At 38.0% G+C, this 72,089-nt stretch overlaps 3 protein-coding genes and 1 non-coding gene across 4 annotated transcripts; 1 reads left to right on the plus strand and 3 right to left on the minus strand.

The window, feature by feature from the left end:
• The first annotated feature begins 887 nt into the window (after positions 1–887).
• On the plus strand, positions 888–971 carry TRNAL-CAA (transfer RNA leucine (anticodon CAA)). Its single transcript has one exon. It is a non-coding gene; the product is annotated as a tRNA-Leu (tRNA).
• Positions 972–38,669: 37,698 nt separating this feature from the next.
• LOC104609011 (protein trichome birefringence-like 41) lies at positions 38,670–45,269 on the minus strand. The gene is made up of 5 exons (XM_010275179.3): positions 44,548–45,269; positions 40,503–40,674; positions 40,181–40,356; positions 39,889–40,047; positions 38,670–39,183 (listed from the first exon to the last, which is right to left on the minus strand). Exons 1-5 carry the CDS (start codon positions 44,838–44,840, stop codon positions 38,883–38,885), a joined length of 1,101 nt encoding a protein of 366 aa, XP_010273481.1. The 5' UTR covers positions 44,841–45,269; the 3' UTR covers positions 38,670–38,882.
• Positions 45,270–45,627: 358 nt separating this feature from the next.
• Positions 45,628–49,228, minus strand: LOC104609012 (protein trichome birefringence-like 41). The gene is made up of 5 exons (XM_010275180.3): positions 48,865–49,228; positions 47,073–47,244; positions 46,526–46,701; positions 46,273–46,431; positions 45,628–46,133 (listed from the first exon to the last, which is right to left on the minus strand). Exons 1-5 carry the CDS (start codon positions 49,152–49,154, stop codon positions 45,836–45,838), a joined length of 1,095 nt encoding a protein of 364 aa, XP_010273482.1. The 5' UTR covers positions 49,155–49,228; the 3' UTR covers positions 45,628–45,835.
• A 1,476-nt stretch (positions 49,229–50,704) lies between these two features.
• On the minus strand, positions 50,705–56,062 carry LOC104609013 (protein trichome birefringence-like 38). Its single transcript, XM_010275181.2, has 5 exons — positions 55,490–56,062; positions 53,203–53,365; positions 51,655–51,830; positions 51,366–51,524; positions 50,705–51,235 (listed from the first exon to the last, which is right to left on the minus strand). The coding sequence occupies exons 1-5, from the start codon at positions 55,792–55,794 to the stop codon at positions 50,941–50,943; spliced, it is 1,098 nt and encodes a 365-aa protein (XP_010273483.1). The 5' UTR covers positions 55,795–56,062; the 3' UTR covers positions 50,705–50,940.
• Between the last annotated feature and the right edge of the window lie 16,027 nt (positions 56,063–72,089).

Consider the following 72,089-nt stretch of genomic DNA (forward strand, 5'->3'; position numbering starts at 1 on the left):
TTAGTGCTTTATCAATATCTTCTTGGCTTTCAAATTGTAAATAAGAAATATAACTTTTTTATTGAATTGGAATATTTTTAATTAACTTTCACTAAATTAAATTATCAAAAACATGAAAATTAGTTTACGGAAATCATTAAATTAAAGTTTCCTAATAAATGCTAAAAACCAATGTAAATTACCAATAATTATGGAAAATATTAATAATTATCAATGTAAATTATCAATATTAAAATTTTGTAATAATTATCCAATTTAATAATTACCAAATTACCGATAATTAATTAGGGCAATTATTAGCATTTCCAATTTAATAATTTTCAAAAAATATTAAATTTTCTGAATATTTATGGAAATTATAAATATAGTTAAAAACAATGTAAATGAAAATATAAATAAATAATTTTTATTACTAAAATTCATTCAAATTCAATATTTTTTTTGAAATTACCTAAGAATTACTAGAAACTATTAAAAATTGGTTAGAATTAATTTTTTGGAAATTTCAGATAACAATTATCAATTTCAGATAAGAATAATAATAATATATTATTAATTTCATATGATAATAATAAATAGAATGAAACTGAGCTCCCATATGGGATCTTCTGTGATGTTAAAATCAGCTTAAAAGACTATCCTATTGTTATATAGAGGGAGTCTCAAAGTGGTGGGAGATGGAGTCATTTGAGAATGAACTGGTTTACAGTCGCGAGGGAAATCGAGTTGTTGACTCGTGATTTATGGGGAAGTAATGGGACTTTCTTAAATCTGTTGAACCCCGAAAAAAAATAAAAAAACAAACAAGAAAGAAAAAATAAGAAAGAAGTAATGGGACTTTCTTAAATCTGTTGTCTATGAAACTATGAAAAATAGTGCTTGTCACTGTCAGGATGGCCGAGTGGTCTAAGGCGCCAGACTCAAGTTCTGGTCTTCGAAAGGAGGCGTGGGTTCAAATCCCACTTCTGACATTTTAGTTTCTTTTTCTTAAATTAAATGCACGGAGAAAATTGTGATAGTTGTCATAAAATGAGATTTTTTTTTTGTTTTTTTTTTTTATTACAACAAATGAATGAGACTTGGGCCAACGTTCCGTATGCCATTTTATATCTTTTGGGTTCTATAATTGTATTTCTTAATACAGCTGAACCCGTGCTTAACTTAAAAACGACCCCTCTCTTTCTCTCTCTCTCTCTCAAGGAGGAGCTTAATACTAGTACTAAGGTGGTGTTCGATAAATTAGAAATCCGAAGTCCGAAGAATTAATAAGTTTGTTTGTGTTCGATCAACCCTTTACCATCTGAAATTCATTGATTTTACTATTTTACCCCTAGAACATACTATTTGGAAATGTTGAATTCAATTTGCATTATCTCATAAAAAATCATTTTCAACCTGAAAATAATATTGAAACAATACAAATAAAAAATAAAAAATAAAAAATAAAAAATTACTAATTATTAAATGAAATGATTAAAATTAAAAAAAAATAAATAATGACTATAAAAATATTAAAATAATTCATAATTAATAATTTACACAAATAAAAATTAAAATAATTTTAAAAAATTAATGAAATAATTAAAGGTTACAAATTAATAAAAATAATTATTAAATATTACTAATTAATAATTAATAAAAATATTAAAATAATTAAGTATTAATTATTAATAAAAATAATTTATACTTAATAATATTATTATTATTACTACTCACTGAACCACCGCTGCATAGTTGTAGCGGCAGTGGCAGTGGCGAGAAGATAGGAGAGTGAGAGTGAGAGAGAAGGAACTACCGCTTTGCAGTGGTGGAGCTTCATTAGGTTGTAGACTCGCAATGAGGTTCGATTCGGCGGTGGAACTTCATTAGGTTGCAGACTCGAAGTGAGGTTCAATTCGACTTACACGAAGGACAAAAACATGTAATATTAAATTTTTTTAAGGGCATTTATGTCTTTTACATACCTCTGAATTACGTCTGATCCATTAAGCAACCACTCTATCTCTTAGAAATTAAGATCTACTAATCCAATATCAGATCTCTAATAAGAGGACATACCAAACACTTGGTGGTGTCTGAAAAGCAACTTTTTCAGATTCAGACATCTGAAAAGTGCAATCAAACACCACCTAAGTGTTAATGCCCATATGGATAGGCTCAAGTTATTGGAAAAAGAAAAATGGATTATACTAGCTTGTTAAAATCATAACATTTAGACAAACCTTAGCCTCTCATTTTATGTGAACTGGGTCAATACATTAGAGGGATTCTGTGGTTACTAGCTAGAGTCCTTCAAGGACTCTAGGACTGATTCTCACACTGAAATTTATGCCATTATCTATAGTTATGTTGGTCATACAACAATTTCCTCTCCTTACAACTACCATTCTCTGAACCAACAATTTTAATTTAAAACAGGAAGCTGTGTGGGTTCTGGAAGGGAGAAGTTGTTTTCATTATAGAAATAACAAATTGGTCTTAGTGTTTACCAGAAAATAAATTAAAAAATATGGTTGAAACTACTAAATGAAAATTTGTTATTTGGCTTATTAGAAATCTTGGCATAAATAGAGAGTTTTACATGGTCAAATCATGTTTTTGAAAGAATAAGTTCCTTCAAGCTTCAACCTTTATAGTATATATTCTCTTCTTTTCTGGAAATATTGTACAAATCCTAGGGGAAAACCAGTAAATACAGTAAAATGGTTAATTAGTGATTCAACAAAACAGACCAGAATATAGATTAATATCCTCATTAAAACAGAATAGAATTTTTTTATTTTCTATCTTGAGAAAAAACTATTACCATTTTTAATAAAATAAAATAAATTAATCAGTGGGAGAATAATTAATGGTTAAATTAAGGTAAATTTTAATAACGTCCTTAAATGAAGAACTGTAAGTGCTCAAATGATACTTGAAAGTTGAAACAATTTCCTTAGGCTGGGTTGCTTTACTTGGGGTGGGCACTCCGATGCTTAAGTCAGCGAATAAGAGATTTTTAAGATAGCTAAATATGAGAAGCTTGAGAGCTGTAGGAACTAAATTGCACATGTACCTTTTGAGGTTGGAGGTAAGGCCTTTATATAGCCATTGTTTGGCGTGGACATCACACACCACGTTCGAGATCTCTGGAAAAATGTGCCTAACTGGTTCAAAGTCCTCAGAGGTAACCGTGCACGTAGGCCAATCTTTGCGCCTTATTTGGTTTCCTCCAGAGCATTCGGTGTGAGAACTGACTCCCGAGAGACCCAAGAGTGACAAGATGCATGTAGAGTTGGTCAGCGAACACGTCTCGCAGGTCACCACCTGGACCTCAATTAGGTCAGCAAGCCCTTCAAGGGAAGTCATTCCTCATGTCGAAGTCACTTCCATTAATACTGAAGAGGTACCACAGGTTGGCCCTAGACGAGGTGCTGCTAGCTGTGCACGTTAGGGTGCCTGAGTTGTAAACGAGGTCGTTAGGTCAAAGGTAGAAGCAGGTCGCCAGGTCAGGTCGCTAGGTTGGCGGCAAAGGTAGGTTGCCGGGTCAACGATAGAGGCAGGTCACCAGGTCGGTGGCAAAGGCGCTAGGTTGGCGACAGAGGCAAGTAGGTTGCCAACTGAAACTCCATCATTTTGGCTAAGCCAAGTCACCGCTTAGATGATGCTGAGATGTCATCTAGCAGTTCTAAGATGTCATGTGTCATAATGTCAATGGAGGGCCAAATCTGCCCTCATCAGGTTTAGAGGAAAAAGGTAGGAAAATGAATGGAAAGATAGAAAAGCCTATACAAGGTTTATAATGGTTTCTCTGCCTTTCTCTTCCTTTCCCTACTTTTTCCTTCAAACCAAACACAGTCTAACCGGATCTTCTTCACTTGAAAACTCAAATCCATGAGTCACCATTACACAAAGTAAGTCACCATTAATAATTAGATAATATTACTTTGGGAAGGTGTAATAACTAGGATGTGTGATGATTCTGACAAAAGGCAACAAAATGTAGTCTATACATTTTGTGACGAGTGAAGTCCTCAACTTTAGAAAAATTAAAAAGAAAATCTGTTGAGCAAATGCTATGGCATTGTAAAGCCTTTCTCATATGGCCACACACCTACCAGCAAAGAATGAAAAGAAAGCCACGCACCCCTGAACTTACCAATCCCTGATCAATGAATTTGATGAATTACGTATATGTGATGTTAACCCCTTAGCATATGATGTTGCTTTAGGTTCAATACTTTATCATAATAGGACTTAGAGAGCGTTCTACAACATAAATTGTTTTTCTTATTATTGCTTTCAAAAACAAATAAAGTCCATCTTGTTTGAAAACATATTATTCCTCGAAACAAGAATACGAGAGATGTTTTCGATCATTGTGGATGTGTTTTTGTTTTCAAAATTAAAAACAAAAACATGCTCTTAAATTTGGTTTAAAAAACATGTTTTCATCTAATTATTTGATGTTCCATAAATCATATACTTCATACATTAGAAAAGTTGTTTTTTCTTTTAAAAACCAATATTTTGTTAGTTATGTATTGTTTTTTGAAACAAAATCAACTTGTTTTTCCCTTTGGAAACAAAAACAGAGTTCAATATTTTTTTGCTGATGCAGTGTTTCAAAAAATAAATGAAAACAAAAACATTGATGTTGTTGAATACCCAAGGTTCAAAATTTCGATATAATATGCTCCATATTGAATGTATTGTATTGTATTAGGAGCTGTTTGAAACATCATATAAGAGGTGTTTTGGACTTTGAACATTTTTAGAGAGTGGCCATGCTTAAAACCGACCCCCTAATGTATTTAGAAACGACACAAATGGAGTGTAAATTCCGATTCAGGGTAAATTTGCATTGACAAATGACAGACCAATGCATATTTACATTGATAATAAGATGTAAAAGTACATCAATAAAAAAGAAGTAAATTTGTATTCAAGTGGGCTTTTGATAAAAAAAAATCATATGATTTATTGAAATTCATGTTTGTATTCATTACAACTAAAAGTCTGTTTGGTAAGAAAGTAAATTTGTCAGTGCAAAACTAAACCAATTTTGTAATTTATATGAACCCTTTTACACTCTACATATTTGTATTCACACTTATTTGCATCATTTCCAAATGCAGCCTTAGTAGCAAAACAGCCGATACTCATTTTCGTGCATATAGTGTCTGCATAAATACTTTATAAACCATGAGAACGCCCCCTTGATCTGTTGTTGTAGGTTGTAATTGCAACTTGTTTAATCATAAGTTGCACTTAATGCAGTTCTAAGCTATACCTTTGCTCCCCATGCTACTGGTTTCATGTGTATAACCTAGAAGAGCACGAAGTACAACCCAAAATGTCTAGACATTTCTTGGGCAGCGTTCCATAGCAGATGAGCAGCAACCAAAATGTGCTTGACGTCTATCTTGATGTGATTGGCCAAAGTTTGCCCAACTGACAATCAGAAATCGGATCTACTCCTCACACCTGGCGCCTCACAGGCACCCCATACGCACATCCTATTATGCATCGAGAACATTTCCCGTACTTATTAGTTATTATTCACAGGAGATATTTCCAATGCACAGTGGATGTGCCTGTAAGGCGCCCATTTGTGAGGAGCAGATCCCATCACCAACAATCAACACAATCTTTCTCTTTCCAAAAACTGCCTAGAGAAAAATAGAAAGCAAACTTCTTTGATTGCTCCACTCAAGTCTAGATTTGGAATAACAGAGAGACACGAGTTTGTGGTGGGACCTCCAACCATTTCAAGGAAAAACTAGCCCAAGAAGCAAGAAGGTACATTCCACTCAATTGACTACTGAATGGGCCTCTCTTTGCCATTTAGGCTGTGCTTGGTTGCAATTTACAAATCAAGGTTCAAAATATGGATATGGTGTTGTAGAGGTATATTGGGCAGTTCACCCTCTGAACTGGTCGAGACCCTGAAACACCCCCTGTAGGGGTGTATTGGAAAGCCACGACCTGATACACATTGTTACTTTGAACCTTGAATGTAATTTTATTTGCACTAGTACAAATACATGGGAGTGCAAATGAAAAAAATGCACATTCTTGTTTAATTTTGTTTTGAATTTTATTTTATTCTCCTTCATGTTTTAATTTAATTCATTTGTATTGCAATCAAACAAAATAAGCTAAAATTCGAAACAAAAATAGGTCAGATTTTACACTCAAAGAATTTGCACTACCATAATTTTGCATCAGTGCAATTTTATTTGCATTGTAACCAAATACAGCCTTACGGGTTTTATGACTATATAGGCCTCGTCTTGGGTGTGATTAATTCTTGGTCATTAGATTGACAAAAATAGGGTTTGCGCCAAAAAAAAAAAAAAACACCTGTTCATCAAGATCATCGGATAGGGAAGATTGGGTTGCCAGTTTTTCATTATTCAAATAAGAAAAGAGAAAAAGAAAAAAATAGAAATAAAAAACTCTGGACAATCCGGTTGGACCAGGTGGTTTTGTAGGATTTTGGCTGGTCCAAAAATCCACCCATTGTTATGACATTTTTGGATGTACTAGGGGTGTCAATTGGACTGGATTTGGTCCAATCCAATTTGGTCCAATATGAGTCCATTACAGAAGGACCAGGCCCAATCCAATCCGTTGAATGCTCTAGATTATTCTAGACCAGTCCAATGTCTGGATCGTCCAATCTGTTTAAATTAATTTTAAATTAGATTGGTTTCAACTCAAACCTAGTTCATTGGTACCTGTATTCTTGTATTATATCAATTGACTAGATGTTGGTTCAATCAAATCAATACAAATCCATTACAGATGGACCAGGTCCAATCCAATCCAATAAATATTGTGGACCATTAAATCTGAACTGGTCCAATTCAATATGTCTTATTGCTCTATTCAATCCATCCAAATTGATTTTGAATCTAACCCAAAACTGATCCATTAACACTTTATCAGATTGGAATCTAACATGAAAATTTTGGTTGATCAAACTAGTTGGTTCACTTTCAGTTGAACCGACTAGTTATTTGATTGGTTCAACCAAAAAACTAAATCGACCAAACCAGTTAATTGATTGATCCAATTTGGTATTAATTTGATATTTTGAAAAAATCATAAAACCAATTCGATTTCAAATATATGCCACGGATCAGTTAACCGAACCGGTCATGCTTTAAAAAAGAACAAGAAAGTCTACACATAAGATAGACCAAAAACACATTTGCAAAAGGAATTCTCTTCTTGAGTTGACCGGGTCAGATTCTGGATACCACACCGCAAATCTTGGGCCGACCCACAGTCACCTATTTTGGGTTTTAAAAGTTTAAAAAGAAAATGACTAATCAGATAAATTTGACCACATGACTCATACTGGACTCGTTCTAGTGGGCCCAAAGGGATCACGATGATGATGATGGTGGTGGTGGTAGTGGTGATGATGAGGATGATGATGACGATGATGTAGTTTCTCAATAGTTTTCTGACGTTCAAATTTTAAAGCTCTAAGGGTCCATTTAGTTTGTAATTGGAATCAAAATTGAATTCAGAATCAAAATCATTTGAAATCAGAATCAGAATGGTCTATTCCCATTATTTGGTTCAAACAAGAATTGGAATAGAAAATGAAAACAACTGGAATGAGATTTAGGCCCCGTTTGGTTTGCGGGAATCTGGGTTTGGAATCGGAATCGGAATGGGCTATTATGATTCCAACTGTTTGGTTAGGCAGAATCAAAATTCTATTCCCATTCCTGCTGGAATGGCATTCCCCCATTTGAGGGAATGGCCATTCCTTGCCCCTCCCCTCCCTTGGAATGAAATCCAATTTCTGCAGATTTTAATTCCCATTCCATTCTTGTTTGAACCAAACAGACTATGGAAATGGACCATTCCGATTCCGATTCCAGAGGATTTCGATTCTGATTCCGATTCCAACTACGAACCAAACGAATCCTTAATTCCCAAGAGAGGGGAGGGAATGGCTATTTCTTCAAATGGGGTAATGTCATTCCACCAAGAATAGAAATGAGAATGAGATTCCAATTCCACCCAACCAAACAGTTGGAATCAGAATGACCCATTCCGATTTCGACTCTAGACCCCTATTCCCGCGAACCAAATGAGAAGTCTTCCAATGGTGTCTTTATCACCTTGTTTTTGCTCATGTTATCCATGCGGAATAAAATGACCATTGATTATTATGATAGAAATTCAATGGTACACAATCCCACGTTGTGCTGATTTGCATGCTTGGACCCAATAAATTAGCTAGAGTGTTAGATTAAAAGGGATTTTCTTGGTTCTAAGAGATTAACAAGAGGCAAATCAAGTTCTTCTAGCCGGTTCATAGTAGGGCTGTTTACGGGTCGGGTTGGGTCAGTTTACTGATGTTTTTCCAACCGACCTGACTTGGTTGGGTTATCTGAAATTGAAACCGAAACCGACCCTGTGTTAAGCAAAACCAACTTGATCGGTTTGAATCGGTTTGGGTCGGTTTGGGTGGGTTTCAGCTCTACTTAGTGGTGACTTAGTTGTTGTTCAAGTGTTCATTTCTGTCTCTACATTCCCAAAGGAAACCAGCATTTCCTTAATGTTTTGTGGCCCATCCATAGATCCAGTTGTGGAGGGAGCTGAGTTTGAGAGACAACTTAGTTAAGTAGGTTGTAACTAGGATAGACAACTTAGTTAAGTAGGAACTAAATAGGTTGTAACTATTAACTAGAAACTAATTACTAAGTCGGTTCGGTTTGGGTCGGTTTCGGTTTTCACACATGAAAACCGAAACCAAATCGAATCATTAATTTATGATTTTTTATAACTCAAAACCGACCGATGCTGAAGAAAACCCGATCAACTTGGATTGGTCGGTTTTATCACCACCAATAAGGACAAGTTACCCTTTTCTCAACTTTATTTTTTATTTCATAAAATTTTATATGCGTAAAATAGTCTATATGTCTTAATGACTGGTGGGAAAGAGAGGAGTGATGTAGAGCATATTTTTAGATCATCTCTTCTCTCTCCACACCAAATTTATGGACAGTTTGTCAAGATGCAATAAAAGAGTGAAGCCATACCGATGTAAAATATTCAAAGCTTTTATGTTGGGTTCTCAGAGCTAGGAAATTAAACTAGATTTAATCCAACGTAAAATTTATTTACCCTTTCTTCAGTAGGTTACTAGCCACATGTTTGAAGGAAAAAACCCTCTTTGTTTGAGGGCTTTTTTAATGCCATGCCGCAATTTACTTTTTCCATCCAAAATCAGCTATACCAACATAACTAGAATAAAATAAAACTGGATTTTTCCACTTTCAATCGAATAATAAAAATGAAATAATGTGTTTCTCAGCTTGTTTATCAAAAATAAAATAAAGGGTTAATTGTAGATTACTACCTTGTATTTTGGGCCTAGTCTCACTTTAGTACTTAAATTTCAAAATGTGTCAATTCAGTATTTGAACTTCCAAAATGTCCCAGTTTTGTCTATACCATTAGCAATCTGTCAGTTATTTGTATCATGTGATGACATGTGCAACTTAAAATTTTGAAAATTTCAAAATTATCTTTCAAAATAAGACTGTTCATCATCTTCTTCCTCAAGAATTAAGATTGAAGCAAAGCAATGGTGAACAACTTGAAGGACATTTGGATGGTTGATAAAGAAAATTAGATGACACCTAAAAAGCATTGGCATCCTTTCACATGACACTTGATGATGGTTAACAATTTTGGACTAAACTGGAACATTTGGGGAGTTTAGGTACTGGATTGACACATTTTCAAACTCGGGTGCCAAAGTGAGACTAGGCCCAAAATATAGGGTACTAATTTGCAATTTACCCTAAAATAAAATAAAAATGAAGCAATGTGTTTAATGACCCATAAAATCTATACATAAATGAATATAACAAGGACAACCGGGGAGTTTAGAGGGAAAATTCTGCCATATCAAACGTTCTTGAAATTGCCTTGCACCAAGACTCCAGACTCCTTCAATTCCTCATCTAATTTGAGACTAAAAACTGTGGCTCTCTCTACCCTTTTGCAAAAATCTCATCTTTAGTCATAGGACTTCCCAATATATCTGCCTACAAACCATTAATATGCCAATATTCATGGAAACTTTCTACAAGGGAAGTAAGAGATTTGTAACTAAATAAAAGGGGAAAAGGAAAAATAGAAAAGCAAGTTTCCAAGCAAAAGTTTGTGATTCAATCTAGTAAAGTATTTTAATTAAAGTAAACTTTGAATGAAAATGGTAAAGGAATTCCCACACCAAAGAGACCAATTTAGAGACAAACAATAAATGGCCATCCCTTCTAGTTATTGTTATCATAAAGCGAATATTGAAGGATCACTGAAACCCTACATTGCAGGAGGACCACTTCATCTTGTTTGTGAAGAGTTTTATGTTATTCAACAAATAGACCCTAAAACCAATTTGGTTGAGAAAATGAGAGAGGTAGATGGCCAAATCATCAAAGAGTTCCTTAGGGAAACCCCATTAAGTCTCAGTTTGGAAAGAGTACAAATACAAATATGTACAATATAAAATTATACAAAATCATACAAAATACATAGTTTTACACTCTACATATTTTCATTTATACTCCTTCCAAACTGAGCCTAAGTGGAAGGAAAAAATTATACAATCATAAATAGCTACCTTTTAGGATGAAACTAAATAAATTCAAGATACTAAACAAGTTGCCATAGTTGTATAAGAAGTAATGAATCCATAGATAGCATTCATGTTTGTATCTTAGATCTTGGTTGCACTATTTAAGGCCCTACGTGTTAAAATAAAAGATCACTATTTGGCTGCAATTTAAGATAAGAAGTGGGATAGTTTCTACCATAGAGGGGTTATACTTGTCTGGGTGTATAATCAACCTACATGTTAAAAAATATAAATAAATAAAAATAAGTTTACTATATATTAGGTTATAGTTTAAGAAAAAAGTGCAATAGTTATTACTATGTAGAGATTGTACCTGTCTTTGAGTGTTGCTATCTATGTAACCTCCAAAACATTGCACTTAGGTGCTGGCCTAACTCTAGTAAAGGGTGTATCCTGACCTCAGTACTCTCATCAACCTACATATATTGAGTTAGATCAAGCATCATTATAAATAATCAGTTACCTGTTAAAAAATTGTAAAATAAAACAAGATTTACTACCTAGCCTATTTCATCCTTATATCACATTACTAGTAAGCATACACGTGCATTTACATGTGGCAGTATCTCTAAGACAAAACTATTTATAATCTATGGATAGTTTTTGAATAGTTATAAGTGGACAATTTTTAAACGGTTATAAGTGGGTAGTTTCTGAAGTGAGAATAAATGACATATAGACCCTCTTTTATGCCCATTATATGCTTAAACAAGGGGTAGAAAATGTCCAATGAAAATTCCAGAAAGAAGAGGTATTCACTCTTTTATAAATAGCATAGATATGGATATAGATTCTTCATATATTTGGCATTAGCACACTAACAGATTAGGGTGTAGAAGTGAAGTTTTATTAGCTTACAGTGCAACTAATACCTTTTGTTGTTGACAATAGCTGATATTCAGATTTAGATGACTGAACCAATTCCTTCCTTTGGTCTTTGTTGCATAGTATATGAAAAGCATGGAGAAGATTTCTTAGACATGCTGTGGACATGCTGAATGGGGAACATTTCAAAAAGTTCATTGGTATTTAGGTTGATGGTTGAATCGGATTTCAGTAAGACCCATTTTCATGTTGCGGGTAAAGAAGATGAATATAATGGGTTTGTCACACCCCTCTTTTGTAAAACCTATGATCCATGTATAATGTGGATATATGCTTTTTGATGATCATGGAGGATAGCCAGAAAAATAATGTAGTAGATCCACTATAACAAGTAAAAAGAAGAAAATAATGTGGTAGATCCACTAAAACCTGTTGGACGCTTCTAGAGACGTCCCTCGGTGACTTCATACAGTTATTGCAAAATTTGCTTGTCTTGTGTATTGGATGATTACTTAGTCCTTACCTCATGACTTTCTTATTCCAATTTAGCCTAAGGATGTTTAAAAAACAAAAAAAAAGGAAACAGAAAATGTTCGTTTATTGGAAGATAATAAAGGAATAAAGGCACATCAAACACATCTCTATGTAGGAAAAAACTGTGGGACTTGATGACCTTTTTGTATAATGCCCTGAATTAGTGGTGTAGTGGGGGACTGACACCTCATACTCTAGCCAAGTTCTTTCTATCCCAATCTCATGTGCATGTGTGGCACTCAGATTCTAGATCTCCAAATCGTATTGAGTATACTTTGTTCGATAATTGATTGATGTATCAAGACTTTTGCTATGTTGAATGTATTTCGTCTTATGCCACCAAAAAATATTAAATTATTTTGTAATTTAATTTGTCTGAAATAAAATAATGAAATTAAGGTGATTATAAGTGTTATTAATTCATTATTATTAATATTTTTAAGCATTTAAATATTAGTATAATTTAATAAACTAATTAAATTAATATTTTAACATTTATCACTTAAGTGAAGTAATTAATCTATGTTTGTTACAAAATGCAGTGAAGAATACTGTTAGACTACTAAAAACTTTGCTAAACTGAAGGCAGTTAATTGAATAACAAAATTAATATGGATAAAGCGATAAGAAATGGTTAAAAAGAATACTGACATGATTAAATGATTATAAAACACAAAAATGATAAAAAGAATAAGAATTATAAACAATTAGGGTCCATTTGGTTCGCAGTGAGAACTGAAATTAGAATTGGAATTGAAATCCTTTGGAATCAGAATCGGAATGGTCTATTCCTATAGTCTGTTTGGTTCAAACAGGAATGGGAATGAGAATTGAAATCAGCAGGATGGGATTTCATTCCCAATGGGGGGGGGGGGGGGGGGGGGGGAGGGAATGACCATTCCCTCAAATGAGAGAGGCCATTCCCTCAAATGGTGGAATGCCATTCCAGTAAGAATGGGAATGGGATTCTGATTCCAATTCCACTCAACCAAATAGGGGTAACCAAACCGTGGGCATTTTTTTGAACTGAACTAGTAGTACCGGTTCTTGAAAAATCGGTAACCAGAACCAAACTGAAACCAATCGGTTAATTGGTTGACTGATTCAGTTCGTCGATTTTTTGGTTTTTTAGTTTTTACAATATATATTATAAAAATATATAATAAAAAATTATAAATATATATAAAATATTATATTTTAAATAATAAATAATATATAATATATTATAAATATATATTTATATATGTAATTTATATTTATTAATTTATAATATATAAAAATATAAAATATATAGAAATATATGTATCCCGGTTGATTCGGTTAATTGCTGGTTTTTTATATTGGTTAACCGAAACCGAACCGGTACCTTTGATTTTTTAAAAACATCAAACTTAAACCGAACCGACCAATTTGATTAACCGATTTTTTAGTTTGGTTTCGATCGATTTTTTTGGTTAATTCAAATTTTCATTTTTTTTTCTCACCCCTACAACCAAATAGTTGGAATCGGAATAAGCCATTCCGGTTCCAATTCCATACCCCTATTCCCATAAACCAAATAGGGCCTTAATATATTAGCCCCTCAAGCTAGAGGGCTTTTCCTTCGGACACTTGAAAACCTAATAATTCAAGACATTTTCAAATTAAATGCATTGAACAAATTGGATCATTCATGTCCAAAGGATGAAAGAAGTAAACTTGCAAAACATGCAAAAACCCAAAAATAAACTCAAAAGCAAAATCCCCAACAACCATAATAGATAAGGTGTAATGTGAACTATGTCAAGCTGGCATGGCCCACTTTTGCAAGCCGCATGTACTGTAGTTGCCCGTGGCAAGCTGACATTTTTTTTAGAATCTAACTTGTAGAACATGCAGAACCTAAAAGAAAACACCCCAAACAACCATAACATATAGAGGTGTAATGGGTTGTGACCATGGTTCGATAGACGCGTATTGGTACTTTTAGCCACGTGAAAATATTTATTTTTATTTTTTTTTAAATTTAGTTTTTGGATAATTTAATATCTATATTTATCATTAAAAAATATTGGGGTCTGAAACACCTATAAACAGGTATATCGAGACCCAAAAGATATGATATGATACACCCGATACGGGGCGTATCATATTGATTTTTTTGAACTACCAAACCAACATGACCCACTTTTGTAGGCCACCAACAATATAGTAGGTCATGCCTACTTGGCATGAATCCCCTAAGAAGGGATCCCAACACAACTTGGCACCCGGGCTCAATGGGTTATTGTTTAGAAATAAAATTGTTTCAATCTTTTAAAATTAATAAAAATCTATATGGTAGAAAATTAAAGATTAATAGAAATATTAAACTTACAACATAAAATTAGCTCATACTAATATATTTGCATTATTGCAAAGTCATATTAAGGTCGAGGGAAAACATATCTAAATTAATAATTAATTACTACAGATATGTTTATTAGTAAAAAACTTTATACATTAAATAGTTAATTAATATAAATTAATTGTGCAACTTTTCTCAATATGAATACATTAATGATCAAAGAGCATTACTTAGTGTGTTGATAAAAAAAAAATCCATGTAATTAGAAAGCTTAGCAAGTTTGTATGTGCTTATCAGGCCTTAATTTTGTCAAGGTTGGCCTCAATGCCACATTGGTTAACGATGTAACTGAAAAATTTATCCAAGGTGACACCACACTTGTTCGGGTTTAATTTCATATTAAACTAGCGTAAAATTTCAAAAACAGACTGCAATTCTTTTACTAAATCATTTGAAAATTGGGTTTTGACGACCATGTCGTCTACATAACACTCTACTTTTTTGTCGATCAACGGCTCAAACAGTCGGTTTACAAGTCTCTAGAATGTTGCCCTGGCATTGTTCAGTCCGAAGGGCATGACCTTATAGCAGTATAGGCTGAGCTCGGTTATGAATGCCATTTTTTCTTCATCAGCAGGGTCCATTCTGATATGGTTGCAGCCCGAATAGGCGTCCAAGAAGCTCAGCAACTCATGCCCTGAGGTCGCGTCCACCAAACGGTCGATCTTGGGGAGTGGGAAGCAGTCCTTCGGGCAAGCTTGGTTCAGGTCGGTATAATCGATGCACAAGCACCATTTACCGTTAGCCTTTTTTACCAGAACGGGGTTGACTACCCAACTCGGGTAATGGACTTCCCTGATAAAATCGACTGCGAGGAGCTTCCCAACATCCTCGTCAACTACTCTCCAATGCTCCGGGGCTAGGTTGCGTTTCTTCTGTCTAACGGGCTTGACTACAAGATCAGTGTTCAGTTTTGTGAGTGATGATTTTAGGGTCTATCCCGGGCATCTCGGCTGCGGACCATGCAAAAATATCTAAATTTTAAAGTAAGAAACTTACCAGCTGATATCGCAGAGGCTCCTCAACCAAAGCGCCAATCTGGAGAGTCCGAGCTGAATCCTCTGTCAAAGTGGGCACAGAGACCGTCTCTTCTATGGGTGTAGCTCGTTTTTCATGATACTCAGTAGGTCGCTTCAGCTCAAGGTTATCTGCCGCTTTGGCTTTCCCTTTGAGGGCGGCGACGTAGCATTTGTGCAACTCGAGCTGATCACCTCGCGCTACCCCAACTCCGAAGTCCGTGGGGAACTTCATGGCCAGATAATAGGTGGAAACCACTACGCGCAGAGCATGGGTGATGGGCTGACCTATTATGGCATTGTACGTGGAGGGAGTTGCGACCACCAAAAAGCTGTGCTCGAGCCTCACTATGCTAGGCCAGGTGCCAACCACCATAGATACAAGGACTCTCCCCAGGGGCCTGACTTCCTCTCTACTAAAGCCCACCAAGGAAGTGTTTGCGGGCTTGAGATCGCTCTCCTGAAGCTGAAGCTTGTCTAATGCGGGCTTGAAGAGTATGTCTGCCGAACTGTCGGAGTCAACAAGGACACGCTTCACCTTGAAATCATTGATTCTTATCTTTACAACGAGTGCGTCATCGTGGGGGTACTGGACTCCGCACGCGTCATCCTCGGTGAAGAAGATCGGTTCCTCTGTCTTTGGCCGCTTCGGGGGATTCCACTATTCTCTTTCGACCTCACGAGCCGAGGTCCCTGCCGCGGCCGAGGTGCAGCCCGCGACGATTGATCTGTCGCTGATCATTTGGATCGTCCCCCGAACTGGCCTTTCTTCGGGTGGCTGCCTCTGCAGCTACTCACCTTGCCTGTTGCTGGGCTTGGGAGCATCTCTACCTTGCTCCCCTTGCCGCCCTATTTTATTATCATTTTGTACAAAATTTCTTAAATACCCGCGACGGATGAGCTCTTCTATCTCGTCGTAAAGGTTTTTACAGTTTTCGGTACTATGACCGTGATCATTATGAAAATGACAATACAAGTTTTTATTTCTAACATTTGGGTCTCCTCTCAACCAAGGTGGCCACTTCACATACAGTGCGTCTTTGATCGCCATGAGGATCTCAGCTCGCTTTACGTTCAATGGCGTGTAGTTCGGCCTTTCGGCTGGAGGAGTTCGGAAAGACCGATTTGGCCTTCTTCCCCGAGCTAGTTCTTTCTTCTTTTTGCTGTCCCCGTGGGTCGAGGACTCACCTTCTCTTCTCCTCTTCTCGGGCGGGTTCTCGCTTTTCTGGTTCATCTCCTCCTCCGTTCCGATGAATTGGTCCGTGAGCTTGAGGAATTTAGTTACATCCTTAGGTCTGTTAACAACCACGTGCCACTTGTACTCTTTGTGCGTTATGCCTCTCTTGGCTGCGGTGAGCCTCACCGCAGGGTCCAAGTCAGGTATATGCAGACATGCATCATTGAATCTCTTGATGTAGCTGTGGATGAACTCTCCTTCCCTCTGTACTATGCCGAGGAGGCTTTCCTAGGTCCTTAGGCATTTCTTGCTAGAGACAAAGTGGGAGGTGAAAACCTGCACGAACTGTGCCCAACTCTTGATCGTTCCAGGCGCGAGGTTCCTATACCACGTGCGAGCTACTCCCTTGAATGTGGTGGAGAAGGCTACACACATGCAGGGCTCACTCGCCCCGGCTAAGTGCATCTGTGATTGAAAGACATCTATGTGATCATTCGGGTCAAATGATCCATCATACTTGTCTAGGGGAGGTACCTTGAAGTCTTTGGGCATTGGGACGACCAAGAGTTCGGGAGATAGAGGAGATGGTATAGAGAGGAGCGGAGTGGCTTTCACTACTCCCGAGCTCGCCTCTTCTTTGGGGAGTTCGGGCAGGCGCTGGGCTGTAGCTCGGCGAGCTCGGCGGCGTCTCCGCTGCTTCGTTGGCTCTGCATTAGTGCTGCTGGCCTCTGTGTTGTCGGGCACAGTAAGCCTAGGGTGGGGCTCGGACTACTGCCGATGGTTGTGGATCGAAGGGCCTTGTCTATAATCCGTAGCCAGGACCTCGAACTGGTTCTCGACGAGTGGGATCTCGAACTGTGAAGGTCGAGCTGATGCGGGCCTGGTTGGCTGAGAGTCCCCCGTCCTGATTACATGCTGTGAGGTGGGGGGAGTGGCTTGTCTTTCCTTCCTGCCACGGGATGAGGTCTGACTCCCAAGGGGGTTCTGAGTCTGGGAGGTCTCTCCCCTACGAGGGGGGTGCTCATTGCGACGGCAGGGCTTGGCTTGTTGCGAAGTGGGGTATCGAGGAGGAACTTGTTGCTGGTTTTGGGGCAGTGGTGGAAATTGCTGTTAGTATTGGTGCTGATAGACTTGGTGCAACACTTGCTGCTGATACAGCTGAAGCTGTTGAAACTGTTGCATTTGACCCTGCATAGCTCGCATGCAGTGCACCAGGTCTTCAAGCTGGTTTTGGCCGGTCACCGGAGGAACAATGGAGGGTTCGGCGAAAGTCGCTCCTACTGTGGAGGGTAGTGAAGCATTCACAGGTGCCATTATTTGAGGCACGCTCAGAATAGGAACTCCATCCGCAGAGAGGGGGATGGTGAACTGTCCAATACATACTGATAGGACCTGAAGTTGCTCCCCGACGGCATTCATTTCTACGCTGCATCCGGCGTTGCTGGAGGAAGCCATGGAAACTGAAGTTGCAAAGTTTGGTGGAAGAAGGCTTTTCGAAGCGGTTTCCACAGATGGCGCCAATTGATGATAAGCGACTTGGTCACTCCTAGATGGCAGCGGCTACGCTCCTAACTGGCGACGAACGAGATACCTGTGAGAAAGAAGAAGGATCTTCGGGGAGCTCTCCCGGCGGGAATACTCCGATGCTTAAGTTAGTAGCAGGAAGAGAGAGTTGCAGAGCAAAAATGATATGGCTAGAATGCAGATCACGCAAGTTACCTTTGCTCTTGGGGGTCGGAGCTCTTATATACTGATGTCCTGACAAATCAGGTATGACCGCCTCTGATTCTCTGTTGCAACCGTTACTTGCCAGGGCTGAGCTGGTGGGCGTAGGTAACCATTATAGAGTACGACCCTGCCAGACAAGGGACACCTCTCAGGGTTGGAAGGCACGACGCCGCCTGGCGAGAGACGTAGGTGCAATCTGGCAGGTACGGTCGTCAGGCGGCGGATCTCCTACGATACGTCGAGTTGCTCTATCGCGAGCTACCTTACACCGAGATACAGGTGATGTGCCGAGGTGTTTCTTCGAGGTGGATCACTCTAATAGCCTAAGTTTAGGCAGGAGCGAGCTGATCCTAGTTAGGGGGCTGACAAGCTTAACCCGAGGTGCCTTCAGCTTGGGATGCTCCCTTCTTGGGAGTTTTAGTTCGGGTCACCGGAGTATCATCTTATTGCGAGCTGCCACTTCGGATGAGCTGCCAAGCTAGATTGTACTGAGCTCGTTATGCTGAGCTGTACCGAACTCGTTATGATGAGTTCTCCCTTATGCCGAATCATGTCCACATGTCCCTTATGAGGTCGGACCAAATCACCCTCCATCACAACCCATTCAGGCAATCCTTTCTATTTTAGAGCCCTTGATCCGTAAAGTTGTAAGTGCACCAATCCTTTCTACTTTGTTAAATAATTTGTCTTTAGTAATATTAAAATAGTTGCTACATTTTTGCTTTAAGGTACTTAATGAAGATTCGAAGTTTGACATTCCATTTCTCTGTGATTTTGACGCTACCAGAACCTTACAAGTAATTCCACATTATCTTTTCCCAAGTTTTGGCCTCGGCTACTTTGTTACTACAGCTGTTGGTTCTAGAATATCATTCGGAGATCTAATTTGAGACTAATTTGTATCATTAAATCATTGTGCAACTATCATATAATTGGGACTCATTTATCTACTTTTCAATAATATTTGCCTTGGTTCAAGTTCAGTTGCTTTCTTTTCTTTTGGTTGCACTTGGTTCTCATCTTGTTCTCTTTTGGGTTATCATTAAATCATTGCTTTCTTCGTTGCATTTGGTTCTCATCTTGTTCTTTTCGTTTTTGTAGTATTCTGTTTTGAACTTTTTTTTGTTATCTAAATAAATATTGTTGAAATCTTAGTTACTGCTGTGGATAGCGGAAGGAGTGCTTCTGGGTTTGGATGGAGAAGAAAACTCTTTAGTCGGCATGGGTGCAAGAGAATTTAGTAAGCTATAGGCAATATAAATGGTTCATTGAAATTATTTTTTTAGTGATTTATTCCTTTTATCCGATATTAATTACAGGGTTTGAAGGTGAATATGATAATCACTGATTATTGTATTCCTGGGATGATTGGATATGAGTTGCTCAAGAAAATCAAGGTTAATTAGATTCAATTCATATATATTCTTATAGCATTTCAACGGATTAATTCGAAAAATTCTGAATTCGGTAATTACTTTTTTCCTTAAACTTTCTATGCAGGAATCTTCGACCTTTAAAGAGATACCTGTGGTGATTATGTCATCCGAAAATATCTTGTCTCAGATTGACAGGTATATTAATTAAATATATCATTACACTTTTTCCAGTAATCAAAATTGAAGTATATGAATAGAAACATGCTTGAAACAATGTCAAGTCCATTTATAAAACAAAAAGTGTTCAAGATGCATCTGAGTGGGTATGGTCACTGGATTATTTGCTGGGACAATCACTAATCTCTGTTTAAAACAGTCTGAGAGAAGAATTCATTTAGTTTACTAGCTTTGACAGTTAGAAGGGGACATTTGGAGATGTTAGCAGCTGGTTTATGTTCTGTTTTGTCTGGAATGAGTAGGTGCTTAGAGGAAGGGGAAGAGGAATTTATGTTCTGTAGCAGATTTGAATTGTTGATTAGTAGATCAGTCCCCATGTTAAATTAATTCTCTGGAAAAAAAAGAAAATGAACAATCTGCAAGTGTTATAGAATGGTAGTTGGAAGTGCAAATCATGGTGCATTTACAAAGTATCATGGTATAATGGATACAAGGTTATCTTAGTTAAACACATTTATTCACACGCTTCTTATATTCCAAATTGTAGTCTCGGCAGCAAATATGGATTCTTCAAATTTCTGTACCAATATCCGAATTATGAGCTGACCTAACTTATGGTGAATCTGTTTTATTAGGTTTTGGTAGCTGAGGAGTCTAAAATTGCAGAGATGGATGCAAGCTTCAACCGGAGAAGCTGAAATACTTAGAGCTTCTGTAGAGACAGTCAAAGGGAGAGATTGTTCAATTTAAAAATGAACATGCATTCGGGGATGCACTACATTATTTGAGAATTTGATTTTCTTTTATTTTTGTATTTGAACAATTGCATTTTGAATTTGAACAAATTTTAGATATTATAAATAATTAGTCTTCTAATTAATAGATATTGTTTCAAATTGTATTTTTATATAAATTTAAGTTTTGATGGATTAGATTTGCATTAAGCAGGACTCATAAAGCAATACAAAATACAAATACAGTACAAAAGGTATAAACAAAAATATGGTAAACGACCATTAAAAAGAAAAAAAAATCTAAATCCGAACCAAAGGCGGCGGTCAGAAACATCTAAGCCGGCGGTTTCAACTGCCACTTAAAAATGGGAGGTTTTTTAGGAAAAGGTAAAGTGGTGGTCTTTTAGGACCTAAGCCCGCGGTCACAACCGCCGCCTTATTAACGATAACCTGGTGGCTCTGATAGGCCGCCGCCTTAGAGCAATATCAAAGGCAGCGGTCATTTTAACCTAAGCTGGCAGTCTTGATCTAAGGCAGCAACTTCTTAGGGGGCGGATGCATGACCGCTGCGTTAGACATAAGCCGGCGGTCTTAAGGCCTACCGGCTTTGACCTTTTTTCTTGTAGTATTTACTTATTTGACGGGATAATGGCCAGAGAGCCTAGAGCATGGAAAAAGGAAAAAAAAAAAAAGGAAAATTCCCGATTAGTACCCTTTACTTTGGGCTTAGTGCCACTTTGGTCCCCAAACTTTAAAATGCGACAATTTAGTACCTAAACTTTTAAAACATGACAATCTAATACCTGTCGTTAACTAGTTGTTAACCAGCCATTAAGTGACATTTGAAAATGACACAAATGCCCTTCAAGTGTTGTTTAACTTTCTTTATCAACCATCTAAACGTTGACAAAAAATTAACAATCACAAATCTTTGCCTTTTCCATTCAAGAAAGTTGGGGTCACATTTGAGTGAGCATTCTGGTGACCCCAACTTTCTTGAATAGAAGAGGAAAGGATTTGAGACAGTTAATTTTTTGTCAATGTTTGAATGGTTGATAAAGAAAATTAGATGACACTCGAAGGGCATTTTGTGTCTTTTTCAAATTCCACTTAACAACTGGTTAACAACTAGTTAACAACAAGTACTAGTTTGTCATGTTTTGAAAGTTTGGGTATTGTATTGTCGCATTTTAAAGTTCGGGGACCAAAATGGCACTAGGCCCAAAGTACAGGGTACTAATCGGGAAATTTTCCCAAAAGAAAAGGTGGGTTACTTTGAAAACAATAAAAGGGGGAAATTGGGTCAAAGAAAATTAACTTTTTGTTCCACCCACTATTTTTGCAATATTTTTTGAAATGTAGCTGATTTTGTTAATTAGTGAAATCTTATTATTATATTTTTCTTTTTTTTTTGTAAAAAGCCCTTGAAATATTATCAAAAAATTTGAAGTGTGTACCCATTATATCCTTCTAGTATTCAATCTCTAACTATCTACTTTTAAAATGGTTTTTAGACATCCATAACTCATTTTATCCATTTTTTGTTATTATTTAACAATTTGATCAGTTTTGGGTTTGCTAGCTATTAGATCCCATAGCTATAGGGCATGCCTCGGGATTGGTTTTATATAGGGGTGAGCATGGGTTGATTTGGCTTGGTTCCAAGGCAAAACCTAGAACCTACCTTGTAGGGGTTGATTATAGGATTTTGGAACTAGAACCTACTTTGTCAAGATTGGTTTCAAGGTCAGTTCTAGCCTCAGCAGTTCAGGGTCAACCAAGTGGAGCCAATTCTTTCTTTACAAAAGAAAGAAGTGGGACTTGTTCCTTAAAAACTTGATTTACAATAATAATAATGATGATGATGATGATGATGATGATGTTAGATAGTGTATGCCCTTATCTCCAATTAGATTAATGCACACAAACATTTATGAATAATATAAGTACATTATTGTTTCATGATCACATTTTGTATGTTTTTGTTAATTACTCATTAAATTGGACATTTATTAAACTTGTGTTAGCTTAGAATGTTCTTATCCATAGGATAGATTTGGAGAGTTTTTCTTGACACGTCCGACACTGATGTATTGTCGAATTGATGGCGCGGTTTGTCTCAACTTATAGGGTTAGACCCCAAGCATAGCCAATGGGTGTTTGGAAGAAGCACTAAACCTAGACCAGTTTTCAGTTATGCCCTAGACCTTGGAGATAGATTGGTAAAATTGGAAAGTTGCACTTAACACTAAACTTGATTATGATACTATACAAGGTTTTGGATTGAAATGTCTTTGATATGCCAATTAGTGAGATCCATTAAGGGTCAAATATTTGGGCATGTTGGAGTAGTTTACGAAATTACTTGAGTGGTGATCATAGTGATAGGATCACCCCCTCTATCAGGCAAAGTGAATATTAGGGTTTACACTTTTCTAATGAAAGCCTAAAACTATGGCATTGGATTTCAATTGTATTTGAAATCTAATTTGAAAAATGTATTTATATAATATATTACTATTTTATGAAAAAATGTTTTCAAAAGATTTTAATCTTGGGATCCATTTAAGCAAAGAATGTGACATTGCATTTTGCAGCCAGGGAAGAGGTCATTCCTTGTGAGAAGTGTTTTGATGATTATGGGCCAAGAGGATAGGTGTAAGAGACTATTACAATTTAGATTACCTGATGAGCTTCATCTAAAATAAATCCATTGCCTTTGGGTTTTCATAGGGTGGTTGAATCCAAAGATCATTTATGTGTACATGTTGGGCCCAAATTGAGCCCAAGCTGATTGGGTTAGGGGTTCATTGCTCCTGAGTAGTGAATTAGGCCTAACCTCTTTCAGAGTCGGGGCCAAACCCTTATTGACATATGTGAGACCTTTGTGGGTCCCATGCCATACAATAGTTAAGCCTAAAGTGGTCATGCAATATCTTTGAACGTGAACCATTAAAGAAAATGGGCCTAAGGCCCATTACAAATATGATTAGTTAAATAGTCACATGACAATTTGTTTTGAATAAAAAATGGGTATGAAGCACCCATTCTCTTAAGAAGATAATTCTTGTCCAATTAGAGTTAAAGTCCTGATCCATATCAGATTTGGATTAGCTTTTAATAGGATTAGGAGTGTAATCTATATAAGGGATTAAGAGGAGAGGAACAATTCACTCAATTCTCTCTATCCTTTTGCTCTCTTCTTTTCTCCCTTGCTTCCCACAAACCCTAGTCTAAACTAGCTGTTTTAGGGCTGATTCTCATTAGTTCTCTACTATGTTTTTAGAAAAAAAAAACATTAGAGGATACTATGTTCACACAACCACATCGATCCAAGCAAGTTGGGAATCAGTTTTGCTAAAACAATGTTGCCGAATTGGCTTTGCACATATAACTGCACCATCTTCAATTGAAGGCCGATTTTGATATTGGGCATAAATTTCTACTTTGAGAGTTGCGCATTATAGTCTCCGTGTCATGTACAATTAGTTTAATTTAGGTTTCAAACCTGGTTTGTTTCAGTGCAAGATCAATTCCAAAATTTGAGATTTCAAGATCACTAAGAAAAGGTTTCGAGTTAGGCTAGAAAAATTTTAAAAACTTGGCCAGCCACTAGATCTAATTCGGCCATGTCTAATCTGATTTCTAACCCTTCTAACAAATAATAATAATAATAAGAAAATGTAGAAACCCCATAACCATTCAATCTAGCCTCTTGGCTATGATTGAACTCTAGACAAAGCTTTAGTGCTTGTTTGAGTGTTTGGGAGGGACTAGTAGGTCATAGCTGAACAACCTATAAGAAATATTTGGTGAAAATGTCAGAAAGAGTAAAAGTCTCTTATCACTAGAAATGTACCAACTGATGGTGGCTTAGTTGGTAGGATCTCTTACTCATCAGAGTAAAGACCTAAGATCAGATCAAGCCACCACCAGGGTTGGGGGTTAAGGGAGATGGACTACCCCCTGTTATGTAGCCCCATGTAGCAAAAAAAAAAAAAGAAGAAGAAAGAAACAAAACCTTATAACCAAAATGTAGCATTTCTCGATGCTTGCTACCCATTTGGGATGCTCAAAAATCAGCTACTCCTAGTAGAGTTGCGGTGGACTAAAATTGTGAATCACAACCCTTGATGTATTGTTGTGGTCCCCCCATGAATTGGATGAAGTGAAGTAAAGCAGGCCACAACAATGCATCGAAGGCCATGTGTAAGACCACCGGTATAAGGATGACCTAAGAGTCTTGAAAGTGGATCAAGTAATGCCTCTTGAACTTTGAGATAGAGTGTAGGTCAGTAAAAGGTTTGGAAAAATGGCTAAGTTCCGGTGAAGGGATTGAAACACTTGGGAGATGTAGGAAGCTTGCTAAGGGATGAATGTGACCGAATGCTCTATTGGTTTGACTATTTATAGAAGTGGGGTAGCAGGCTACATGCATGTAGGCATAAAAGTTGGGATATTCACAGCCTTAACCAATGCATTGGGGGCAAATCCCACTCTCCCAGTGACACATGTCCATGAGGACCACAAGGCCATTAGAGGAATATCTCAAAGCTTTCTTAAGGAGTGACATGTATTGATATGGCCCTTAGGTCAGGTTATTAACCTCGCTTTGGTTCAGCCTCACGAGGACAAATGTAATTGGGTCATAAAAAATATGTCAATGCTTTCGAATCTCACTTAAGTCGCATTCATAAGGTTCCACCCCGTGCTACTTTTCCATGCAACTCAACAAGGTTCTCTTATTGGGTTCTACTTAGCCTCACAAAGTCATGTTACCTTGCTCGACAATTAAGTTTTGTGAGGTAATCTCGCTCTATTGTGAGTGCTTTCTTGAAAGGCTATTATTTTACTCTACTAATATCATTGAGAGATCTCAGTTTCGTTGTTTTGCTGTCAGCCTCACCATACCTTATTGGCTAGGATTTTACCATATCCAATGTATAACACCATGATCTCATGGTTTTAGCCCAATGATACTCCAAGTGGAATACATGTTTTGAGGGGGCCTTTACATAGTGGCTTCTAGCTTTGCAAGTTGGACCCTACACGAAAAACCTAGAAAGATTAAATGTGCTGAAATTCAACTAATAAATCACCTTTGTAGATCACCCACCCACTAATCAGTGTAAAATTATCATAGCATTCACCCATGAACTAATTATATGTATTGGTTGAACTTTGTTCAGTTCTCCTCTGGTAGAAAATCATATTGCTCAAGAAGAAAGGAGACAAATAGGATTGGAGGAGGAAGAAGGCCTCTTATCATCCGCATTAGTTGACCATTCCACATTCGTAGGCTTTGAAGGTCTTACCTAGAAGCTATCCTACCATATGGCAACTTTTCAACCGCCCAATAGGTAAGGCTGCAACTTGGGTCGGGTTGGCCTCAACCCAACCCGAAAAAGTTGGGTTTGGGTTAGGGTTAGGGTTGAAATTCATGAACTCGATTTTACTTCGGGTTGGGTTAGGGTTGACCCCTTAGCCAGCCCGACCCAACCCGAATCGACTCTATAGTACATGTCATATATAAATATATGTTATATGTAATATATAACATACATTGATTTATTTAGATGCATGATATTTGTATAGCCCCCACCACATATATCATGTATTTCTTTTAAGATAATCACTTCACTTAATCTTAATTAAAAAGACTAAAACCTTAATAACATTATTTTATGTTTTTTGAAAATTTTATTCTTCATCTGCTCTATATTGTTTGCTGCCCAAGAAAGATCTATCATAAGCCATAACTCATAATAAACTATAGTCATTTCTAACACTTGTTTTTCTGAATTTTGTACCAAAAGAACAAAAAAAAAAAAAAAAAAACGTCAACAAACAAATACTAATGAAACATAGGATTAATATATGTAGTGAAAGTTGAGTTAAGATCTAAAATCAAGAAGTTTTATGAGGTTTTAAGGGACGGGAAGAAGGTTGGGTTGGGTTGGTCGGGTTGAAGGTCAGGTTGGGTTGGGGTTAAGGTTGGGGTTAGAACTTAGGGTTGTGCTAGGGTTGGCCTCAACTCGGCCTAACCCGGCCTGACTTGCAGCCCTACCAATAGGCTTTCTTTTATTAAAACCAAACAAGAGGAGGCAAAGGATGAAAGAATTTACCTTCTCAACCCTTCAAGAAGAGAAAGGGTGGTTTGACAAAGACATACGCTTCTACCAAGGCTTTTGGTGCAATTCTACAAGTGTACTAGCAGGAGTAGTGGTTGTTCAACAAGACTTCACGGTGAGACCCTTAGACATTCTCTTCATTAGTTGCCCTAAGTTTGGCACAACATGGGTGAGGGCTAGGGGTGATCATTTCAGCCCAGCCCGGCCCAGCTCGGAAATTTCGGGCCTGGGCCTGGGTTTTGTGTTCAGGCCTAGCCTAGGCCCGGGCCCACATCAGGCCCGCAAATTTTAGGGTCAGGCTTGGGCTTAATACTTCAAGCCCGCCCTGGGCCTAGCCCGACCCACATATATTTAAACTTACACATTTTGTGTATAATGTATACATATGTATACATGTTATTTTGTATTATATTATATATTTTATATATAAATATTATAACGTGACATGTATAATTTATATTATATGTAATATATTATATTATATTATATAATATATAAAATAATTTTATATGCATGTTATGTCATTTAATATATAGATACATAATGTTTTATATATGAATGACATTGGCCCAGAATCAGGCCTAGCCCTCGGCCCAAGCTCGCATAGACCTAGGCTAGAACTTATGTTTTAGGCCCGAAACATCAAGCCGGGCCAGGCCCGGGCCTAAGCTATAGCCATTATCATAAGTGCAAAGCCTGGCCCGTTCCAGCCCATGATCACCCCTAATAAGGGCCCTCATCTTCACTATTGTCAACCACTCTCTTAATGATTTTCTTACACACCCTTTACTCACTCATGGTCCTCATGATTGTATTCCCTTCCTAGAGCTAGACCTTTACCTTGCCTCTTTGCCACCTATATTCCTTTCCCTTCATAATAGAATGCACAATAAATTCTAGATGTTAAATTGTCTATGTTGTAGAAACCCCAAAGATGTATTTGATTTCTAATTAACACTTCTTCAAACAAACTTGTAACCCTTTTGTATAGGGACATGCTAGTTGTCACCAGATGAGGAGTATCCTCATTTGGGATCATGTGCTGGGATATTGGAAGGAAAACTTACATTGGCCTGAGAAGATGTAAAGCTACACCCTTCAAGCTAGGGCAAGATTAAGTTCCAGAATACAAATTGTCATTTATACAATTGATGGTACCAAAATTGTTGGTTCTCTTACCAATGAATTCAATGACTTACTTAACCGGTATGTTTTGTCCTTCAAAATAATTTTCTTCTTTAATGAATAATGTAAATATTTTCCAATGGAAAGTTTTAGCTTGACAGGAATTTTTCCTTTATTTTCCTGAACTTTCTTTGGGTTAAATTGGAGGAATGTGACAGCGGTGAAAATCAAATGCATAATTCACCAACCAATATGAAGTGTTACTCTTTTGATTGTTGGGTTTGTTCCAAGATTAACAGTAGTCAATGTCATCCCATCCTTGCAACCAAAGAGGTAAGGATGTTGTCCAAAATTCCCTTTATCTACTTCCTTTGAAATAAATTCTCATTTTGATTCCTTAGCCTCTTTAAGATAAGATCTTTTTTGTGACCTATGAACCTCCTCAAGAGTCCATGACCGAACAAGTTTGTAATGACTGATGAAGACAAGAACTATATAGGTTCATTTTTTGTTTGGCCCCTCCAATGAGGATTTTGATGTTTACAATAAGACTTTTTAATTCATATGACTGGTTAGAGGGTTCTAACTATTCCAAATTTTCCAATGCAACTTTTGGTTTCTTTTGTTTTTAACTCGATATTAAAGTTTGGAGTAACTTGGATATATAAACCTTGTGGATAAATGAAACTAGCATGATTTTGTTGGATGCTTTTCTTGCTTCTGCAACTTCATGTGGTAGTCATTTTTTTTTTTATCTAAGTGTCAGGATTACTAATAATTTAAAGGTTTTAGACTTTGTTCTTTGTCTTCCCATGGTTTGCTTCCTCAATATTAACTTCAATGGATGTTCAATTGAACCTGAATAACTTTTAATTTTCTTAATTATAAGGTTTCTCTTAAATTGCTTAACTTTCTTCACCTTTTAGTTTTAATTGTCTTGGAAAGGGATGCTGCATAATCCAGGCACTCCTAGCTGGCAACTGACTGGCTCCTCGCTGGCGACGGACGGTACTTGAGAAGAGAGCGGTGAAGGATTCCTGAGGGACTTGCCCAGTGGGAATACTCCGATGCTTAAGTTAGAATGCTGGAGAAAGTAGTAAAGAGTGTAAAGAAGGCTAAGAGTGTAGGTCGTGCTAGATCACTGAGTTAGCTCGAGAGAAAGTTCGAGGTATTCAAGATAAGATATCAGATATTCGAGAGAGCCCTTCCCTTCAACTAGGGGGCTCTTATATATGAGCATTCTTGTCAAATCGAGCGTAACCGCCACTGGACCTCTGTCGCAGCTGTTATCTGCCAGGGCTGCGTAGGTAACCATTGCAGTGTACTACCCAATCGGATGAGTGACACGTCCCGGAAGGACAGACACGCCACCACCTGTCAAGAGATGTGGGCACAGACTTGTCGGGCTAGCAGGAACTGCGCCGTCGGTCAGGAAACGTGGCGCAGTCTGACGGGTACGGTCTTGTCAGATAGAAGTTTCCTGAAAACATCGCGTCGCTTAGTAGCAAGCTGCCCTATAGCGAGCTGTCCTGTCGCAAGCTACCTTGTAGCGAGCTCCTCAGGGTATTGCGAGGTGATTCCTCTTGAAGTGGCCCTTGAGGCAGTTTTTCTGCCTAAGTATTGGAGCAAGCTGGTTATCCTAGCTCGCAAGTTGGGGTAGACTTGTCTTGGAGTATTCCCTTTTAGTACATCGGGAGTCCTCGAGCTCATCCTATAGCGAGCTCATCCTATGGCGAGCTGTCCTACGGGATTGTTACTTAGTCGCGATGAGGCTGTTGTGCTGAGTTGTTACTTATGCTGAGTCATGTCCACGTGTCACCATCTTAAGGGGTCGGGTCAAATCATCCTCCATCAATTGCCCCCCACTCCTCGGGCTAAGGGTGCCACCTTAGCGTGAGGAGTTCATGAAGTGTGACGGGTAGATTTGACCCGAAGTTCAAACTTGATTGATTGATTGCATTAAATGCGCGCGCAGAAGTTAGGGGGTCTCTGGACCTTTTGAATGCCAAAAAGAACGTGCAGAAGCGGCTCTCAGTTCCGGAAGGCGTGCAACCGTCATTACCTTAATTATGGGAGATGTGCAGCCAATCACATTTCGGTTTTAGAAGACGTGCGGTTAGCTTGACTTCGAACCGTCAGATCTGTCTCAATCCGAGCCGTCGATTTGTGGGCACAGTGGCTATAAATAGGAGGGTCCCAGGCCTCATTTCTTTTACGCTAACTTGCCTTGCCTTCAGAGTCTGAGGCCACGTCTTCATCTAGCTGCCCGAGCTCTCCTTCTGCTCACACCATCTTTTCGGTTCATTTCTTCCCTGGTGAGTCTCATCATTTTGTCAGTATGTCTGGGTATCAGTACCACATCTTTTCCCGGGGTGATGACCAAGATGACGCTCCCTCGAGCTCAGGGGGAGCTTGGGGGCAGGCTCTGGAAGCTCGGGAGGACTCGGGCAGAACTGCTTCTACCTCTCAGGGTAGGGAGCCAGATAGCTTTGGTCCCTCCTCCATGTCGATGGAGAGACTTAGGACCTTAGTTCTCCAATTTAACCTCCCTAGAGATCTTGTCTATAGCCTCCCTTCTGGTAACTATCCCTGGGAGCACGATCCCGATGAGATAGTGATTTTTCAGGAGCAGCTCATCGCTGGCCTCCGTCTTCCTCTGCACCCTCTGATAGTGGAGGTTTTGAATCACTTCAATGTCACTGTTGACCAGCTTCACCCCAACTCCATTCGCAATGTAGTTGGGACTATTTCTTTATTTTGTGAGTATTGTCTCCCCTTCAACCTTGACATCCTCTCCACCATCCTCTGCATCAAGAATGCTTATCCCGGAGCACCTCCAAAGAGGCGTTCCTACTATTTTTCTCCCCGCCGCGGCTTCAAGCTCTTATACGAGCTGCCGAACAGGATCCCGGCCTGGAAGCGGGACAATTTTGTTGTTCGCAACCCCAAAGGGTGGCCCTTCTCAACTCACTGGAGGGCCGCCATCTAGGATTCAAGGGTTTGGACCCCGAAGTTCAGAAAACGCTGCAGTCCTGGGAAGCAGTTGGCTTCCATTGGTCAGACTACTTGACCGAGGAGAAGCTTGCGCAGGCTAGTCTAAGCCCGGGTTGGTTGCCTTTTAGGTCGCGTGTGCCTTGTAAATTTTTTTTTTACTGGACTGATACCTTGTGATTTTTTGGCAGCCGTCATGCCTGGTGTTGACACCCGCCGCCTTTTGTCCAACAACCAGAAGCACAAGGCCAAGAGGTCGCATCTTGACCAAGCCTCCACTTCTGGGGGTGCTAGTTCGAGTCTGCTGACCCGGTCTTCGCTTCTCCACCACCTGAGGTTCCACCAGTCCCATTCGAATGAGTCGCCACAGAAGGTGGCGCAGAAGGGCCCGAGCTCCTGGCGCAAGGGAAGTTTCCTTCGTCTGGGCCATCCCGCCCCTTCCCCTTCTCGTAGTTCCCTACCGGGAATTGGGAGGGTATTAATGACTATATTGTGGCTGCACGAAAGAGCCGAAGGGCGATCAGCCACGAGGGGGTTGCTAGTTGGGGAGAGATGGACCCCAAGGAGCTCGCCAGGTTTGCCTCCGCCCACTGCATGGTGGTAAGTGTCCTTTCTCTTCCTTCTTTCTTTTTTTCTCCTTTTCTCTTTTCTGACCTTAGTCTCCTATTGGCAGGTGAACTCCACCATCCATGCCATGGTCCTCCAGACCAACATCCACTCCGGTGATGCTCGTGCTCAGAGGTCAACCATGCAGAAGCTCCAAGGCAAGCTCAATCGGGCCCGAGGTGAAGTCCTTCAGGCTCAAAAGGGGAGCGAGGCCCAAGAGCTGCTCGTTCAGGACCAAGAGGCACAGATCTCCCAGCTATCTGAGGAGAGTGCTCGCTACAGGGAGGAGTCGTCGAGGGTGGCGGCGGAGAGGGAGCTTCTTCGCCAGTAGGTTCAAGACTTGGAGTCCATGCTTCAGGACCGAACTCGGGACTTCGACACCATGGTGGAGGCCGAGCGGAATAAGGTGGTGTGGGACTTTAAGGACTCCCAGGAGTATCACGACCTCCAGATGACGTATGGCTCGAGCTCCTACCGCTCTGGATTTAAGCTTTGCCGCTGGTTGGTCCGCAAGAAGTTCTCTGGGCTCAACCTCGATGGCATAACAATGAAGGGTCTAGATCCTGAGACGGCGGACCTGGCAGTGGAGGAGGAGCCTGACTCTCCGGAGGATGAGGATGAGGTGGAGGCGGTGGATCCCTGAGGCCGGTTGCTCTTCTGTTTTTCTTCTCTGATGAATTCTGGTGGTTCCCAGGTGTCAGAACCCGGTTTTTAAATATCTTTCTCTTGGGTGGTTGGGCCCTTATTTTGCTTTTGTAGAACTCTTCCCGGGCTGTTAAGCACGGTTTTTTATTTAAATTAGAAATGGAATTTTTATCCTTTTTCACTAAGTATGGTATGCTCTTTATTTTCTGTTGAAGCAACTTTGTCACTTGAGTTGTTAGAGCTACATACCCGAAGTAGGATTTTTCGGTAGCTGTTACCCCGAGCTGTCCCTTGGTACTTGAGGTATTTTTATAGTATGCCCCGAAGTAATTATCACATATGCCCGAAATGTATGTTCGCAGGTCGTTCCTTGCTGGGTTCAACTAGTGTACCGAGATGAGCTACGCTTCACAGGGCTCACACCCGAGCTGCCTACGCCTCTGGTACTTAATACTTAGCCATTGCTAATGAAGCGGTTGGGTATTTCACAGTGTCGAGGTCTTAGTTAGTTCGGTGTTTTAGCCCTTAGGCTGAGGGAGTGACTTATAGTCCACTCTTGGAGTTCGCCCATGCCACGGAGGCGACTGGATCTTATTGCATCGAGGTCTATGTTAGCTTGGCATTTTGGCCCTTAGGCTTTGAGAGTGACTCATGGTCTACTCAATAGTTCGCCCATGCCATAGAGGCGACTGGGTCTTATCGCGCTGAGGTCAATGTTAGCTCGGCATTTTGACCCTTAGGCTTTGAGAGTGACTCGTGGTCTACTCAGTAGTTCGCCCATGCCATAGAGGCGATTGGGTCTTACCGCACTGAGGTCAATGTTAGCTCGACATTTTGGCCCTTAGGCTCTAAGAGTGACTCGTGGTCTACTCAGTTGTTCGCCCATGCCATAGAGGTAACTGGGTCTTATCGCGCCGGGGTCAATGTTAGCTCGGCATTTTGGCCCTTAGGCTTTAAGAGTGACTCGTGGTCTACTCAGTAGTTACATGTAATACTGCCTTAAGTTGACAATATGGACTTGTTTCCCTTCTAGGGTTTTGAGCTCGTATGTTCCTTCCCCGAGCAGTCGTTTCACTCGATAGGGTCCTTCCCAATTCAGTCCGAGCTTGCCAACACCGGGCTTAGATACCATAACTTTACGAAGGACCAGGTCGCCAACGGGGAGGTTCCGCTTCTTGACCCTGGCGTTATAGTACCGAGCTACTCTTTGCTGGTAGGCTGCGGTCCTGATATATGCAAGGTCCCTTACTTCGTCGAGTAGGTCGAGGTTGGTACGTAGCTCATCATTGTTTGCCTTGTCGTCATACGCTTCTAGTCGTAGCGAGGGAACCTCGATCTCGGCGGGGATGACTGCTTCTGTGTCGTAGGTGAGGTTGAAGGGGGTTTCTCCTGTGGCAGTCTTCACTATAGTTCGGTAAGCCCATAGATCGCTAGGCAGCTCATCTGCCCATAGTCCTTTAGCTCTGTCTAGCTGTGCCTTCAGTCCATGGAGGATGGCTCTGTTCGTGACTTCTGCTTCACCGTTTGCTTGAGGGTGTACGACTGAAGTGAAGTTCTGTCGGATCCTCATGTCTTGGCACCAGTTCTGGAATTTAATGTTCTCGAACTGCTTACCATTATCAGAAATCAGTACCCGAGGTAACCCGAAGCGGCACACTATATTTTTCCAAAAAAAGTTTTGTACGTTTCGAGCTGTGATTGTCACGAGAGGTTCAGCTTCTACCCACTTGGTGAAATAATCCACTGCTACCACTAAGAATTTCCTCTGGCCTGTCGTTGGTGGAAACGGTCTGAGTATATGGATGCCCCATTGTACGAAAGGCCACGGACTAGTGAGATACTTGAGGTCGGCAGCAGGCTGATGGTGGATATTGGCATGCTTCTGGCACTTATCACACTTTCTGACGAGCTCAATAGCATCTGCTTTCATTGTTGGCCAGTAGTACCCCTGTCGTAGCGCTTTTTGGGCGAGGGCCCTGCCCCCAAGTGTCCACCGCACAGGCCCTCATGAGTGTCACGGAGCACGAGCTCGGCTTCGGAATGTCGCAAGCAGCGCAGGTAGGGGAGCGTGTAGGATCTTCGGTATAGCCATTCGTCTATCATGACGTATTTGGCCGCTTGACGCTCTACCCATCTGACGGCATTGCGGTCTGCAAGGAGGGTTCTGTGTAGCAGGAAGCTCGCAAGCGGATCGATCCAACTTAGTTCTGCTTGAACGACAGGAGCGACCTCCTCTGCCCCCCCCCCCCCCCCCCCCCGAGAATGCTAGGCTGAGGCAGGTTCTCCTCGGGGGGCTGGTTCTGCGGTTGTTATGCTGCCTGCTGGACTCGGGAGCGTCTCTACTCTGCTCCCCCTACCGACCTACTTTATTATTACTATTATTATTTTGTACAAAATTTCACAGATACCCACGACGAATGAGCTCCTCTATCTCGTCATGGAGGGTTTTACAATTCTCGGTATTGTGATTGTGGTCTTTATGAAACCTACAATACAAATTTTTATTTCTAACATTAGGGTCCGCCTTCAGCCGAGGTGGCCACTTCACATATGGGGCATCCTTGATCGCCATGAGGATCTCGGCCCGCTTCGCATTGAGGGGCGTGTAGTCCCTTTCTGCTACTGGAGCTCGGAAAGGCTGATTTGGCTTTGCCCCCCGAGCTTGGTCCTTCTTCTTCTTGCTGTCGCCCTGAGTTGAGGGCTTTGGTTCCCTTTTACTTTTCTCGAGGGTCTGCTTGCCCTTCTGTTTGATCTCTTCCTCCATCCTGATAAACTAACCTGCGAGCTTGAGGAACTTGGTCACGGTCTTGGGCTGATTGACAACTACGTGCCACTTGAACTCTTTGTAGGTAATACCTCGCTTGGCTGCGGTGAGGCGAACTGCGGGGTCAAGATCGGGTAAAGAGTGTAAAGAAGGCTAAGAGTGTAGGTCGCGCTAGATCACTGAGAGCCCTTCCCTTGGGTATACCTCGCTTAGTTCGAGAGAAAGTTCGAGGTATTCCAGATAAGATATCAGATATTCGAGAGAGCCCTTCCCTTCAACTAGGGGGCTCTTATACATGAGCGTTCTTGTCAAATCGGGTGTAACCGCCACTGGACCTCTGTCGTAGCCGTTATCTTCCAAGACTGCAGTGTACTACCCATTCGGATGAGTGACACGTCCTGGAAGGACAGACACGCCACCACCTGTCAAGAGACGTGGGCGCAGACTTGTCAGGCTGGCAGGGTCTGCGCCGTCGATCAGGAGATGTGGCACAGTCTGACGGGTACGGTCTTGTCAGATAGAATCTTCCTGAAAATATCGCGTTGCTTAGTAGCGAGCTGCCCTGTAGCGAGCTATCCTATCGCAAGCTACCTTGTAGCGAGCTCCTGAGGGTATTGTGAGGTGATTCCTCTTGAAGTGGCCCTTGAGGCAGTTTTTTTGCCTAAGTATTGGAGCGAGCTGGTTATCCTAGCTCGCGAGTTAGACTTGTCTTGGAGTATTCCCTTTTAGTACATCGGGGGTCCTCGAGCTCATCCTATAGCGAGCTCATCCTATGGCGAGCTGTCCTGTAGGCTCGTTACTTAGTCGCGGTGAGACTGTTGTGCTGAGCTGTTACTTATGCTGAGTCATATCTACGTATCACCGTCTCAAGGGGTCGGGTCAAATCATCCTCCATCAGAAAGAAAATCATCTAGGAGGTGGGGGTTTTTCGGTTTCAAGAAGTTACTTTTAGTTGGTAATGCCTAAAACTTTGGTTTTGTTTCCTGCTTTCTCAATTTTAGGTTTTTAAGATGAACATGTAAGTTGTTCGTGAAGAGGGTGAACATACAAATTCATTAAAAATCAAATTGAAATCCCCAACTCCAAAATCTTACATATTTCAACCTAGATATGTTAATACATAGATTAATTGAAGAATATAATCCAATCAATTTCTTGACTACTTGGCTATTGCTAACCTTCAGCACATGGTAGGAACTTAATGCATTGTTCTGTTTTGTACAGTTTGCATATAAATGTTTCTCTCTTAATGTAGTTTCTGTTGGTATCAACTCTTACACAATGTTTCATGTATTTTTCAGGTCTAGCATACATGATTCATGTATGATTGTACATTGTCAGTTTGTATTTGGGGCTTATTGGCTTGCTCACGAAACAGTTCAAAACATTTCTTGGTTATATCTTATAATTGTTAGTGCTCTTTACCTTGACTTTATTGTGCAATTTAAGTTATTTGGAGATCGGGCAAACGCAAACCTAGATAATGAGTCCTTTTAATTGAAGCTGCATTTGAGCACAATGCCATATATTGTGCTCCTAGGATGTATACCCATGCATTTGTCTAAATTTATTTGGTTGAATCTTATAATCATATAAACGAATAAAATTAAATCTCCCTATCTTTTAAATTCAAGACATTAAATGTATGGAAATTCTAGGTTGACTTCCTCAGCAAGTCCCCGAACATGATTCATTTAAAACTTGAGGGATTCCTACTCCTACCACTCCAAGTTAAGTCCAATTCCAACATGGATTCTTCGCATTGTGATCCACCTACTTTCATGTTTAAATGTCGTTTTCCCCCGCTTCATTTGCATCAAATTCCTAATTTATGAATGGTTATGAATGCTTCCTAGCTGCATAAGGCTTAGCCATAGTCAAAATTAGTCACAAATGATATGATTATTATTCCATTTTCTTCGAAAAAGTAATGCATCTCATTAACTATCATTTTTTTTCTCTCTTTCCGTGCATCACACGGGTTTTTTCACTAGTACAAATATATATAGAGTGTAAAACCTTTTATTTTGTATTATTTTATATGTATTTATACATATTTATATTTGTATTCTTTCCAATTAAGCTGAGCTTAAAAAAAACTAAGCAAATGAGCTAAATTAAACATGGGACAAGATGGGTACCAACGATGTCAAGCTGTCTGCTGATAGTAGGGATGGCAATTTCTACCCTACCCAGTGGGTACCCGCCCCTACCCTCCCGATGGGTCGGGGTTTTTTGCTTAAATGATGGGTTTTGGGGCGGGTACGGGTTTCAGAATTCTACAACCTGTATAGGTACGGGTAGGGTACGGTATTAGGCTAAACCCAACCCTTTTCAACCCACATATTGTTGGAAAGCATATAAATTTTATGTAATAGGTGTTGGATTTAATGATATTTTGAATTTTATGTGAAGGACAATTGATTTTATGTGTTTTTTACATTTCTTAATCAAATAATTAGAAGTCTTGATGTTTATTTGTGTTATTTTATTTATTTATTGCTTATATATGACAAGAAGTAATAGGAAATTGGATGCAGGTTTTCAACCCAACCCGGTCCTACCTTTAAATACGAGGAGGGTAGGGTTTTGCACTTTCATGTGCGGAGAGGGTTAATTTGGATTCTCAAAATCCAACCCGCTATAGATTTTGGGGTGGGTACGGGTTGAGAGGTTTCAAGAGGTGGGTAGGGTCTATAATTTACAAAATCCTCCCCGAACCCACCCCATTGCCATCCCTAGCTGGTAGGGGTGCAAATCAAGTATTTGACCGTAAGAGTTTACATTGCATGGAACTTGGGTTTTTGGATCAAGCCCATTCAAATTTTGACAAAACCCTAATTTGAGCCCGCCTAAGTTGCACCCCTATCCACTGGAAGTTAGAAAGCAGTTTGGTCAACTTTCTAGTTTTAAAATAAATGCATTAATCAATTGAGGCCCTGTTTGATTCGTAGGAATAGGGATATGGAATCAGAATCAGAATGGGCTGTTCTGATTCCAACTGTTTGGTTGGGCGCAATCAAAATCTCATTCCCGTTTGGTTGCAGTGCAATTTTATTTCATTAGGTTGTGTTTGGTTGGGGTGCAATTTTATTTGCACTAGTACAAATACATGAGAGTGCAAATAAATAAAATGCAAATTCTTGTTTAATTTGTTTTAGGTTTTACTTTATTTGACTTCATGTCTTAATTTAATTCATTTATATTGCAATCAAACAAAATAAGCTAAAATTTGAAACAAAAATAAATTAAAATTTACACTCAAATCATTTGCACTGACATAGTTTTGCATCAATGCAATTTTATTTGCATTGCAACCAAATACAGCCTTACTGTTTATAAATGCCTCAATTTTCTAAATAAACACAACTTTCATTGGCACTATAGATACGGATATCATGTAGGAGAATGAGCAAGCATCCATCCTCTAATTTGATCTAGAAAACAAAATCCAATAACTTCTTGTTGCACCACAAATTGACACAAAGAAACCAAAGTTTCCTAATTGCTTTCCATGGAGGTCAGCCCATTGAGCTCTTAATTTATACATTAGAGCACATTTATAGATCCCCAAAATATCCTTTGAGTCCATGGTTCAAGCAAAGTATTTTTACAGTGCATTTTCACTTGAATTGGTGCAAATATATAAGAGTGCAAATGAGTTGAGTACAAATTCTATTTTTTAATCTCTTTTGGTCTTCTGTTTGGAGTTTTACCTTTGAAGTCAGAAAAGTAAAAGTACATAACTCTTATGAATTTGCACTAAATTGTACTGGAAACAAATAAATATATATGGAGGTAGAAATTTAGTGTTTATTTTTTTTTTTCTTTTGCTACATAAATATGTTACATCTGCAATCAAGCACATAAATCATCTGAAAATATAATTAAACCTCCCCTTTATTTAAAGTTGTATTATATATTTGAAATTTCCAATGGGATAAATATAAAAATGAATAATTTTTGTTTTCAAATGAAGGTTGCTCTTTTCATAAAACAGAGCATCACTTCTGAATGAGATCAGCATAGAAGAGCAGGTTCCAAGTATCAGGAACACCAGGCAGACACCAATGGCTGCAATCCATGTCCCGGTGGCCACCATGACCATAAACTGACGGGTGCCCATCCTTCCTCAGCTGCGAAAGTGTGGTCACATTTAGCAAATAGACTGGTTTTGACATCTTACTCAACACCCTCTCCACCACAATTGCTGCCGGATGCCGACCTCCTGGATAATTTGATCCTAAAACTGGTTGCGTTTGTCCATTGCAATTGGTTGTCTCTGGTTCATTCCAACCGCGCCCACTGATTTAATAAGAAGAGGGGAAACAATGGGTTGGTTAGGGCCATGAGCTTGTTAGAGAGAGAGAGAGAGAGAACCCAGGCCCAACCCTGAGCTCAGGCCGGGCCTGAGTTCAAGCCTGATACGCTGATCTCTCCATCCTAGGTCCAACCTTGAGTTCAAACTGAGCCCGAGGTCAAGCCCTATTTTTTCAGCACAGATCCACCCTAAAACTGAAATTGACATACTTGGGTTGGGCTCAGGCCTATGCCAGGTTCAAGTTGGCCGAGGGAGCTAAATCTATTAAGCCCAATGTACTATTTAGTATCACTAATTTAAACCTTTAAATAGGACTTTCGTATATTTTACATGTAAATATATATGTATGGATGTGTATATGTAATATCTATGTATATACTTGGTAAAAAAACCATATGTATGTGTATAGTTGTCTGGAATCAGGTGGGGCTAAGTTTAACCAATTTGGGCTACTTAAGGAGTAGATCTGGGCCCAGTGCAAAACAAAAAAAAGTCCTGGATTTAGGGACCAGGATCAGCCCAAGGACCAAAAATTCAAGCCCAGTCCATGAAACAATATTTATTGGGTCGGTCAGATCTCAGGTTGGGCCTGCCCAAATTGCACTCCTAGAGAGAGAGAGAGAAAGAGAGATTGAATCATTTGAATGCAAGGTCTGGTTCATTGTATAATGTTAGAACTTAGAACTTACTCCATATGATCTGGAGATATCCCCTGGAAAAAGACATCAGTCTTTGTTGGATCAACTTCGGAGTCTACCCATTCAGCCCATGTTGTGAGTGCTTTCTCGAAGGCAACCAAGCGATCCATGTCTTTGTACATTACACCTCCATCTTGAATCAAGTCCCATCTGCACCACAACAAGTAGATCATATCGTCGTGTCAATTAGTTGACAAAGGTTTATCCAATTAAGCATCGAACGTAGAATTTTGAGCTAAGCCCTTAATATATATGATGGTGTAACGTAATGAGCTGAGCTCACGGTTGTTTTCTTCCAGTGTGAAGCCACCAGTGCCATGTGTTGAAGATCAATGTATCAATTCCTTCCCAGGATTTGCTGCTCTCGATGGAGTCGAGTTTCAGAACTCTCCCAATCTTTTCTCCCACAATGTCCACCAGAAATGCATTCCGAAACAGCATCACCTTCACATTGTACTCCTGTAAATTTTGCTTGAGTTTTCAGAGTTCGAAGTAACAATCTCATATAACAGTTGGGGTGGATGATGCTTTGTTAAGTTGAACTTATCTCAAGACTCTATCCAGAAGAAGAAAAAAAAAGTGGAAGTGTGGAGAGAGAAACTAACCAGGAAAGTGAATGTGGAGAGGCCCTCTGTTCTTACTAGAGTATAGTTGGACTTGGGTACTGATTTGTGTAGCATGCATGTGAGTGACTGCCACTGATTCAGACTGAGGGAGTCCCCAACAAACATGATGCTTTTCCCTTGATATCTCCTTAGGAAATCCTGGCCATCAAACCTGGATAATTGTGTTATTGTTATTGCATTACTTGAAATAAATAAAAGGCTAAATGACGAATTACTACTCACAACACAAATACAAGAGAGAGAGAGAAAGAGGCAATTATGTGTTAGGCCCAACAAATCCTAGATATTTTAGTCTGGTTTGAAATTTAAATTGATTTAGACCTAACATGCACAAAGGAAAGAATTGGGCTATCCTTGGTCTAGCTAGTCTGGACTCTGGATGAAGTCTTGCTTCAAATATCAGAAAGGGGGTGAGAGTCAACTCGTCATCATTAAAAAAAAAATCAACACCGAAAAAGGGTTGGTGGGTCAACCCTGACTCACTCAAATGCCACGTTATATAGACACAGGATAAAACGTACTACTATTATTAGGTTTTAACCCATCGTGCCTTTGATGTTTGGAGACAAATGATAATACCAAAGGTCTAAAAGAAGAAATGTGCCTTTTCTTTATGCATAGTGAGAGAGAGAGAGGACACACAAGGGAAGTAAAGAACATTTTTATCATAAGCCATTAGTCAGTCCAAACTCATCTTTACTTTTTTTGGTAACATAAAATTTTATAAAAGAGGAGAAGAAAGGAAAAAAAAAAAAAAAAAAAAAGACAGAGATGGGCCCAAGCTATCAAACCACATACCACACTGAGCCAAAAAAAATCAGCCCATACTATTAATCCCTCTTTTTCTTTTCCTCAAACTTCCTTCATCTGGATGCCACTAAACTAATGAATTGGGATTTGTTGCTCACATAGCGCTCAGTACACCGAACTCACAGCAACATCTCACGTTGATATGGGAGATGCTCCCGATGTGTGGCTGGGACATGCTGTGGGGTCTTTATGAGGAGAGCTCTGTGAAGAGCAGATCCAGACTCCTAAATTGATAGGTATCATCTGCTGAATTCGCATTGGCTCCCCATAGAGAGCACTTCACACATGCCCCACAGTACATCCCAGTCTTGCATTGGAAATAGAGGTGTCAATTGGACGGATTTGGTCCAATCCGATCCAATCCAATGTGAGTCCACTTATAAATGGAATGAACCCAATCCAGTCCAAATCTAATACAAACCAAATCGAATCCAATTCATTAAAATGTAAATGGATTGGATTGGATCCAATCCAAACCGAATGAAATATCATAAAATTACTTTTATAAAATTATTTTTTATAAAAATATTTTCATAAAAATACTTTCATAAAAGTGATTTTATACTGTTTTCAGTTTTGATTGATTTCAAATTGGACAATGATTTCGCATCATGATCGGATTATTGGAAATTTGGTTTAGGTCTAATTCAAACCAATAAGAATATGAACCAATTTATTTTGGATTGGCCCAATCCAATAATTACAATAGACTGTCTAAATCCGATTTGATAAGGTTTGGATTGGATTGAATCCAAACCAAAACCGATCGATTGACACTCCTAATCGGAAATATATTCCCATGATAGGAATGGGAGATGTTCCAAATTTAATTGATTTTTAGTGATTAATGGTAGAAAAGGGCGAATTATTCAACAATATTCCAGGGCAACCCTTAACATCCTCTAAAATTTTTATCTTCGTATTGGTCTGGTCCGGACCACCCCCAGCCGGTCCACCCTAACCAAGAAAAAGTAACCCGAAGTAATGGAAGTGGAAGTGCTTTTTATTAGCAAAATTTGATCAGTTGTCCATTTGGTAAAAGCCTAAACAACAAAACTTCGGTTGTTTTTCTTACTCACTTCTTAGGGAACGAAAAGCAACCACAAGCAATGCATCTTCTACTAATTACTGAGAGGGGTATCTTCTTTTTATGTACGGGTGTGTGCCTAGAGAAATACTAGCTAGGGCGACCATGCATAAAATTGCTTAAAATTAGGTTTGATCCAGTCAGTTTTGTATCAATATTCATTTTTTTTTTCTGATTGGATCTTTGATCGGATTGGTTTGGACTGAAAAGTTTTAACGTGATTAACTTAGGTTGGGTTAGGGTTTGAGACCTTGGACTAGGGGTTAAAATTTTGCAATATATCAGCCCATAACCAATATGTTTCCTATCAATAGGAAATTGATATATGAAATATAACTTTTGGGGTTTTGACCCATTTCAGTGGATTGGCAGGCCTAAGACCTACCCCTTTGACCTATTTATAATATACTTTGAACCTTGCCTTGGCCAACTTGGCCCAATCCAAATTCAATTTAGTTTGATATTTGTATAAATATTATATGAGCAAAGAATTATATATATGATTAATACTTATATATCTATATATATCAATCATTCCAAGATCAAAGTCAAAATTTTTCAAAAGCATGATAAATATATCAATTTACATATAATTCTAAAACTGAAATAATCTCTTGAACTTGAAAAATAAGAACCTTTAGAAAAAGTAGAATAGTTGGACCAACCCAATAACTTTAGCTTTGGGTCAAGGTTTTTAAAATCAACCCGAACAATGAACCGATCAGGGCTCCAATTTCCGAGTCAAATGATCTGACCGTTCAAATTGAATGGTTAGTCCATTTTGACAAAAAATAAAAAAATGTAAATAAATAAAAAAATAGTCAAAACCATTGAACAGTTCGAATGATTCAACCACCCAGGTCAGCGGTTTACTGACCAAATCAATATTTTTTTGGCAAAAATTCGGTTTTGAAGAAAAACAGAACCGATCACCTGATCGATTCCCAATTTTTCTGGTCTAACTATCTGGCGTGATCCAATTTTGAAAACCATGGTTTGGAGTTCCACACCGAAGCTCAACCTAACCCGACTCATCTTGCACCCTAATCACAATGTCATTTATAAGGGTGGGAGGTCTGTAGGAAATAAAAGCTCTATGAATCCAAACATATAAAAACCTAGACAAAAAAAAGACAAATATCCACCTTATTATTTTAGTATAGATGCAGGTATGGAATGGTAAGGGGTCTGAGATGTGACATTTTACCCGTTCCATTCACATCATCACAATTTACATTCTCTAAACTCTAGAGCCCCAATAAGATCAATCAACTGACCCCACCTTGGTATATATTCCTCCCAGTTGCCCTAAATATCACTGTTCACTACACACTGTACCAGCCCAAAGCAAACTTTCTTCTGTTGAAAAGAGTACCTTTACAGCTTCCAGCTCCCACCATTTCTGGGGGAATGTGCCGCTTGGCGTGCCAAAGCAACCACCCAGAAGGAAAAGCATACAAACAAAAAGAAAAACAAGAGCAATTCCTGTGGTCTGTTGGGTCCATTCCATCACGGGAGGACTCAGCTCAATCATTCTGATGCCAGCTGAAAGAAGAAAGCAACCCCATTGTCCATATCCCCAGTTCCCCACATGTATGGCCATGCGCCGTTGATGGATTTGAGAGGTAATCGACATGGCCGGCTCCTGGCTCACACAAAACAATGCACATCTGCATTCCTCGTGGGCCATGTCTCCACCTCTTGCATGGGCATGGCGACGTTTCTCTTTCTCTGTTTTCCTTCTGTGACCATGTGAAGCCTAGCTCACCCCACCAAAACAATATCACCACCCGGCCGACTAGTGATTGAGATTTGAGAATTGAGATGAGACCCAGAAGACAACCATCCGGTTGGTTTCATTCTTTTAAGAGAATCCCAGAGAAATAAAATAAGAAATGGGGAATGACTAATGAGATGCAGTCATACTGTCACAGACAGAAATGGGTGGACCTAGTAGCTAGACCCACAAAGGATCTTGAGAAGAAGAGATTCATGATTCCTAGGCCAGTTTCTCGTTCAAGTACTGGACGGAACAGCTGCAACTTGTTCCGTAAGTGTTTGACTCAAATCCAATAAGTAAATTCAGAAACAAGCAATGCAGAGAGAGAGAAAGAGAAAGAATGGTACCTGGGCACGTCGCACGTAGTGGGCTTCCATCTGTATTTGAGGTAGAGTTTGTCCGGCCGGCCGTTACCTTGGCAGTCGAATTCTTTCTCGATGAAAGGACAGCCCGAGGAATTGTAGAGCGGATATGAATCATCATAAACCCAACTCCCCTGGAACAAATCACATCCAACCTTTTGTAATCTGTTCGTGTTATTGATATTCTCTCCATTCACTTGGTGGAGAAGAGAAACCAACACCAAGAGAAGAAGACTCAACCCAGTCAGAAGAGATGAGCTACCAGACCAAAGACCCATGTCGAAGAATGTCTGAGAAGGAGAAGAGCAAGCGGAGAAGCGAAGGAAACAAAGTTTGGAATTTTAAAAGCAAGGATGGAGTAGGGTTAGGGGAACGTAAATTTGGTTGGATTTGAAGTTTCTGTTTAAAGCAGCAGTAATGGTTAATGAAAATAGAACTTTTATAAAAAAAGGTAGTAAAATATATGGTGGGATTCTTGATTTTCTCCTCATTTACGTTTGAGTGTCGAATTGGTTCGTTTATGGAAAGGATGATTTGGAGCATTAATTGTATGAATATCACTATAGTTGGCATCTAACTTGAGCCAGAGAGAGAGAGAGAGAGAGAGAGAGAAGAAAAATGGAATCTTTCAAGTTCCTACTTCCTACAAGTTGAACCTTTTCTGGTCCCCTTCAGTTTTCAATTCTTACTCTGAATTTTTGTAATGCGAGAGGTATGACTGTTGGCTCACGGTAAGATATAACAGAAAAATTTTGTGTCAAGTGGCCCTCGGTGGGTTGGCCTTTGAACGGTCCGTTTTTTGTTAAACCGCTCACCATGGCGGGTTAATAAACCAAGTGTCGGCAGAAATATTATCTAATAAATCCGGTTGAACTGGTTGGTTAAACTAGAAAACCCAAAACCCTCTAAAAACCTCTGGCTGTTCAACAAATGAGGACAGTGAAAAACTGAAAATACATAATACCCACTTAGAAAAAGTCTCAATTCAATCAATCAGATGAGTTAAAAAAGAAAATTACCCAAAATTAATTAATTTATCAACTATGAAGACAATCTTGCGGTAGATTAATTAAACCCATCTGTAATGTATAGTTTTATTTCTGAATGAAAAGAACACATAGGAGCTGGTTACACCAGAAAGAGATCACTAATGGCTGCAGTCCATTCCACTGTAAATACATCTCAATTCTTACCCAAAATTAATTAATCAACTATGAAGACAATCTTGTGGTAGATTAACTGATTAATTAAATTAAACCCAGTAATTTATGTTTTATTTCTGAATGAGAAGAGCATATAGGAGCTGGTTCCAAGTATCAGGAACACCAGCAAGACACCAATGGCTGCAGTCCATTCCAGTGTGGCTATAGCTTGTGTAGATCGATGGGTGGCCATCTTTTCTCAACCTTGAGAGCATTGTCACATCAAGCAAAGAGACGGGCTTCGACATGCTACCCAACTTGTTCTTCACCACAGATTCTACCTTAGAAGAACCTTGTAGCTGATCTGATCCTTCCAGTGGTTGAATTTGCCTGTAACAATTTGTCCTTGCTGCATTCCATTCGCTCCCACTGAATAAAGGCAACCAGATAAAGGAACACGTAAGGAGATAGACTCACCAATTTTGTCTAAGTATGGTTGTCAAACCTTCTTTTTAATTTCTTTTTGCTTAATTTGACTGATTGATACATGTCGGCTTCAAGGTCTTACTTGTAATGAGCTGGAGAGACTCCTTGATAGAAGACTCTTGTCTTCAAAGGGTCGACATTGGCCTCCACCCATTTGGCCCAAGTCGCCAACGCTAGCTTGAAAGCAACCAAACGATCCATATCTCTTAACAACCTGTTCCCTACTTGAAAATAGTCCCATCTACACATTTCAACCACCATTTGTTAACCCTAATTAATTACCACGGCTGAGGTTAATCAAAATCTGCTAGCTAGATGAAGAAGAAGCCCCTCACTCTCGTGTGGGTCCCTTGTGGGTCCACCAATGCCACGTGTTAAAGATCAGCACATCAACTCCTTTCCATGCCTCCCCACCATTGATGGAATCGAGCTTAACAACTCTTCCAATTCTTTCGCTTACTAGATCCACCAAGAATGCATTACGAGAGAACATAATTGAAACCCTATAATCCTGCAGGATGAATGAAAAACAAAAGATAAGACAACTAGATATACGTTTCTATCACTTACTTCTTACGTAATGTGGCAGTCTCCATCAACCAAACCCACCACGTTTATCCCTTATCTGTGAGAGGGCTTCCTCCCTTTCTATCACTTACTTCTGTCATTTGTCACCATCCAAAATGCCCAATTGAATGGTGCAATGGTTGAAAACTTAGAACCAGACAAGTTCTACTGTGGGTCCAAAAGAGTCCCAAAAGAAATGTACTCTTTTTATGATCAGGACAATGAACATTATGAGTATAGTTGATTCGTGCCACATGTTTGTAAAGAGCTGACATCAAATGGGGAATTGGAGAAGTAGGGAGAGCTTGGACCCACCAGGAATTTGAAGGTTGAAAGCCCCCCATTTCTCACCAAGCTGTACTTAGAGTTTGGCAGTGCAGTGTGAAGCATACATGTCAGTGATTGCCATTGGTTGAGGCTTAGTGAGTCTCCAACGAACATGATGCTTTTACCCCTTAATCTCCACAAGAAGTCATGACCATTGAAACTGCATCACCATTTAGTGTGAACAAAAATAAAAGGTAAAGCAAAAGATGTGATTAGTTGAAGGTGATGGTAATAATTAAGGCTTGGATCGGAAACGATGCAAATGGAGTGTAAATCTCAGTTCGGGGTAAATTTTCACTCTAGTTCATTTTTATCTGTATTTGATAATATTATATTTATGCATTGACAAATGACAGATCAATGTATATTTACATTGATAATAAAATGTAAAAGTACATCAATAAAAAAAAGGTAAATTTGTATTCAAGTGAGCTTTTGATAATAAAAAAATATATGCTTTATTGAAATTTATTTTTACATCCATTACATCTTAAAGTCTGTTTTGTAAGAGGGTAAATTTGTCAGTGCAAAACTAACCTAATTTTGTAATTTATATGAACCGTTTTACACTCTATATGCATATTTGCGTTTACACTTATTTGCATTGCTTCTAAACGTAGCTTAAGTACGTCTTGTTTTTGTGAAATGTGAATGATTGAAAAGTAAATAAACTTTTACGTGATTGGTTGGAATTTGGATTTAACATGCAGCCAATATTAATAAATGCACCATAATTGAACTCTAAATAAAATAGTCAACAGTATGTATCTATTGATAGGAGGTGGGGGCCTGGGGCCGGGAGTATTGATGGATGTATAATGCATTACTAGCTGTCAGTTTAATTATTTTAATCCCATTTGAATTCACATATACAATATTCATTCATTATTGCTAGATTTAGAATTTAAATGCTAAAAAAATGATGACGACTCACTGATAGGAATTTAAATGCTAAAAAAAATGAAATGGAGATCACCTTGGCTTCCTCATGCATTTGAGGCAAGAGATCCATGCAAGAAGTTCTTCAGAAACACTAAACTATTAAGACTGAGAACAACAAAGTAATTAAAAGAAATAGTTTATTTGACAATGATTCGGTTCTAGGTAATACATTGATTCAACAAGCTAGAGGTTGGAACGCCAGCATCAAAATTTAGGATTTTAGGTATATCATGAAGCACTAGTACTCATTCAATCAAGGATCTTTTCACATGATCCAGGTGGAGGGGTTTATAATTGAATTGGTGAAAGATAAGATTCAAACAAAACTAATGAATTGGGACGTGGGCGTTTATTTATGCCAATCCCATGAGAGAACCAAACGCCCCTACCCCATTTGAGTATTCCCTCAATATGAATCAAATTTTCTCTTAAAAAATTTGTTCCAACATTGATGCGGAATCAAATCCCACAACTAGCATTTTGAGGAAAAAAGGGGTCAAGGGAAAATTATTAATGGTGCATGAAAACCGAATACCAAAAAAAATCTCTTAAGATATGGATTTTTCTAAGATTATGAATTTAATTTGGAAATTTATTTTCAGTTCTCACAATTTTGTTAAATATAAATCTCTCCCCTATTTGAGGGATTTATATTGTCAAATTTTCCCTAAATACAGTATATATGACCATTGCTTTATTGTTATTTGTTCTAAGTTTTTATACATATATATTTTGATGGTATCACATGGGATGCTATAATTTACATTAGACCATAGAGTAAGGCTTTTTCTGCTCTTTTCTTTTCTCTTTTTGGGTAAAGAAAAGGTGTAGGGCATACCTTGGCAAGTCACAACCATTGGGCTTCCATCTATATTTGAGGTATAATTTATCAGGCCTACCATTCCTTTGGCAGTCGAACAGCTGTTCGATGAAAGGGCAGACTGAAGGATCGTAGAGAGGATAGACTTCATCATAAACCCATTTCCCTTGGAAAAGATCACAGCCCTGTGATTGCTTTCTCTGTCCCCACCAGCTTACATTATTGAAATGCTCCCCACGCACTTGCTGGAGGGAAGAAATGATTAGTGGTGCAAAAAAGCACCAATAGGCATCAACCCCAGAGCCCATTTGTCTCCAAAACAAGACTGCAGAGCAGAGACAAAGAAAAAAGTGAAAAAGGGTGTGTGTATGAGAGAGAGAGATAGAGAAAGAGATCTTTATATAGAAGAATTGAAGAAGTTGGTTGGCTTAGTTTCTTGTGGATTGAATTCTATGGTTCACAACTCTTGTGAGTTACGTCAAGGGGTTACAAAAATTGCTTTAATTGCTTCTTTAAATGGATTCATAAGGGGCGTTTAAATATTATAATTCAGCCATGGATGCACCGTTTTCTTTCTTGCTATCAAGAGAGAGATAAATAGATACGTGTATTTAGTGTTTGATAGGGATGTGGATTGATTGGACTTTGAGATATATCGCCAATTAATCATTAACACTGAAATGATTTTCGTGGTAGGCCGACTAATCAATCAGTTGAATAAGATTGGTGGGTGGCATCTTTGGTAGAAATTGTAAGGGAAAGGGGATCATATTTCCAGTTATCGACCTGATCCCCTTGTAATAAAATTTGTCCTCTATTACCAATCTCTGAAGAAGACAGGTTTCTTGTCCCGAACCCAGGTTAAGATCCCTACTTATCTCCATCTCTGTCCCTGCTCCGTCAAAAAAATCTCCATCCCTAATCCTATGATTGGATATCTGATCGGGATGAGAAAAATTGTCATCCCCTTTTTTAAGCCATTTTTATAAGCAAAAATGGTTTTTATACATAATCTCTCTTCTTCAAGACAAAGCTGTCTTAGACAAACTGTTTCGGTGCATTTTGCTTTTTAATGGCTGCCCTGGGAAGAAGCAAAGGGAGGAATTTAGAAAACCACTATTTTTCACAAGTGGTCCAGTGATAAATTAACTAGAACATGGGTGGATCCCACCTAATTAATTGATAATGAAAACTTGACGGTCAGATGATGATAAAACACAGCCTAACCTAATTAATAAGACTTGGATCCAGAATTCGACGTTCAGTTGTTCAAAAGGATCAAGACCTACTCTCCAATCAATTCCTTTATTAATCATTATTCTTAAAATTTCCACGTGCAAATAGACTGTAAATTCTCTGGTTTATTTTTGCTTTTGATTTGACGGTATAAATTCTTGTTTACTTTTGATTTTGATTTGGCCATGTAAATTCTGGTTCACTTTTGAGCTTACCGATTAGATGTCCGATTAGGTGTTAAAAATTTTGGAGAAGTACAGATACACAAGATGCAGAATTCTGAATTCCAGCCCCTCTACTACTAGCCCTCTCCCCCCTATAAACCACATCCTGCCCGTGAATTTGGCATCAATTCACGATCAGGATGCATTCCCCATGTACTGGGGCTATAAAATTCTGATCTGGGCTGATTGATCATTCTCCCTAAAAATTTTGTAATTCATTGGCATTTAGGAGGGAGGTAGGAAGCAAGAGGATGTGATTTCCACTTTATATGAGTGAGAATTGAGGTATAAAGCAGTGCAAATTTTGCATTGATTTTTGAGATGCAAAAATTACACTACCGGTGAATGCAAATGAGAAAGTATAAAAAGTTGTATCATGTAGTAGAACCAAAACACAGTTGCAAACAGCAAACAAATGGAAATCCTTGGTTCAAGCTGCAACTGGTCTGCTTGGTCGAACCAGTAAACCACAGAATGCCAATAGGCCAAATTTGATGATTTGGATAAATGGACATGGACAGATTTGACTTTAGAGAAAATAAATTGCATTGATACAATTGCTTCTAATTTCAACTTGTATATTTTCTTTGGTAGATAATTTTGACTTTGGCTGTTATTGATGCCCTATCTTCAGTCACAGGACAAGAGATGCATACAGAAGTTCATTCCAAGTATCAGGAACGCCTGCAAGACACCAGTGACTGCAATCCATTCCTTTCGCCCCGCCCGGGCCATATGCAGAGGGATGACCATCTTTCCTCAGCTGTGATAGTGTCGTTATGTCGAGCAGATTTACCGGTTTCGACATCTTACCCAACACATTCTTCACCACCGCTGCCGGCGCAGGCGAACCTCCGGGATATGTCGACCCACTTACAGGTTGTGTTTGGGCATTGCAGCTCATCTTGGGCTGGTTCCATTCCCTGCCACTGATCATTTGGCATTCAAAAAGGAAACAAGAACTAATGATCAGGATACAAGCTTCCAATGTTGCCATCTCTAGCTCTAGAGCTATACAATTGTTCAGAAATGGTACAGTTTATACTTTATAGAGCTTACTCGTAATGGGTTGGAGAAATGCCCTGAAAGAAGACCTTTGTTGAGGCTGGATCAATGTTTGAGTCCACCCAATTGGCCCATGTTGTCAATCCTTTCTCAAAAGCCACCAAACGATCCATGTCTTTGTACACATTGCCTCCTAATTCAATGTAGTCCCATCTGCAATGCAACAAACATTGTGCTAGCTATTCTTAGTTACAATCCAATTTTGTAGAGAATAAGACCAAAAACAAGTACAATTTAGCCAAGGAACAAAAGCCAAGCTCAAGAGTTCCTCAGAAGTTCATACGGTTGCTTGCTTCCTGTGTGGATCCACCAATGCCAAGTGTTAAAGATCAACATGTCGGTGCCTTTCCACGCATTGCCGCCTTCGATGGAGTCGAGCTTTAGAACACGGCCGATTCGATCGGAAACTATGTCGACGAGGAATTCATTACGGGAAAGCATCACCGACAGTCCATATTCCTGCAAATTCCTTGATCAATTGGTTCGTTTCTTGGCCAAGATGGGAAGAAGAAGAAGAATACACTGGACCACAAGTTCGGTCCCCCTAAATGAGTCTCCATCATCTAATGGGATGGTTTTTGGATTCTTGATAAAGAGGACGCTTTGTCCCCGTTTATTAGTATGGAACTGATTAGCAGCTTTGGAGCTTATTGGATTGTTTAAAAGCTCTGTAGGCGCTGTAGCTTAATCTTATCTTTTGAATATAAATAAGGACCTGGAAATACTATTGGGCCATGGGCCATGGGCCCAATTAGGCATAAGACATCCAAGCCAATGTCTTAAATAAGATGAACTTACCTGCAAAATACCCATTGCCCAGCCTAGTCCTATACCAAAAAAAAAAAAAAGAAAAGAAAACATAGAAAAAAAAGACAGATTCCAATCTAATGGCTCAGATCTCATTAGGACCCCCTCGCTTGTTTTCTATTTGCCCACATGAAAAATATCAAATATGTACTTGATTCAGTTTTGCCACAGTAGGCCTCTAACAAATCATAGGGGCTGATTTTTCTTCTCTTTTTTGGTAAGCGGGGCTGAATTTGTTTCAATGTAAAATGAATGGAAATTCTTTTCCATGCTTAAATATTTGAGTTATATTTTCCCCCTTGTAAAATAAAAATTTCTTTTCTTCTTTGCGGAAAACAAAATTTTGCTGTAAAAAAGGACGGAAATAATATCTGAATATCTGAAATATTTTTGTCAGAAAAATTATTCCATATTTTTTAAAGGCCATCCCGAATTTTGATTCATATAGATTATTCTTGTTCAACAACTTTTTCTAGAACAAGGTTTCAGGCCTAGAAATCGGATTTGCTCCTCAGTCACAGAGATCGCCTCACACCAATATGTTTCCATCAATGACAATATACAAGAACGTATACATATTCCCAATACATAGATGGGCTTATATCAGCGCAAATCTGTGCCCACACCAATAGTCTTTTGCCACCTTGCATTATAAATATTTCCCCATGAAATAAAGCACACAAGTGCGAAATATTCTCAATGCAAGGCAGTAAAAACTGCCCGAATGGACATTGCTCTGACTGAAGCCGAATTCCCCAATGCAAGGCTTCAAGCACTGTGAAGTTGATGTGAGGAGCAAATCCGGATTCTCTGGGGTATTGCTGCAAATGAACAGGCTCCACGTCAGAAGAGTATGCTCCACATCTGACGTGGAATTTCTCAATTCACAGCAACAGCCTGAACTATAGCTGGTCGCAGCAATAACAACTGTATTAGTTTATTACTGTATGTAAATGTGATCAAAGGAATTGGAATGTGAGATGTGAGAAAGTAAAGTAGGCAGTGTAGGAAGTTTGTAACCCACCGGTAATGTGAAGGCTTGGCGGTTAACCAAGTTGTACTTTGCTTGCGGCACTGCGGCATGAAGCATACATATCAGCGATTGCCACTGGTTCAGGCTTAGTGAGTCCCCCACAAACATTATCTTCTTCCCCTTAAACCTCCTTATGAAATCCTCGCCGTTGAACCTAACAACCACAAAAGTTTATAAGATAATCCTGAACGGCTGAACCTCAAACCAGTGTTTTAAGGCTCAGACAGGACTAAAAACCGGAATGCTCTATGGGTCCCGGTTCTACTGGTTCATCGGATGGTTTGTCTGTCATTTAATTGGGACCCAGAACGGAAACCAGTGCCCGGTTCTCATGGTCCGACCATATGATCCGGGCTGAATATTGGAACAGCGCCTCAAACTTTGAGCTACCTATCGGCCTGACCCGCTCTGTCCAACCTTATCTGGGCGGTCAATGCAACGGCCCACCTTGGCTGGTCTGGTATAGGTACAACAATTTGGGCCCAATTGGCTTCATAAGAAATTTATTAGGCCCATGGGCCATGGCCTTGATAAAAAGCTGTGGACTACATGTAAAAGGTGATCATGTTGGTGATAAGCGATGGCATTTCTGTGGCCCTAGACCCTAGTACAAAAGGAGCTGTGAGGCCACCTTCAATACCAGGAATGCTAATCCTACTCTTGAGATTAGGGAATCTATTCAAAGGGTTGGCTTTACACGTCGAATTCATATCATTGATGGGCTTGATTGGGGGTATTTTAGTAATTACACTTTTACTTTTTCTTATTTCTACGAGAATATGTAAAGTGAAGGAAGACCTGTAATCCTAGAGTGGGGTAAGCATGTCTGTGCTCCTGTGTTGTACTCATATTTTCCTCTGATATTATTTGCAGTGCAATTTCATCTTTACTACTACAAATGCATGATATGTAACAAATTAGAAGAATACAATTTCTGGTTCACTTTTGCTTCAGTGTTTTGCACCAGATTTTATTTTATTTCATTTACAATATTGCAAACAAACAAAACAAGACAATAACTCAAATCATTTGCAGTATTGCATTCTATACTTTTGCATCAATGCAAATGAAATAGCACTGCAAACAAATCAGTTCTAAAAAAATGAAGAAAAGAAAAAAGAGAGTTAAAAATATTAAAAAAATAAATAAAAAAAAAGATTAATCTCCGGTTTGCATGTGCAATGCAGATGCTACTTGGTTATAGTTAGTACAGGTAAAAGGATTCTTGAACTGGTCACCTTGTCTACTTTAGATTCCCTATGACCCACTCTAACAGGAAAATTCCTATTTTTATATATTTTTTGGAGGGGGGAGGGAATAGTGAATGTTCAAACTTCAAAGATCAAATCAAAAGTGAGATACAATTCGATGGTGGTAATTTCCAAGTATTTTACTAAATTACTGACACCTAGGATGGAATTGAGGAAATTTCTAGTACTGACTTGCCACGTGGGCTTTCTGAATTGGATCTTTCCCCAAATAATTCTACAAAAGCTTCAATTCATTTAAAAAAAGGCTAATTATTTGATTTAGCCACGTGGCAAGGGATGTTGGGTGAAACTTATTCCATGTGTAAAACCGCCTTATCAAAGCATAAGCAGCCCAAGTTGAACCTAAGGGTGAGCAAAAAATCGAAAAATTGAATCGACTGAAAAAATTGACCGAAATCGAACCGAAAATTGATTATCCGAATTGGTCGGGTTGGTGTTTTTAAAAAACTGAAAGTATTAGTTTGGTTTTGATTAACTAATATAAAAAACCGGTGATTAACCGAACCAACCAGTATACATATATTTTTATATATTATATATATTATATATTTTTATATATTAATATAAATTAATAAATATGCATTATATATAAATATATATATTTATAATATATGATATATTATTTATTATTTAAAATATAATATTTTTATATTATAATTTTTATTATATTTACAATATATAATATAAAAATTAAAAAAACCAAAAAACCGATAAATCGAACCGATGATTAACCAAACTGGTCAATCAATTACTTGATTAATTTAAGTTCGCTTTTAATTACCATTTTTTGAGAAATCGATAATACCGGTTCGATTAAAAAAAATGCCAACGGTTCGGTTATCCCTACTTGAACCGGTACAATCCAAATTGGGAGGCCCAATGCGGCAATGCCGACACAGAAGATACAGATAGAGTCAAAACACTCGACACAGCCACAGCGCACGAGCCATCGCATCGTAAGATGACAAGGGAAAGAAAACAAATAGGCGGCGAGTTAGCGGGTTTACCTTGGCAGGTCGCAGGCGGTGGGCTTCCATCTGTATTTGAGGTACTGTTTATCAGGCCGGCCGTTCTTCTGGCAGTCGAACTCCTTATCAATGAAGGGACAGCTCGAGGTGTCGTAGAGTGGGAAAGAATCGTCCAACACCCACGACCCATGGTAGAAGTCACAGCCCGTCGACGTTAGTCCCTCCACGTTATGACCAATGTCCTCTTCCCCTTCCGCCATTGCTTGGCGGAGACCTGCTGAAATCAGAACGATAACAGCTGCAGAAGCTGCAAAGAAGCTATACTTGTGGAACCCAGATTCCATGTTAGCTTTTTGAGGATTGAAATGATGAAGATAGGAGCTCTCTCTCTCTCTCTCTCTCTCTCTCTCTCGATCTCTCTCGATCTCTATCAGTCTGAGAGAGAAGGAAAGAGAGAGAGTACAGCCTAACAGTGTAAGAAAACAAGTGTTTGATGAGATAATGGTACAGCGAAGCTGTACAGATACAAAATCATGGGGGAGAGAGAGGAAAAGGGGGGTTTGTATGTTATTATATTTGGGCAAAGAAGATTGATTGGAGAGCGAGGGCCAGTAGATTACATTGCTTGTTTATATAATGCTTACATAAGTGAGGATCTCTATCTCCAATTTCCATCTGTCTATCGTTTTCTGAGGAGAAAGAGCATAGAAAAGGAAGAAAAGACAAGTAATTGTTTGTTGCACGGGTCACGGGTTAAGATTTAAGAATGTGTGAAAGGCATCCATTGATCCAACACCACACTCTTACACTTGCAGCAGATAATCCAGCCAAAATGCCAAGAACTATACAAATTTCTTATTTATTTTTCTTGGGGTTATGTCAAACATAAGACCATCATACACCGCACATCTGCACTAATACTCATGGCTTGAATGTTGTTGATGTGTGCGGTCTAAGATGGAAAATTTGTTGGCTTTCATTCATCCATTGAATCTAGGCAACCGGTTAATCAAACTCTCAACTCATTCCACCAGCCCAGAGGTCCCAGAAAACAGTTTTTAACCATTTTTTATTTTTTAATTTAGAATAAATCATCTATTTGAACCAAAGCGGTTCCAGTTCAGTTTTTAATACATTGCTCTCATCAATGTTTGCTTTTCACATTTTTCTTGGAACCCAGATCCCAATTAATGGAGGGTAGAATTAAGAAGAAGAGCAAAAGTGAAATAGACAAGATTCAGTCAGAGTGAAAACAAGTGGTAGTTGAGCTAGCATTTCTGTTCTTTTCAACCATTTGTTGTCTCTCTTCGGATAATTAAAATCAAGATTAGTCAGAATAAGGAATCTGGTGATGGATCAAATGGGAGGGACCCTCGTGGCCTCCTCCATTAATTGTCAATTACATTACTTGCTTTCTACTAATTACATTTTTCAATTATTTGTTGCTGTTCTGTGACGTTTTTCCTTCAATAACTCCAAATTTGTATCAATAAAACCATTGAAAAAGACTATGCACATTTCAGACGTCAATTGCAGGGTCTAGCTTAATTCGCTATCTTATTATTGCTTTCAGGCATCAAATGCAAACATGGACAACCAAAGATTATTTCCGAATCACATGGGATGAGTAGCCATTGGCACATCATATGAGGGAATCCCCCTATTTCCATATAAAAAAGTGAGATAGTGGAAATTAAGGCCGTATTTGGTTTGATAAAAAATGAGAGAGAAACAAAAAGGTTGAGGAAACATTTTTTAAGCAATTTTACAAAATTAGTTGGAGTCAGGGAGAACTTTTACCTATAAAAGTGTGAATAACATATTGGCTTCTGGAATTTTTCTTTACTAAAATACCCTTTCTCTTAAATTTGGTTCACTTTCATTGTAAGGGCAAAAAATGTAATTAAAATAATACTATTAAATACATTCAATTACCTCTCATTAATTCTTACATTTAAGTCATTAAATAATTAAATCACATCCTCTCTCATTGATGCCAACATTAATACTTTTGTTTCTCACTATTAAATTATACTAATAAATCTATACACAATAATTATTAATACAATGAAATTTGATATTTTAAAGGTATTGGATTTTGGAATTTGTCTTTACTAAAATACCCCTTCTCTTAAATTTGGTTCACCTCCATTGTAAGGGCAGAAAATGTAATTAAAATAATACTATTAAATACATTCAATTACCTCTCACTAAATCTCACATTTAAGTCATTAAATAAATTGCATCCCCTCTTATTGAATCCAACATTAATACTTTTGTTTCTCACTATTTAATTCTAATAATAAATCTATACACAATAATTATTAATACAATGAAATTTCATATGTTTAAAATAAACCTTGAAATGAAATCATATTTTTCCATCAAGGTAGTGGGTAAATAGTTCAACCATTTGGGTCAAATGGATAATTCCATGATGTTATAAATAAATAATAAATATTTAGAAATATAAAATATACAAAAATATAGAAAACAAAGAAATTTTGAAAAAAAAATGAACACAATTATATTATTATATATTGGTTATATTAAAAAAATTGGCTTTTGGAATTTTTCTTTACTAAAATACCCCTTCTCTTAAATTTGGTTCACCTCCATTGTAAGGGCAGAAAATATAATTTAAATAATAGTATTAAATATATTCAATTACCTCGTATTAAGTCTAACATTTAAGTCATTAAATAAATCACATTCTCTCTCATTGAATCCAGCATTAATACTTTTGTTTCTCACTATTAAATTCTACTAATAAAACTATACACAATAATTATTAATACAATGAAATTTGATATTTTTAAAATAAACCTAGAAATGAAATCATAATTTTTCATCTAGGTGGTGGTAAGTAGTTCAACCATTTGGGTTAAATGGACAATTCCATGATGTCATAAATAAATAATAAAAACTTAGAAATACAAAAAACACAAAAATATAGAAAATAAAGAAATTCTGAGAAAATGGACACAATTATATTATTATATATTTGTTATATTTACTATTAAATACATTTAATTAACTCTCACATTTAAGTCATTAAATAAATCACATCCTCTCTCATTGAATCCAACATTAATGCTTTTCTTTCTCACTATTAAATTCTACTAATAAATCTATACACAATAATTATTAATACAATGAAATTTGATATGTTTAAAATAAACCTAGAAATGAAATCATATTTTTCCATCTAGGTAGTGGGTAAATAGTTCAACTATTTGGGTCAAATGGATAATTCAATGATGTTATAAATAAATAATAAAAGTTTAGAAATATAAAACATATAAAAGTATAGAAAATAAAGAAATTTTGAAAAAATAAACACAATTATATTATTATATATTTGTCATATTAAAAAAATTGGCTTCTAGAAATTTTCATTACTAAAATACCCCTTCTCTTAAATTTGGTTCATCTCCATTGTAAGGGTAGAAAATGTAATTAAAATAATACTATGAAATACATTCAATTACCTCTTATTAAGTCTCACATTTAAGACATTAAATAAATCACATCCTCTCTCATTGAATCCAATATTAATACTTTTGTTTCTCACTATTAAATTCTACTAATAAAACTATACACAATAATTATTAATACAATGAAATTTGATATTTTTAAAAGAAACCTAGAAATAAAATCATATTTTTTCTTCTAGATGGTGGGTAAGTAGTTCAACCATTTGGGTCAAATGGATAATTCCATGATGTCATAAATAAATAATAAAAATTTAGAAATACAAAAAAACAAAAATATAGAAAATAAAGAATTTTTGAAAAAATGGACACAATAATATTATTATATATTTGTCATGTTAAAAAATAAGTATGATAGGATAGACATAATTTTATTAATGATTGACATTGAATATACAACTTAACCTTTCAGGTCAAATGGGTTGACTCATGATGTATAAGTAAAAATAAAATTTTTAAAATAGAACAATGCAAAAAATACCAAACAATTTTGGACACATCTTTTATTAGGGTAAGCATAATTCAGTTACAACCAAACTAAAAATTTTGGTTTATTTTTTTAGGGTTTTGGTTAATTTGGTTATTAGAATTAGAAATTCGATTAACAAAATAAACTAAATTTTTGTATATCATATGCAATATATAATATTATTTATTTATTAATATATAACATAATGAAATTTGCTTTCATAATATATATTATATATTATATGTCATAATGTATATAATATAGTATATAAATTATTAAAATTTGGTTTTAATCAAAATAACTAAAAGCCAACTTGAAAATTTTGTTTTTTCTAATATTTAGTTTCAATTTGGTTTTAAAAAATTTTCAATTTAATCGGTTGGTTTTTAACCGAATAAACCAAATGCTCACCCCTACATCTATAACATTACATTTTAATCATATAAACAAAAAATAAGTATGATGAATAATAACTATTTTATTAGTTATATAAATTAAATGAAAATTTTAAAACCAGCCTGAAAATAAAAACATTTTCATATCTAGATGGTAAGTGAACAATCTAATCTTCTAGGTAAAATGGGTCAATCAATGTCATAACTAGGTAATAAATATTAAAAAATATATAGAATCTCAAAGAAAAATATAAGCAATTTATAAAGCATTTTGATACAATTCTAATGTTATATATTCATAATATTAAATATGAAAATAAGAATTACTTTTATTAATGATAAAAATTGAATACAAGATTTAAGTAGAAAATGCAATTAAAATAATACTATTAAGTGCATTCAATTATTACCTCTCATCAAGTCTCACAATTAAGTCATTAAGTAAATCACATTCTCTCTCTCTCACATTCAATCCAACATTTGTACTTTTGATTATCATCATTAAATTCCACTAATAAATCAATACACAATAGTTATTATTATAATGAAATTTTATATTTTTAAAATAAACCTAGAAATGAAATCATATTTTTCCATCTAGGTGGTAAGTAGTTCAACCATTTGGGTCAAATGGATAATTCCATGATGTCATAAATAAATAATAAAAATTTAGAAATATATAAATAAAAAATATAGAAAATAAAGAAAATTTGTAAAATTTGGACACATTTCTATTATTATATATTTGTCATATTAAAAAAATAAGTATAATAAAATAGACAATTTTAATAATGATGAACATGGAATATAGAACTTAAAACCAATAGGAGATGAAAGAATTTTCCTATCTAGGGGCGGATTAATGGTTCAACCTTTCAAACCAAATGGGTTAACTCATGATTTATAATTAAAAATAAAATTTTTAAAGTAGAATAATACAAAAAGTATAAAACAATCTTGGGCACATCTATAATATTATATATTAATCATTTAAATAAAATATAAGTATGATAAATAATGATTATTTTATTAGTGATATAAATTAAATGCAAAATTTAAAACCAATTTCATATCTAGATGGTAGTTTAGCGATCTAATCTTCTAGGTCAAATGAGTCAATCTATGATGTCATAAGTAAAAAATAAATATTAAAAAAATATATAGAAACTCAAAAAAAAATATAAGCTTTGTATAAAGTATTTTGATACAATTCTAATGTTATATATTCATAATATTAAACAAAAATAAATATGAATATAAGAATTACTTTTATTAATGATGAAAACGGAATACAAGATTTAAAATCAACCCAAAAAAGCAAAATGGTTTTTTCCATCCAAGTAGTGGATTAGTGGTTCAATTGTCCATATCAAATGGATCAACACATGACTCCAAGTGTACATTCTATGATATTATATATTCATCATATAAAAAAGTGTGATAAATGAGAATTATTTTCATTAATGATGGAAATGGGATAAAAATTAGGAAAAAAATAAAGCATTAATGTCTAACACATGGCTCTAGTAACCATGTCAAATGGTTCCATGATTTAATTATCTAGGCCACTGTAGGCAAGTGGTTAGGTAGTAAATGAACCTACAATCTTGAATTGGGTGATCAACTAATCAATCTAATAAATTGATTTGACCCCAATATTAAAAACCAATATCAAAAATTTTTTTGGAATTAAATTAAATAATAAAAATGTAGATTTTTTTATAAATTTTATGGAAAATTTTGAACATGTATTAAAATTAGATATTCTTCATATTAAACAAAAATATATTCGAAAAAATGAGAATTATTGTTAGTAGAAAAAGAAATAGCTAAAATAAAAAAAAAAAACAAATTAATGCGTTAACCATAACGCATTTTCCTGGTTAAATAGGTTAGTGGTTCTACCAGTAAGGACTTCATTTGGCTCTTGACCAAGTCAATGGTTTTGTTTTTTTTTTTTTTGTTTTTTTTTTGCAATAAATTGGCTTAGGTTAAAACATACTAAACAAATGTGTCCAATTGACAAACCAATAAATCCAAATCTAAGGTTCAACCGCATGTTAAAAACTATGATAGAAACTATAAGAACATTTGAAGTTAGCTCTTTGAGTTAAACGACAATATGTACACTACCATGTGCAACGTGCGTGCTCTTTTACTATATATTATAAATGTACATGTACAACACATTGGCCTGGGCTCAGGTTGGGTTGGGCCTGGGCTGGGTCAGGCCGAGCTCGAGTTACCCAAGACCTCAACTTGAGCCCAACTTGAAAAATATAGAAACCTGGCTTTTCAAGCCCAGGCCCAACCCAAGGCCCAAAAAATCCAACCCAATTCGTGAAAAGAAAATCAGGTTTGGTCGGGCCGAGTTCGGGTTAAGCCCCGCCTAAGTTGCATCCCTAGATGTAGGTTGGTCTACACCATAGTACTAAGGTAGTGATCAAAATACACCATACTATAGTTAACAATTATTATACATTGTGGACAGACCATGTGGAATGGATCAGTCCACATTCACAGTAATGTTTTATAGGTATTGATCAACATCATACCTTTTGATTCTATGTATCTCATATACAATTTATGAAGTGATCTAAATAGTCAGTCATAAATGTCTAACTTTTGCATTTTATATGATAAATAAATTGAAAAAGGCACTAATAAATATTAATTTTAACAAAAAAGAGAATAAAATAATGAAAGAATAAAAATTATTATTTTATTGATAAAACATTAAAAAATAATATTTAAACAAATGAAAAAAGAGTGGAGAAAGAGTACCATCGAGCTTGTGCTAGAATTAACATTTAAAAATTAATATTTTTAACTAAAATAATTATTATTTTATTGATAAAAATATTAAAAAATATTAGGGTAAATTACAAAGACCCCCCTTGTACTATGGGGTCAGTGACAAAGTCCCCCTTGTACTTTTTTTTGCGACAAAAACCCCCTTGAACTTTTGCCATTAGACAAAGACCCCTTGGCTATTAAGTCAGATGATGAAAAGTGTTAAATTACCAAAATACCCCACTAAACTTTTTCTATTTTCTTTTTCTTTCCATTTTACTCTTAAAACCTATTTAACCTATTGTTTTCCTTTTTTTTGAGTTTCACTTCACATGCAATGATTATGGCCTTGATGTTTTCCTCCTTATTGAAGATGCCTAGACTCTTTCCCTCTTTTTCAATTCTTTTTTTTTCCTATCAATGCTCTTCTTACAAAAATAACAAAGGAGGAGAGAGGAATCTGGCTTTAGTCATGAGGAAAACATCAAGGCCATAATCATGGTATGTGAAGTGAAACTCAAAAAGAAGTTCATTGTACATCAACCAATACCTATCACCTCATCCTCCATCAGGTCACAACCAGGAAGGCCAAGGAAATTAAGGAGGAGGGGGCCCGATGAATTGATAAGTGGGCACAATGTAACATAGAGGAGCAGACTTATGACATGCTCTAGATGTGAACAGACGAGACACAACATTAGAGGCTGCAAGGGCCAACATCAGGGAAATTCTAAGAATAGGACTGATGATGTAGGCCCATCACAAACATCATCATCATTGAGGGCACAAAGACAACCTCAGAGCAAAACCACCAGTACGAGGGGTAGATCATATCGACATGTAGAGGTGGATCATCAAACCAGAGGGGTGGACCATCATCTCATACTGGTACATCAAGTGTTGAAATTCCTCACCAGAATAATTATCTGCAACTACCACGACCCCAAGTGCCAAATATAGGTGTTGATTCTTCTCCCTAGGTTGTATGTTCTCTACTTAAATCTCATTACCATTGTATGCCAATTCTGAGCCAAGAGTTTGGACACAGATATTAACTAACCTCGGTGTATGAATATTGTTGCAGGAGAGCTTTAACATGGATGGTGGTCCTCCTACACAATAATAATATGCATGGCTCTAGATGGTGAGACGAAATTCTAACTTGGGTCTTAACTTCTAATTTTGATTACTTTTTCTTCACATCTGATTGTGTTTTGTTTATTTATAAGGATGCCATGGTTTCCAATCTATATGAAAGAGAGTAAATCCACAAATCAGATATAGGAAGGGGAGAGGGAGGGAATAGGAGAGAGAGAGAGAGGTAAAGGGAGGGCAAAGGAGAGAGGAAAGAGAGAGGAGAGAGAGAGCTAGAGGGAAGGGGAATGATCAGATTTCTGAATAACTGATCAAATTTCAGGGATAGGAAAAGGAGAGAGAGAGATGGGAGAGAAGGAGGGAGAGGAGAGAGGAGAGAGAGAGGAGAAAGAAAATTAGGAGTGGGGGAATCTGATCGGATTTCAAGGAGGGGAGGAGAGAGGAGAGAAAGAGAGATGAGAGAGAGAGAGAGAGCTAGAGGGAGGGGGAATCTGATTAGTTGATTAGATTTCTAATCAGAAATCTGATCAGTTGATCAGATTTCAGGGAGGGGAGGAGAGAGGAGAGAGAAAGCAGAGAGGAAAGAGAGAAAGATCTAGAGGGATGAGGGAATCTAATCAGCTGATCAAATTTCAGGGAGGGGAGGAGAGAGGAGAGAGAAAGGAGAAAGAGAGAGGAGAGAGAGAGCTAGAGGGAGGGGGAATCTGATTAGTTTATCAGATTTTGATCTGATTAGAAATCTAATCACCTTATCAGATTTCGAGGGGAGGAGAGAGGAGGGAGAGAGGGAGGGAGGGACAACTTGCAATGAATGAGGGAGTGCTGAATTGATTCCTCAGGTTATGGAGACCACAAACTGCATACATCATTGATATGTTTGCCCATGTTGATTAAGTGATCAATGGTTAGTAATCTGTCCAAAGCAGTGGGCATGATGAATGAAACTTTAGAGGGTACATGGACTCACAACCATCTTAAAGAGGCAAAATCGTCTGACTATTGTTCCATTGTTGAGTAAAAGGATTTGATTGAGAAGAACTTCTAGCCATCACCACTACACTCTCTGATATCAGGAGAATCATCTAGATTTTAGCCTGTTTAAGGAGCTCCCAGCCATTTATATTCCTTGTAGGTTGAGGTGCCTATACCACATTGCCACACACCAAGTCATAGTATTCCTTAATGGATTCATGTTTGCTTTGTAGTAAAAAGCAAACTGTATGAGTCAGAATATGCCAAACATAATCCTCTATTATCAATCCAGACATCCTGAATTGTATATGTTCACAATTTCCAGGTTTGAAGGTGATATGTTAGTTAAGTTCATCTCATATTTGCATTACACCTCTCTTATGTATTGAGTGAAGGGTCATTAACTAGTACATGTATTAATAAGTGTTGTAACATTTAATGTTTGTTGTTTTATGCTTATTTTGATGTAAAATAGTTTTAAAAGATAATCTGAAGTTCTGAACCCCTTTCTTTTCTTTATTTAAGCAAGTTGAATGGTCAAATCTAAAGTTCTGAACCCCTCTCTCTCTCTCCTCTCTCCTCTCTCCTCCCCTCCCTGAAATTTGATTAGCTAATCAGATTCCCCCTCCCTCTAGCTCCCTCTCTCCTCTCTCTGTTCTCTTACCTCTCTCTTTCTCCTCTCTCCTCCCCTCCTTGAAATTTGATTAGCTAATCAGAGATTAGAAATCTGATCGGCTGATCAGATTCCACCCTCCCTCTAGCTCTTTCTCTCTTTCCTCTCTCCTCTCTCCTCCCCTCCTTGGAATCTAATAAGTTGATCCCCCTCCCTCTAGCTCTCTTTCTCCTTTCTCTCTCCTCTCTCTTTTCTCTCTCCTCCCCTCCCTAAAATCTGATCAGCTAATCAGATTCCCCCTCCCTCTAGATCTCTCTCTCTCCTCTCTCTCTTTCTCTCTCTCCTCTCTCCTCCCCTCCTTGAAATCTAATTAGCTGATCAGATTTTTAATTAGAAATTTGATCAACTGATCAGATCTCCCCCCTCCCTCTAGCTCTCTCACTCTCCTCTCTCCTCCCCCTCATTCTCTCCCATCTCTCTCTCTTCTCTCAATTAAAAAAATAAAACAGGAAATAGAAAAACCAAACAAATGGAGAATGGTTCGATGGAATTGATGAACCATTCGAACCCTTGTGTATCTATAGATGAAGAAGTACAGCTTGGGTACAACAATAACTGGAGAGAGTTAGATAACATTGAACTCTATTAGATAGAGTTTATCATAGATTTAAACTTTATCTTATAGGGTCTATCTAGTTAGTTGAGTTCTATCTCAATCTGGATAGAGTTACATCTGTAGAAGGAGATCTATCTATAAATGGAGATATATCTAATGTCATGGCAGCTCTTGATGATGTGGCAGTAGGGTTATCCTCAATACGCTCCCTCAAGCAAATGGGCATTGGAAGCACATATAGCTTGTCCATAGTAGAGGAAAAACGAGGGGAAGCCAATGGTTTTGTGAAAATGTTAGCGAGCTGATGTAGGGATTGAACATGATGGAGTTGAAGAGTTTTCTTGAGTGTATGATCCCGTAGGAAGTGAAAGTCAACTTCAATATGACGAGTCTGAGCATGGAAAATCGGATGATCTGCAAGGTAACAAGCTTCGACATTATCACAATAAAGTGATGGAGCAGATGGAAGTCGAACTCCAACATCCTGTAAGAGAAATTGCAACCAAATTAATTCGGTGGCAGTATTGGCAAGGGACCGAAATTCTGCTTCTATACTGGATCTAGCAACAGTCTACTGCTTCTTAGCACTCCAACTCACTAAATGAGAAGCAAGATAAACACAATACCCGCCAGTAGATGAGCAGTCATCAGGGCATCCTGCCCAATCAGCATAAGAAAAAGCCAAGAGTCTGGTAGAAGACTGAGAGGAGAAGAACAAAGCGTGATCTAGGGTATATTTGAGGTACCAAAGAATACGCTTTACTACTATCCAATGTTCATCAGTGGGATTATGTAAAAACCGATAGGCCTTGTTAACTACAAAACAGATGTCAGGCCTAGTGAGAGTAAGATACTGCAGTCCACCCACAATACTCCTGCACTAAGATGGGTTAGAGAGAGGAGACCCATGAAGTCTAGAGAGTGTAGCACTTGCTGCCACAGGAGTAAAGAGAGGTTTAGCACCAACCAGTCCAACACGATGAAGAAGATCAATAATGTATTGGCTTTGGCAGAGATAAAGTCCGGTGTAATCCCTGCGAGTCTCAATACCCAAAAATAGTGGAGATCACCAAGATCCTTGAGCTGAAACATACAGCTTAGTTTGGCAATAACAGAACTAATAATAGTTGAGGAAGTGCCAGTAAGTATAACATCGTCCACATATAACAACAAGTAGATACGGTGAACACCATGAGAATAAATAAAAAGAGTGGGATCACAACTAGAGGTACGAAATCCCAGTTCAACAAGCTTAGAGCTAAGGTATGAGAACCAAGCTCTAGGAGCCTGTCGAAGTCCATTGAGGGCTTTAGATAACTTGCACACATGATTGGGACGATCTACATCCTCAAAACCCTTAGGCTGTCACATGTAATTATTTTTAGTTACCAGACCACTGAGAAGCATTATCAAAGTTTAGTTGCCAAATAATCCATTGATGAGAAATGGCAAGAGAGAGGATAGTAGGAATGATAGTGGGTTTACCAACAGGACTAAAAGTGTCAAAAAAATTCACACCCGGTATTTGTGTAAAACCCTACGCAACAAGCCGGGCTTTATAGCGATTCATAGATCCATCGAGTTTCTATTTGACCTTGTACACCCATTTAAACCTACCACATTCATCGAGGAATGATATGGAACATGATCCCAAGTCTTGTTCTAAACAAGAGCCTAAAACTCCTTGAACATCGCCTCACACCAATGAGGATGTTTAGAGGCTTAGGAAGAAGTGCTAGGTTCAGAAGCAGTATAACAGAGGGGCAAAGGGTATCGAGTAGCCAAAGAGGCTTGAGCATGCATGGACTTGGTGGCCATAGAATGAGTGTGCCAAATTGGAGCAAGGATAGGTTGTTTGGTGTTCATTAAATCCTAAACCAGTAAAGTCCAAGGTCGGGTGCGTGGAAGTTCATCTGAAGCAGGAGGACTAGCGCTTGCAACATCATTATCACTGGAATCGATACTGGGTACATCTGTCCCAGAAGATGTCTGGGGTGATGATGAATCTATAGGAACAGGTGTTGATAGTCAAGACATACATATTGGCAGTAAGTTAACACCCTTTGAGCTGGGTGTTGGAGCTGAAGACGGCGGTGGTAAGCCAGGGAACCGATCTTCACCAAAGATGACATGGCGGCAGATATAAATTTGTCCTGTCTGAACATCATAGCAGTGGTAACCCTTGTGAGAGGAGCTGTACCCCAAAAATATGCAAAGAGAAGAATGAAAATCCATTTTATGTCTGTTGTACGAACGAAGAAACGGATAACATGCACAGCCAAAGGTGTGAAGTTGAGAATAATCTGGTGTGTGCTGAAATAAAAATTCATATAGTGACTTGCCTTGAAAAGTCTGTGAAGGAATGCGGTTGATTAGAAAAAACATAGTTTCAGCTCCATCAAACAAAAAATTATGGGGGCAGGGGCCAGTAAGGTGAGGGTGGACTCTATCACATGGTGATGTTTCCTTTCAACCATGTTGTTTTGCTCATGAGTGTGCAGATAGGCGAGATGGTGTCTGATGCCTTGAGAGTCAAGGTACTGTGAAAGTCTTTGGTATTCCCCTCCCCAATCAAATTGAATACATTTAATTTTTCTATCAAATAATAGCTCAACATGCCGTTTAAATTTGAGAAAAATCTCAAACACATCAGATTTACAGTGCATAGGAAAAATCCAAGAAAATTTAGAAAAAGCATCAACAAATAACACATAATATTTAAAACCATTATTTGACTCTACTAGGGCTGCTCCCCATACATCTGAATAAATAAGTTCTAAAGGATTACTGTAAGACGACAACGAACTAGGGAAGGGAAGACGATGACTTTTCCCTAACTGACAAGCATGACAAACTGAAATATCAAACAAACCATGATAAGGAAGACTGAACTGAGATAGCACTTGTCGAACTGCTTTAACTGAAGCATGCCCAAGTCGATGATGCCAAACTTGAACTGATGCTTTCTTGCCAATAAATGTAGTACTACTGGAAGACGAAGGAATGGATGCTCAAGTGGGAAGTTGATAGAGTCCACCTTTACTAGGCCCACGGAGTAGAACTCTCCCCTTATGATCCTTCAAGAGAAAATACGAAGGATGAAACTCAAAGACAACATTGTTATCTTTGGTAAATTTGCTGACAAAAAGTAGGTTCTTTGTAATAGAGGGAACATGATAAATATCCTTAAGATAAAATTTATTTTTATCATGAGAAATAACAGAAGAACCAATAATTTTAATTTCCAAACCTGCACCATTACCAACTTTCACCTAGTCAAACCCACCATAATCTGATCAAATCTGCAAATTGTCCATATCAGACATGATGTGGTGTGTGGCTCTAGATTCTGGATACCAGGCTGGATCAAACTGTGATGAAGAACCAGTGTGAAAATCAGTAGATGGATCTGGTGTGGGATTCTGAGCAGGTTGTTGATCTGGATCAAGATAGGAGATATCAAACATGCGTCTACACTTCCAAACACCATGGCCAGGGATGTTGCACAACTAATAGATAATATTACTATGTCCATGACCTCTTCCGGAACCATCATTATGGTTCCCATGGCTACCTCTGCCTCTGCCATGCTGTGAACTATTGTGCCATTGTTGGGAGTGTTGTGAGTTACTTTTATTGTTCAAAGCAAAATTGGTAAAAGCTCCATCATCAGACTTAGTAAAACGATTTTCTTTAAGCCAAGACTCATGATTGAGTAATTGGCCAACAACATCAGCAATTCTCAGTCTATCAACATTAGGTCTATTAGCAATAGTAGTAATAATGGACTCATATTCAGATCCAAGTCCACTCAAAATACACATAACAAGATCTTGTCAAGAGACAGGTTCAAAAACATTAGAAAGGTTCTCAGCAATACCTTTGGCCTTCTATATGTATTCAGAAATAGAAAGAGTACCTTTCTTGATGCTATGGAGTTGTCTCTTTAATTGCAAGACTCTAGAACGTGAGTGGGAAGCAAAGGACTCTTCCAACACATTTCAAACTTCAGAGGATGAGGACATACCTACGACCTGAGCTAGGATACCCTCAGTAAGTGAAGAAACGATCCAACTGAGTACTAGTTGATCCAATTGATACCAGTGATCGAATGTTGGGTTGATAATCTTCTTTGATGGATCTTCAGGATCATCAATTTCTTCAAGAGGAGCAGGAGTCTTCCCTTCTACGATACCCATAAGTTTGTGAGTACAAAGAATGGGAAGAAGTTGTGCTCGCCATAGGAGGTAGTTGTCACTATTCAGCTTGATAGGGAGATAGTGAGAGACATTTGGAATTGAACTTACCATGCCTATTGCAGATGGTGATGTAAATGACCCTAGGTTATTGATCTCTCCTCCTGTTGAGCTATTGAAAGAAGCCATGAGAACTAGCTCTGGTACCAAGTTAAAGAAATAAAACAAGAAATAGAAAAACCAAATAAATGGAGAATGGTTCGTTGGAATTGATGAACCATTCGAACCCTTATGTATTTATAGATGAAGAAGTACAGTTTGGGTACAACAATAGTTGGAGAGAATCAGATAACATTGAACTTTATCAGATAGAGTTTATCATAGATTTAAACTCTATTTGATAGGGTCTATCTAGTTAGTTGAGTTCTATATCAATTTGGATAGAGTTACATCTATAGAAGGAGGTCTATCTGTAGATGGAGATCTATCTAATGACATGGCAGCTCCTGATGATGTGGCAGTAGGGTTATCCTCAATACTCTCTCTCTCTCTCTCTCTCTCTCCTATTCCTGTCCTTGGAATTTGATCAACTCCCCCCTCTCTCTAGCTCTCTCTCTCTCTCCTCTCTTCAGGTTTGCCTGTATAAGTTAGTTGAATTTAATGCTTGTATGACTTTGTTGAAATGCATTTTCTCAAATACGGACTTATTCCGTTAATGATACAGGGGACTATTGGATGGATATTGATATGCGTGGGCTTCTAACCATAAAGCTACTACAGAAAGGAGAATTGAACCACATTTGCAATTGTAGTTTATGGTTTTTTTTGTTCTTTTGTTCTTTGAATGGTGGATGGGGGAGTAATGTTTTATAGGTTGGTGTTAATAAGATAACCACAACATTTAGACAGATTGTGGAAGAACTGTTGCTTATTTTTTTCTTCCACTTTTTTTGTAAATGGTGATGGGATGACTTCACAAGAATACTAATGTTGAATGGGTGTCGTCCCCTTATTTGTATTGGTGCGAGAATGCTAATGCTGATCACTTTAGAATCTTTTCTCATATTAATGAAGGATTATTTGTTTAAGGTAACTTATTCTAGGGTACCTATTATTCAAAGGCAATCCCTCATCACTTTAACCAACAATTAGACCTTACGCGCAAAGTTGGTCATCCCATTCTAATGGAGATATGCAAAAAATTGGAATACGGTTATTGTTGGACAATAACCATTGGAACTTCACTACTAATTAGTTGATTAACTTGAATGCAATGGCAAAAGGAACAACAATTAACCCTTTACATCTAGGGATCAAGTTCTATTCTACAATTTCATTGGGATACAGTTCATTAACTACTTCTTGTACATATACATGTCAGACAATACAACAATTAACACAATAACTAAGACCCTCATGCTCTTTAACCCTTCAGTAACTACTTCTTGGGAGGACTCTATAACCTTAATATGACACCCAAAACCAGCTACCAATTGATGAAGCTCTGCAATGCGGCTTTCTAGATGATCTTCTATGAATTGCCTTCATTAGAAAAGTCAGTGGGAACTGCCCATTCAAAGAAATTGCATGGCGGAGTTACGCTGCCCTGAATACAATCAAATGCAAAGAAATCAGCATCTCATAATTAATTTGAATACAAATAGATGCCCTTAATTGCTTATAAGATTAATTGTGTAGCTATAAAATATTCTATTCAGATTTCTACTTGTTTCCGAAACCCAAATGACAGCCCTCCTTCTACATTTACAATCCGTTGGCTTGTATTTAAGATACCTAACATGTTGACTATCATTTGTTGACTTAGAAGATGGCATCCCTGCAAATAAAAACATACAAACCACAAAAAGATTCTATGCAACATGCAACTATAATAAAATAATTCATAATGATACAAACTAGACAAAATCAAACATTTTGATTTTGGTATGATATAGATTAATTAGTTCTGGTGTACAGATTTTGGTATGCAAAATCA

Source organism: Nelumbo nucifera, chromosome 3 (assembly GCF_055504915.1).
Source record: "Nelumbo nucifera cultivar China Antique chromosome 3, China Antique-T2T, whole genome shotgun sequence".
Taxonomy (NCBI): domain Eukaryota; kingdom Viridiplantae; phylum Streptophyta; class Magnoliopsida; order Proteales; family Nelumbonaceae; genus Nelumbo; species Nelumbo nucifera.

Excerpts from the sequence above, each read along its gene's own strand:
- LOC104609011 (XM_010275179.3), bottom strand. The coding sequence starts at position 44,840 with ATGGGTCTTTGGTCTGGTAGCTCATCTCTTCTGACTGGGTTGAGTCTT. Across the intron at positions 40,675-44,547 it reads ACTACGTGCGACGTGCCCAG|GTTTGATGGCCAGGATTTCC; the intron begins GTACCATTCTTT and ends ACAATTATCCAG. Across the intron at positions 40,048-40,180 it reads CACACTGGAAGAAAACAACC|ATGGGACTTGATTCAAGATG; the intron begins GTGAGCTCAGCT and ends GTTGTGGTGCAG.
- LOC104609012 (XM_010275180.3), bottom strand. The coding sequence starts at position 49,154 with ATGGGCTCTGGGGTTGATGCCTATTGGTGCTTTTTTGCACCACTAATC. Across the intron at positions 46,702-47,072 it reads TTTCAACCTTCAAATTCCTG|GATTATAGGGTTTCAATTAT; the intron begins GTGGGTCCAAGC and ends TTCATCCTGCAG. Across the intron at positions 46,432-46,525 it reads CACAAGGGACCCACACGAGA|ATGGGACTATTTTCAAGTAG; the intron begins GTGAGGGGCTTC and ends TGAAATGTGTAG.
- LOC104609013 (XM_010275181.2), bottom strand. The coding sequence starts at position 55,794 with ATGGAATCTGGGTTCCACAAGTATAGCTTCTTTGCAGCTTCTGCAGCT. Across the intron at positions 53,366-55,489 it reads ACCGCCTGCGACCTGCCAAG|GTTCAACGGCGAGGATTTCA; the intron begins GTAAACCCGCTA and ends TGTGGTTGTTAG. Across the intron at positions 51,831-53,202 it reads GCCAAGCCTTCACATTACCG|GAATATGGACTGTCGGTGAT; the intron begins GTGGGTTACAAA and ends AGGAATTTGCAG.